General features: G+C 31.0%; 1 protein-coding gene across 1 annotated transcript; it reads left to right on the top strand.

The window, feature by feature from the left end:
- Positions 1–12,761: 12,761 nt before the first annotated feature.
- Positions 12,762–47,941, top strand: LOC143055943 (neuroglobin-like). Its single transcript, XM_076229000.1, has 3 exons — positions 12,762–13,318; positions 40,538–40,763; positions 44,624–47,941. Exons 1-3 carry the CDS (start codon positions 13,140–13,142, stop codon positions 44,771–44,773), a joined length of 555 nt encoding a protein of 184 aa, XP_076085115.1. The 5' UTR covers positions 12,762–13,139; the 3' UTR covers positions 44,774–47,941.
- Positions 47,942–56,431: the final 8,490 nt, after the last annotated feature.

Raw genomic sequence — 56,431 nt, 5'->3', positions numbered from 1 at the left:
AATATTTTCTTTGACATCTTGATGCAAATTATGTCTGCGGGAAAAAAGGGGGAGGTTTTTTTTTTAAATCGAAAAAATCGTAAATATATTCTAGTGAAGGTGAATGATCGATATATCCAGGAATACTCATTATGACATACCCCAAAAATTCGTCCCATAAAACCAGATTTTTACAATGTATTCACTACGTTCTTGTAATGTCGATACGACGTAACAAAATGTTACGTCGGATTATGACAGTTTTAAGCACGTTGTCACAACGTAATAAAATGTTACGTCCTGACAAGGTACTAAATTTACGTGAATCCGACGTAATTTTATAACGTCGTCTGTACGTCTGCATCCAACGTTGGATTTTTACGTTCCCACAACGTTGGTACGACGTAAACTCACGACATGACGTTCAGACGACCATTAACCGATGTCGGGAGTACGTCGTGTGTTTACTGGGGTAATCAAAAAGGTCCAAGATACATATGATCATGAATTGCTAGATATAATATATTTTCATGTATAAAATTTGTGTAGCAAAAGTTGACAATATATCTGAACACGTGGTAATAAACCAAAACAGCATGCTTTGTGAAAATGTACAGAATTTTGTCTCAAAACGCATTTATACACACTTTATCACTTAATCAAATGAATTTCCATTTACATGTCGAAATTTACCACATATAATTTTTAACTTAAGTTTAAGTTGTTCGTGAGTATCAATAAAACGTATAAATTAATCCGCACAATTGATCAACCAGCTTCAACGGTTTTCATCAATAAGGTTAAAGGTCAATGATCATAAAGTTTTAATATTTAGAAACAAAACCGGACAAAACTGTACACTTTCCGTAATCATGAAACAATATAGTTTGTAAAATGTTTGTAATAACCATGAACTGTAAAACTAACAAACTATCTATAAATATGAATTCACTGCATAAATTCCCTGGTTATCCAGTGACTAATTCACAAGGATACTCGGCCAACTGCTGTAGGTCGAGTAATTTGTAACAACAGCAAAGAAAAGTGCAATAAAGATATAATTTAAAAAAAAAAAAAAAAAAAAAAAAATTCAACAGTCGTGAAATCTGACTTTTCTACATTTACTAAGAAACTAACACTAATCAACGAATTATTATAAATGTTTAATCAAAATGATAATACTTGGATTTTAATTCAAATTTAAACAGAAAAATATCCTTTGGAATATCTATAGGACTACTATCTCCAATTTCAACTTTAAATGTATGTTGTGACATGTTTGTTTACTATACTAAGGTTTTAGATAAGTTTTCTCGTTTCCTTTATTTTCCGCTGCAACTTTTACAAGTTTATATTACTACCCAAGGAACTTTATAAGCACTACCCTTGGTTTAAAACTGAATAAATCTAAAACAGAAGGTATATGGTTGGGTAGACTTAAACATTGTAAAGAAAAAATTGAAAATATACACTGGAGCAAGGAACCAATTAAAAGTCTAGGTGTTTACTTTGGATTAAATAAAAGTGAATGTGACAAATTAAATATTGCAAAAACAATGAAACAGTCAAAAAAATTAATATTTGATAGGGAAAAAAGAAATTTAACAATGATAGGTCGAATAACAGTTGTTAAGTCGCTTATTTTATCTAATCTTACTTTTTTTAGCTTCGGTTGTTTCAATACCCCAAATGTACATAAAAGATTTTAAAAAACTCATATACAATTTTATATTGAATAATAAACAAGAAAAGGTAAAACGTTCAACACTTACCAAAGATTACACAAATGGAGGTCTAAAAATGACAGACATTGATTACTTTTTGAATGCATTACAAATTTCATGTGTCAATCGATTAACCGCAAAAGAATTTGCTAATTGGAAAGTCATTCCAACATATTATTTCAATAAATTTGGTAAAAACAACCTTATATTTCATATGATGCCTGACAACATAAAATCATTACCTAATTTAAGTAATATACTACCCTCATTTTACTTGAACATGTTAAAGAGCTGGTACGAAGCAAATAATACACTAACAAGTAATACACCTATCATAAATTTTAGAAATATTAGGCAGCAAATGTTGTGGGATAATAAAAACATAAAATTTAAAGGAAAATGTTTAGTTAAACGGTACTTGTCTATCCCAAATTCATATAATTATTTGGTTTTGATGTTATATTTGTTATTCTCGTGGGATTTTGTCTGATGCTTGGTCCGTTTCTGTGTGTGTTAGTTACATTGTAGTGTTGTGTCGTTGTTCTCCTCTTATATTTATGCGTTTCCCTCAGTTTTAGTTTGTTACCCCGATTTGTTTTTTGTCCATGGATTTATGAGTTTGAACAGCGGTATACTACTGTTGCCTTTATTTAGTTTACCTAAATTGGATAAAAGATGGTATTATTTTCATTAATGATATAATTGATCAAAAAGGTCACATATCACAAAAAGTTATATTGGAGAAACTAACCTCAAAAACTAATTGGATCTCCGAACTTTTAAAATTGAAAAATTGTATTCCAAAAGAATGGGTTAGTGCATTAAAATCTGACAAATCTTTGAAAACTTCTATAAAAACAAAATTAAACCTGTCCTTGACTGTTAACAAAAAATCAAAATTAATTGAAAATATGTCATCCAAAGATATATATAACCATTTAAATAACAAAAATGATGAGAGACTACTAGGATTTTCCAAATGGAAAAACATCGTCAATCTAGAATTAATCACTCCAATAAATAATGTGCTTCAATTTACTTTTACCTATTTAATAAATAACAAATATAAAATGTTAAGATGGAAATTACTCTATTACATCCTCCCATGTAAACAATTATTACTACAATGGCACATACAAGAAACAAGTATGTGTGACTTGTGTAACTTGACTGAAGATTACGAACACTTTTTTCTCAAATGTCAATTTTTTCATGAATTTTGGAAGAAAATATATGTACTTGTAAGCAAAATCAAAATTGGGTCACATATTTTTAATTTCAAAACTTTAGTACTGGGCTATAAAATACATGATCCTATGTATAATGATATAAATCTCTTCCTAACTGTCTTAATATATTCAGTTCATAAAAGTACTCATATATCAAATTATAAACAAAAAGGCATAGACGCTTATGCAGTTTTTAGAAATGAATTTTTAAACACATACGAAATTAACAAATATATTAATGTTAAAAACAGCAAATTTTAAAATGATGTAAAAAGATACATATGATCATGAATTGCTAGATATAATATATTTTCATGTATAAAATTTGTGTAGCAAAGTTGACAATATATCTGAACACGTGGTAATAAACCAAAACAGCATGCTTCGTGAAAATGTACAGAATTTTGTCTCAAAACCCATTTATACACACTTTATCACTTAATCAAATGAATTTCCATTTACATGTCGAAACTTACCACATATAATTTTTAACTTAAGTTTAAGTTGTTCGTGAGTATCAATAAAACGTATAAATTAATCCGCACAATTGATCAACCAGCTTCAACGGTTTTCATCAATAAGGTTAAAGGTCAATGATCATAAAGTTTTAATATTTAGAAACAAAACCGGACAAAACTGTACACTTTCCGTAATCATGAAACAACATAGTTTGTAAAATGTTTGTAATAACCATGAACTGTAAAACTAACAAACTATCTATAAATATGAATTCACTGCATAAATTCCCTGGTTATCCAGTGACTAATTCACAAGGATACTCGGTCAACTGCTGTAGGTCGAGTAATTTGTAACAACAGCAAAGAAAAGTGCAATAAAGATATTATTCAAAAAAAAAAAAAAAAAAAAACAGTCGTGAAATCTGACTTTTCTACATTTACTAAGAAACTAACACTAATCAACGAATTATTATAAATGTTTAATCAAAATGATAATACTTGGATAGTCAGGTACATGTATTATATGGAATTCCTCTGAAATATCAATATCAACCCCTGACAGGAGAATATCGGACTTGATTTTGTAAATAGTATCAATGTATGTTGAAACTTATTCCCATTATCACTCCGAAACAACTAGCGTAAAGCAGCATGAGGTAATATGTTATCACTACAACATTCTCAGTCGGTTTTTACAGAACTAGAATTCTGGAAACACTACTAAATAAGGTAGTACTAAACAGCATTTATTAAACTGATATTGCCCATTTTTTTTTAATGTGCTTACATTCTTCACACTTTTTGTATTTTCTTGTAATATATATGCATATATGTAGCTTTATAGCTTGCTGTTCGGTGTGAGCCAAGGCTCCGTTTTAAAGACCGTACTTTAAAATTGAGTATGGGAATGGGAAATGTGTCAAAGCGACAACAACCCGACCATAGAGCAGACAACAGCCGAAGGTCACCAATGGGTCTTCAATGTAGCGAGAAACTCCCGCACACGGAGGTTATTTAACCTATAATGGTTTACTTTTATAAAGTGTGACGTGGATGAAGAGTTGTCTCATTGGCACTCATACCACATATTTTTATATCTATATCATTCCTTCCACTGGTTTTCTTAAAAAAGACATATTTATGTATTTTCTAGGGTCCTATGTTAAACTAAGTCCCTCTCTGGTGGCCATCTTGGATGATAGAACAGCTACAAAGTAGCAACACTTTATCAGCAGCTCATAGGGAATATTCATGCAATGTTTGGTTTGCTTCCATTCAGTGGTTCTCTAGAAGATGTTCAAAATGTAAAAAAAATACCGACGGACACAAATTGATGAGAAAAGATCACTTGACCTTATAAGACAGGTGAGCAAAAATAAAGAATAGCAAAAAACGAACTCCTTTTGGAACCCCTGGTTCCAACTATTAGAATAATTATACAAGTAAATTTTTACGTAATAAAAATATCTTCAACACAATACCAAAAAAAATATAACAGCATACAATTTTTAACAGTTAAAGTTCTTTTTTCAGTTAACACGAGCACTGAAGTCGACAATTGTGTATTACTGCATGCAATGTTTGGATGGTAACTACTGTTACACAATTGTATAGATTATCCCTAATTAGGAGAATCAGAAGTAACTAGATGCTTCTAACAGCCTAAGTTAGTCGCTCTACTGATGTTTTGGTAAATATGTTAAATAAGGTCAAAATCATAATTAATAGCTATAGAATAAGATACCGTTTTAATGAGTGAGGCAAAGTTTTGATTAATTTGGCCCATTTGTTAAATTATAAGCAGGTCATCCCTTTGTATTCTTTCAATAGTCACTGAAGACCCTTTATTCAAGTTGTGACCATTTGAAATTGTTTTTTTTTACAATTTTCCCCTTAGACTTCTACATGTATCGCCTATATTTAGCCATATAAGCCATGTTGGTTGGATATATTTTAAATCAAGATACCCTATTGAAAATTGTGACTAAGATCAACTCTATTTGGACCAGTAGATTAAGTGGAGAAGATTGTTGTAAAAGATTATAAAAATTGACGAAAATGAGACTATAAAGGGCAATAACTCCTTAACTGACAATTTTGGTCATGTTGACTTATTTGTAGATCGTACTTTGCTGAATATCATTGCTGTTTACAGTTTATCTCTATCTATAATATTATTAAAGATATTAACAAAAAACTGCACAATTAACTCCGATTTACCAATTCAGAGACAGCAACGCAACAACGGGTTGTCTGGTTCGTCTAAAAATGTCAGGGCAGATATATCTAAACCTAAATAACATTTTTGCCAATTGTCAGATTTACTCTAGATGCTTTAGTTTCAGATGTAATCTTTGTAATGAAACTGTAAATCGAGCGCTTTGCATTTTCGTCAATTTTGACAAAATCTAATCTTTTTTTGCGTAAAAAAATGAAAACTACATTTGCGCCATTTTAGAGGTAACTTAAAAAAAATCATTGGTACATCGTGAATAAGATGATTGTTTGTTGGGGTCGTATATACAATAGAGCAGTGCATTGTATAGTGTTTTCATAATGGTTACGATGACTGATTTCGAAGGAAATTGTTTTATTAAGTCTCTTTTGAATAAAACTATAATATTTTCCTTTTTAACTGTATTATTGGCGCAAATTAAATGTTTTATTTTGACGCAAATGAAATAAAGTTTATGTCGCTAATGAAATATTATTTTGGATCAAATGCAATGCCAATTTGCGCAAAAGCAAATCACCGCCGTAAAACAACATTAAAGCTTGTTAGCATAATTGCACATACCTTTGCGTATGTCAATAATCTAAGGGATGTTCTTTTATTCCAATCTTGATTTTGTTCAAAATAGTTTCATATTTTTCTATGTGCAATGTTACATATTTCTAAATTAAATCAACATTTTCAATTAATTGGTTTGTAAAAAAATTGTTTTTTGTAAGAACATTGGTTCATTCCTCCTATTCACACTTTTTATAAATCTGCTAAGAAAAGTTAAAACTTCATGCTGGAATAGGAAGAAAACTTGTGCAAACAAAGGATTAAACTGTATAAACATTTTTTAATCGAGATGATGTGTAGTCCACGAACCTTTTGTTGTGTAATAGTCCTATCAGTATTTTGTTGCATAGTCTGCAAAGAGCCAGTTTTCCTAGCAAAGTAGATGGTCGATGTTCTAGGAAATTTTGTAGGCATCTATCAGTTGTTGAACTATATCTTAATCAAATGAACAAATTGCACTCGATATATATAACCTATGTTACTGCACCGACGTCTTTCATCAACGCTAAAGACGAAAAATAAAAAGCTCAGATGATGTTGACAAATGCAAGTATATGACTAGCACTAAAACATTAAGGGCAAAACAAATCCTTACCGAAGAACTTGCCAACACTTTATCAGACAAATTACATATAATACCTGAGCGCATTGTATGCAGGAAATTGACAATACGAGGAATACGAAGAATAACTTTAATAATGTCAGTTGAAGCACTTACTTCCGGGTCATTCGTCATTCGTTCCCTATGTAAAGATCGTAACCATCAACAGTTGAACTGAAGTAAAGACATAGTTTGTGTGAGGGTAATATTTATTTAGAGTAACGTTCTTAACATTAATAAGCTCGGAGAAAATACTGAGATAAAAACAAATTTTAGAACCTAAGAACTCTGTCGGCATAGCTTTTGATTTATCGGTTTGCAGTTATTTACAACTTGCAATGTAACAAACGTATTTGCAACATAAAAGTAATTGAATGTGTCATTCATACACCAGTATATGAATTTAAAGTGGTTCTGCAGAAAGAATTGTTAACCAAAATTGATGCATTGTGTACCAGTGATAGGTATGGTTAACAACAGATAATTACAGCACTTTGAAATGAAACAAAATATGCACACGAACATTTTAACAGCGATTTAGTCAGATTGCTGCAGCACATTAAAAACCTTTTTAAATGTATGATTTAAATTCGCGGAAACTGTTTGCCGATTTGGTTGAAAACAAATACAAGTTATGGACCATTAAGTCATATTGAATTTATTCTTTTATGGTTAGTTAACATTTCAAGGTATCTAGTAAAAACATAACAAATTTGCTATATTGAAAGTGATTTTCAATATTAATTTTTCATCAGCAACTCCTAGAATCAAACGTATACAAAACTAATGATTCACGAATTCATGCAACGATATAAGATAATAGAAGAAAACAACTTACAAACTATATATTGGGTTATATGACGAATGAAGTAGCAACAAACGTGTCTGAACAAATAACAAAATTTTATCTAGAAAGACTTTTTTTTCAAATTTAGCAAAGAACATTATTTATATTTCATGAAAACTAAAACAAAATTGTAGACAAATACTATTAAAATTACGTGTGATATAAGATAAACAAACGTTTTCTACATTCTACATGAATATTGAATCAATATAGAAAATGCTTAGTCAACAAGAAAGAACTATAGTCCTGTTCTGTCTTATGAACGTCATGGTAAAACAGAACTTATATAACAAACCTGTATACTGGCACCTACATGTATGTCTAATGTTGTAGCAACATTCGTTTTCGTACATTAACAAATTTGTCACTAGAAGTCGTTTTTCAAGATTGAAAAACTATATTTTTATATTTTATGAAATTAATACAATATTGAGGAAAATGTTAGGAAAATTTGAGATAATAATACTATTCAAATTACAAGGTAAAATATGAACAAATTGTTTCTACATTCTAGATGAAGTTTATTGACATAACTTCATGGATGAAACCACAATTCTACAAATTTATTAATCTCTATTGAATGTAGACTTATTTTTGGGTTGACACTCATGTTTACTCTTTACAATGAATCGGCTAGTTTTATATATTGAGTTAATGGATAATGGTAAGTGCCTAGCTGGCATTATTGTTTATCATTACTTGGATTCACAGCATTTTTAATAAAAAGAACATGTCAGGAATATTTGAGATACATTCACACTATAATTGCGTTTAGAAGATGAAAAGTATTTTATCGTACATAAAGTTTAAATGTACCAAAATCACTAAAATGTATCGAGATGGAAAAAAATATTCTTCATGGAACATTATTAAGTTCAATAAAAACCCATGATCGTAAATAAATAAAAACGATAAAATGAAATCATGACAAAACACTTCAAATTAAATTTAAAGTATGAACAACACAAGTCAGACACAGAAGGTGAACTTTAGAGCTTCGGAAGGGTAAGTATTTCGTCTCCATTAGTGACAATTGTCGTGTATTATCACGTGTATCTTTGTTGGCATCTTATAATGTTTAATGTCATACTACATATGACAAATGATTTTTTTTATAGACGTTGTTTAGGCGTTTAACAAAATCACAAACAGATAGAAGCAACAGGTAAATATCGTCAACAGGTTTATAAAGACAAAACCGGTTTATTGAGACAACAGGGCAATACCGACAACAGGAACATAGAGACAACATGTAAATAGAGACAACATGTCAATAGAGTCAACAGGTAGTAATTACTAGAAAAAAACATGTCAATATGGATAACATGTCTAAAGAGGTAGCCGCCTAAAAGAGATCAGAGATTAAAAAAGACAACAGGTCAATATAAACAATAGGTCAATCGAGAAAACATACCATTAGAGACATCACGGCAATATAGACAACAAGGCGATAGAACCAGTAAAGGCAACAGGATAATATCGACATAAAAATAGACAACAGGTCAGTCGAGACAACAGACCAATATAGACAATAGTTTAAATAGGTGAAATATTTCAAAAATGGAATACTCTGAGTGGATTATGTTCAAAAACACATTTTATGAGAAAATTGCTTTCTATTAGTACTCTACCATGAATACAAGAAGACAGAGCAAGCTGTGTTCTGGGGTGTTTTTCTCACCTTTTCTCCTTATTTCTTTGCTATAATTGAAAATTTTTCCCTAAGTAATGCTTTAATAAATAAATAGTTATAAATAAATTCGATTATTTTTGAAGCAGTGACAACAAATTATTCACTAAAAGGGAAGCTTTTTATGTCCCTCTATGGCAAGTGGCGTATATTTGATTTTTACGTAAGGACTTATTGAAACCTCCTTGTACACTTTTATATGGATAAGTTGTTCGGCTTGAACACTTCACTTCTCATTGATTTGAACATTTCTATTATATAAGAGAGAAAGCTACCTCAAAATTTGTATTCATTGGCCTAAAAAGATGAAATTTTGAGGAAATGAGAGCTAAAAAAGGACAAAACGAGACCTTATATTGAAGACAAAGAGGTCCATTAGTGGTATTTATCATCATAAAGTAATCTTTTGCACCATATTCAAATGTACGTCGGCAGATGAGAAAGACATTTGATTATCTTTTTGACACAACTATATTCTATCATGATGCGGCAGTTGATTTGGATTTTTCGACGAAATTTGTTCAAATCGCTGAAGAGGTCGACTTAAATTTTACCAGATTTTCCTTAAAATGTTTATTTGAATCTGACAAAACGTGTCAGTAACACTTACAATAAGCAGTATGTCAAAGGAAAACGATTACATTAAGATTATTCAACATAAAAAGTCTTCTATATCATCATTTATGTGTAATACCAACAAATCATAGTACGTTACATCCGGTTGCATACAAATAGGGTCGAAAAAGAAGTATTCCCTCGAGAAATGACAGTTGTAGAAAATTAGTCCTACAAATCATTGCATAAAATATATTTTGGTCATGAAAATATATTGACATCATATTTCTCAGTTTGAGGACGTATTTTACAAAAATAATCGGCATTACCATGGAAACTAACTGTGATCCTCTTCACATAAAGCCGACTTCATAGAGGAAATTCATAGGAAGAAAGCATAGAAGTTTATCAGTATCTTTCAACTTCAAATTCCGCTATAATGTTCTCTCACTAAATAATCTAAAAATTTGGAGACCAGGTGAAACACATCTATCCCATCGAACTTGAGATACATGATACAACAATTAAGTTAGCCTGATATCTTAACTTACATATACAATTTAACAATAAAGGTTGTTTGAAAACAAAACTTTAAGACATAAAGATGATTCCAGCTTTGCATTTTATGCAGCCACATTCCAACAGCGCCTGCATGCGGGGTATATATCTCCAAGTGGATACGATATTCCGTGGCTTGTATTTTCCATCAAGATTTCCTTGATAGAGGGTTGCCGCTCACAAGGAAGCTTTTCAACCAAGATTTCAACGTTATGAAGTTTAAGTTGTCCCTTCGTAAATTTTATGGTCGCTATCACGGGTTGGTTGGCCGGTATGTAATATACGTTTGACAGATGACAATGGATATGTTCCAATTGTCGTTACTACAATTCCGTCCCCTCTTTCCCCAAAATATGATCCACAGATTTTCTTTGAATCTTTAAATATTTTGTTTTGCTATGTTTTTGCGTATAAATGTTTTTCACAAGGATTTTTTTTGTGTAAAATATTTGAGTTATCATTCTTTATGCACTCATAAAATGTATAACTAATTTATATGATACTGCAGAAATGCGCAGAAAGTGCGAACATTCTACGATGTTATTTATAATTGATTGACATATTGGACTATGGGAGGAAGGATAATTACTCATATTTTTGACCCCAGTGTCTCTCATTCTTATTCTGAAAGAGAGTCATGTATTTCTTTTTCTTCCTTTGTGTTTCTTTCCTTTTTTGCTAATAAGGGATTGGGATGTTTTGGAAGTTTTGTTGAATAATTTGTATACAACGATGTGATGTATATAGTATTTAAATTAAGTGTATGCTGACTTCATAATATATTTTCTACTGCAGTTTGGTTGCTACCTCACGAAAACAGCGCCTGCGTACGGAGTATATATTTTCAAGTTGATACGATATTACGTGGCTTGTATTTTCCATCATGATTTCCTTGATAGGGAGTTGCCGCTAACAAGGAAGATTTTTAATCAAGATTTCAAAGTGATGAAGTTTAAGTTGTCTCTTCGTAAATTTTACGGTCGCTATCACGGGTTGGTTGTCCGCTTTGGCATATCCGTTTGACGGATGACAATGGATATGTTCCAATTGTCGTTACTACAATTCCGTCCCCTTTCTCCAAAAATATGATCCACAGATTTTCTTTGAATCTTTAAATGTTTTGTTTTCTTATGTATTTGCGTATATTTGTTTTTCACAAGGATCCTTTTTATAAAGGATTTGAGTTATCATTCTTTACGCACTAATAAAATGTTTAACTAATTGAGATAACATTCTATACGATGTTATTGGTAATTGATTGACTTGCCTCATCTTCCAGAAGTGACTTATTGGACTCTGGGAGGTAAATACTCATATGTTATGACCTATGGGACTTTCATTTTTACTATGAAAGAGGGTCATGTATTTCTTTTTCATCTTTTTTCTTTCCTTTATTTGCTATTCAAGGAATTTGAGATGTGTTTGAAACGTTTTTGGTATTCTGTTGTACTATTTGTATACAACGATGTGATGCATAGTTTTTAAATTAATCGTATGCCGACTTCATGATATATATTTTTACTCCGAAAGGGTAAGCAGATCCTGCTCTTCATCTGTCACTCGTCGTGCTGCTCATGCTAGGACACCATGCTTCCTCACACTATCAAATGTCCGTACAACCATACAGACCAAAATTTATTTTGAATATAAAGCTCGTCTCACAACAAACTTTTGTACTAAGCTTAAAGTTTATGTAACAACTTTATGATAACAAAATTAACAATATTATATCTATATAGACTAATAGGTCGTTAGTTTTCCCGTTTGAACGGTTTTTAGGGTCCTTTATAGCTTATTGCTCAGTAAGAGCCAAGGCTCCAAGTAGAAAACCGTATTTTGACCTATAATGGTTTTTCTATCATAAATTGTGACTATGATGGAGTGTTGTCTCATTGGCACTCATACCACATCTTCCTATTTCTATAAGTATTAAATTGATGTTCCAGTCCAACAATATCATGGTTAACTTCCTTGACCAAATTCGTTAACCGAAAACATGGCGATTACTTTTATCAAACACACGTACAGATGTACGGACGGACGCACAAACAAGAAATCACGCCTTGTCTACTGAATATACAGCAGAAGCACATGTCTCTGATAGAAAAATATACCTGCATACTTTTATATAATGTTATATTAAAATATATAAGTATTTTTCAGATACAAGTGCCTGTGACATATAACATATATATTGAATCGTCATCAAATAGTAGTAATTAAGCGGTTCTGTTTCAGATGTTTCACTCGATGAGCCCTATGATGTCTATTTGATAGTTGTATACATCCCAGAACAGATAACTAAAATTAATTTTACATTTCTTCCGTTTCCGTAACTGGTGATTTTCAAAGTATTAATAAAACTCAGTGTGACAGAATCATACATTGATTCCATATTAAATGAAATGATGGCGTAGGTGGACGGTAAACATTTTCTTCATCCAATGCGTCTGAAACAGATCTACTTCGTGACACCATGGATAATCTTGTATTGACCTATTGAGTGTGAATCAATATCTAAATTAACCTTTGCTTTAACTTGCTTACAGATCGGTATTTATGTTTGCGCATGCTCGAACAATGACGACGTCGTGAATCAAAAGTATTTGAAAAACAATACCACGTGAATTGTTTATAAAAATCATCAATAAGTAAAGATATAATAGAAATGTGAAAAAATACTTAGAAAAAGGAATCTTGTAAAATCATGGGATGTTTTGAATCTAAAGGACGTAAAATATTTGACTTTAAGAAAAAGTCTTTCAAAAATGAACAAAATGGAAATATACCACCTAGTTTAACGGAAAAAGAGAAAGTTATTTTAGTGACATCTTGGCAAAGATTAAAAACTGATGTGGAGAAAGTGGGAGTAGTTACGTTCATGAAGTAAGTTTTGTTTGTTTGTATCTTAATGTTTAGTATGAGGACTCTCATTTTTTATCATCATTATTTTTTATTATTATTATTGCTAACTATTATTAATTAAAATGATAACACTCATTTTATATTATAATATTTTTCTTATTATTATTGCTATTATTGCTATCTTTACTATTCTAAAGTATATGTGTTGATGGAATAGCCACACAAGGTTCATCTTGGTTGTTACAAGATTAAAACTACATTTAGAATATGAAATGATAAGATATTATTATTATTTTTTTTTTTTACAATTTTTATTGTTTTATGATAGTTTTATTTTTTTGAATATCCGAGTTATAAAAATCTTTGAATTGGTCATGTATATTGCTATGATAGCAGAACGTAGCTATAATAATAAAAAATTAGTCCGATGCGCTTTTCTGGATTTACTTTCATCATGGATTATTTGAAAGCTAGCCAAGGATGTTTACATGTAAGAACCAAAAAGGACGTGAACAATTCGTCTTAGGTCAACACGTGCCTGTTAGAGTTGAAATCTTTGTTTATTTATAATTTTCAAATTTATAAATGAAAGGTTTGTAATAAATCACGTCAGTACAATATTAAAGCAATGTTTTTTTACTTATATTATAAGATAAAGTTATTATTAGATTGCTACACTAAGATAAAATGGGCCTATTCAAGAGCAGGTATATGTTGACAAATATAAAATGATTTCCCTAATGAAACACAAAACAAATCTCTTTTTTTGGTTGTGTAAACTTTTGGAGTATGTTCATGAAGGGGTATATATTGACCATACTTTAATATCAGTTTTATTCACACCGAAATACTACACATTTCACATAGAAATACTTGTGATGTAATACAAAATAACTTGTTTTTGGCACATAGCATTAAAAATGAGGAAGCAATGACCCCGAAGTATGCATTATTTGTGTAATAACGTCAGTTTTATTCATTTTTTTAATAATTCAGAATAGATTTTCTAGCTATAGTTTTTTTTTGTCTAGGCATTCAAAACTATCATTTTAAAATGTTGACAACAGTCCATTTTGAATATTAGGTTGCGGCCAAAGCTGTCCCCAAGTATTAAGGTCCGAAGAGTGCAAAAAAAATCTGCGTATTTTGACAATATACAAAAATGTGCTGACTTTGAAAATCTACAATGTACTGTGACGAAGTGATATGTTCAACCTCGTTTTTAGTTAAGCGAAAACAGATGCAAAGTATGGTCATTTAAAATTTTAATGATAAAGTTGAAATGCAAGGCCACGTTGGGCATTAATGGAAACTTGTCCTTTGATACTGCTTATACAATGTATGGGAAAACAGAAATGTGTGTGGCATACCTAACCTGTTGCTTTTTAAATTTTACTCAGATAATTCACTGCACTCGTTGTACAATCATGTTGACCTTTCTATGCCAATATACAGAATAGTTATCAAAAGTACCAGGATTATAATTTAGTACGCCAGACCGCGTTTCGTCTACATAAGACTCATCAGTTACGCTCATATCAAAATAGTTATAAAGCCAAACAAGTACAAAGTTGAAGAGCATTGAGGATCCAAAATTCCAAAAAGTTGTGCCAAATACGGCTAAGGTAACCCCTGGAACAAGAAAATCCTTAGTTTTTCGAAAAATTCAAAGTATTGTAAACAGGAAATTTATAAAAATGACCACATAATTGATATTGCTGACTACTGAGCTGGTGATACCCTCGGGGACGAAACGTCCACCAGCAGTGGCATCGACCCAGTGGTGTAAATAGTTATCAGAAAATCGAGAAAGTTATGATTCCTTTCATGAAATGCACCTTTATCTTGTTTTGTTATTCAAAAAGACATTAAAACATTTTACAAATGAGTAACAAGCATCCATATGATTTTTCCTCATCAGAGACGGTTTAAAGCCTCCTAATAATTAGTCTTAAATGCATTTTATGTTAGAATCAGTAGGTGATAATTGATTACTGGTAGTAAATTGCTAACACGAGATCGCTCTTATATATTTTTTCTTCACATCAGGCTGTCTATGAGCACTTTAACAATAAATTGCATGTTGTCAATCAATCAGCAAAATGAACCCTACAAGAATATAAAATCACACTGTAGGCAACGTGTACGATATTTTTTTTTTATAAGTTTTCATTTTTAGTAAAAAAAAAAAGAAAAAAAAAGAAAAAAAGAAAACATACATTTCATGCATCCGGAACACTTTTCTGCATTTACCTTCATAAGGAACGCCTAAGGACGAATATTTGAAAGTCACGGATGTATGAGAATCGAAACATTTTTTTAAGAGCTATATCATCGAAAGGGACATAACAAGAATAGACAATTTCATTATAATTGATTGATTATTAAATTTCCCGTCCAATTTATTATTCGATGCTAACGTCATTTATTGCATTTGTTAGATAACAATAGTATTTAAAATATGATATATGTACACTTCTGTGGATGTTTTACCCAAAAAACTAAAATTATAAATCTGACATACAGAAATGGGTTTGGAAATCATGTAGTCAACGGAAAGTATTAGAAATGTTTAACTGAAAGACACAAGTGTATGATAGGCATTAAAATACGTCAAAAGTAAGATGAGGAGCTAGAACACTTGTTACCAGAAATGGTGTATCTTCTATTCGACCAGTCAAGCTTTTTCTGTATTTGTCCATTCGCCGACAAACTATACCAGCGGGTTAACACCACGAGAAGAGCATATGCCGACTAGACCTTATTCTTGTAATCACACGGTGACAATACCCAATGCTTATTGTACACAATAACCATTAAATTCAGGTTTTTTTTCATGTAAAGCTTTGATTTTAAACATATTTTATACATTGAGATATGAAAAGGATGGAGCAACAGGCACAGCCTATTAACACTCTCTCCATAATACATGAACAAGGTATATTTCAATTATAACAACTGTATTTAAAATAATGCAAAATAGTGGAACATGCATGCTACTTGTGAGCACACACGATCAAATATATTTTAACAGTGTATCTTACTAATATATTTAAATATATAGAAAATTGATCATCAGTTATTTAAAGTACATTGAAACATGCAAATATCCTTTATAAGTCATTAGAAATATATATATGGCTTGAAAGAGACACTAAGCTTGCTTAGTGGAATAAATGAATTAATGTTGGAGTGTAGAAAAAAATAAAAAAATAAAACTAAATGAAACAAAAATTCAGTAAGTTTCAAACAAAACGTTGAGTGTCTGAACAGATTTAAAAATAGCAATATTCATATCATATGAAAACAATCTGTTTCCAAAAAGCAGTAATTCAATATTTATGTCAACATTATAAACAATGGAGTAAATGGAATCAAGGAGGATCTGTCTTACATCATTATACTTAAAGCAAATAAAAAAGAAATGTAAAGCTTTCATACAATTATCTATGTTGAGTCATGAATGCACTAAAACAGTGCTATATTTATGTGATGTACTTTTAATAAAATATCTCTTAGTATTCATCCCATACATGATAATAAAATTAACGGTACCAATTTTCTTGCACCAGATGCATTTCGACAATACATGTCTCGTCTGTGATGCTCGTGGCAATACATGTCTCTTCTGTGATGCTCGTGGCCAAAATATAAGCTACAGTAAATGTTCGTTGATCGTTTTATTTATTTAACATTTGTAAAATGCTGTACACAAAACAGCAAAACACATACCGTATCAATGAGCATATTTTTTGATATAATAGTGTATCACCCCATCCGTCAATAGTAACCCCCCTCCTCGAAGAAAATAAATAAAAAAACAAATATAAAATGAGAACCACTACACGAGGTTCGATTTTTAAATAACTCGTGAACTGCTATCTGCACGAAGCCAATTATTTATCACATCTGACAATTACTTTTTTTTATTAGATCTGTTTTTTTTTGCTTGCTTGAATAGTATAAGTAATATAGATATTCTCGCTATAGTTATCAGCCAGCTGTTATGTTCACGAACAAGGACCTAATTTAATTTACCGTAAGTATACATCCCTTGTAATGAGGACCATTTAACTACCGGCTAGCAAACAGAATACCGATAGAGATTGATCAATTAGTTGACATATAACATTATTTTATGTTGGATAATTACCCGTTATCTTCTGGATTATTTCGTTTTTACTACTTTTTGATCAGATTTATCGCACAAAATGTATCTCATTATCTGCTGCCAGATTATAATTTAGTATTAAAAGGTTTAAACAAAGTCGATATTACTGACCGTTGTAAATGTTATATTAGTGAATTGTATTGTCATAATGGCGTTTTCGCGCTTGTTTAAAGTAACGAGATAAGGTGTAGTACCTTCTTAGGTTTCATATAGATACATACATAAAAAGAAGAGACTAAATGTCACAGAAATTAACTACTATAGGTTTCCATACGATCTTCAATAATGAGAAAAGCCCATACCCAATTGTAAGCAATAAAAGGGTCAACATAGTGGATTACTGATAACACATTGGGTACTCATCATAATACGAAACAGTCCAGTGGCCGAATTGTATACAGGTACACGCTTAGATTACAACAACTGTTGTTGTACATCGCTTGTGACTATTATCCTTAAAAAAAGGGGGGGGGGTCATGTTCTTTTATTCATTTCATTCAAAGTGTTCTTCATACAAGAAAAGTTGTGGATATGAATTCAGAGTTGATTGCTTAAAAACGAAAAAAGACCAAAAAAACAAACAGCAATATACAACACACAACATCGAACACTTAAGACTGAACACGAATCCTAGCAAACCAGGGTGATTTCAGGTCCTCCGTAAGGGAAAGCAGATCCTGCTTAAATTTTTGGCATCCCTGCATGATATACCAGGCTTGTTTTGGGTTACTTCTATTTCTGTGTCCGCTGATAAATTGTATTTGTAAGAATTGGTTGACAACAACACTTTAAGACAAAAGTGATAATTTCATCTTCCCGTTTGTTAATTTTTCATTTCAATGTACATGTAGCAAAATTCTAGCAGCATTAGCAAAAGGAGTATATAGAATGAAATTCAAAACAGTGTGGCTGTGGCCATTGATTGACACATTAAATTCATCCATTGACTTTGTCTGTAACGACCACTGTTCACGACGTACCTACGATAGACATTTAAACTGTGGGGTCACCAAGGTTTCTTAACGCCTTTTATTATAAAATGATTCGAAAAATTAATCAGAAATAACCTTTATGTTTTGAATTATATAATTGATATAAATCAAAACATCGTGTTATTTCTGATTAATTTTTTCGAATTACTTTATTAAGGTGTTGAGAGCCTTTGGTGACCCCATAGTTTAAGTGTCTTTAAAAAGTACACAGTGAGCAATGGTCGTTACATACAAACGTTCACCTAAATTGTCCCAGTCAATGGATGAATTTAATGTGTCAATCAATGGCCACAGCCACACTGTTTTGAATTTCATTCTATTTTTTAGTTGATACGATACACATATGAAATTGTCAACACAACTAATTGGTTTAGTTCATAAGAAATACAATTATTGTTATTATTACGACATGTGGAATTTATGGATTGGCATTTTTATGTACGATAACTAAATATGATTGCAATTATATATATACATCACCAACATGTGTGCAGTTGTGTTATAAATGATTATGTAATCCGGTTACCAGCTGTCATTGAATGCATATCTATTGTTCATAATATGCCAATGTGTTATAACAGTAAAATAGTAAAAAACTCCGTCAAAAATAGTGTATATATATATTCTTGTACAGCATTGTCGACTGCACATGCTGCCGATCGATTCTTCTAATAATAAACATATTTTCTGTTAAACATTGTTAAACGGTCACAAAGGGATTACTTTTACAAGGTGTCATGTTAGTACAATTGTTTAAAAGATCTAAACGTCCTAAAAGTTCTCTACTAAATTGTCATATCCAAAAGATGAAACAGAATGGTCTATTGAGACCTCACAAAACAAGTTAAACCCATCGTAATTTTAAGCCTGTCGTAAGTCAGGAGCCTCTTGCCTTAGTAAGTCTTGTTTGTTTTTTATTTTAGTTTTAATGTGTTTCGATGTTTGGTGTGACGTTCACTTTCATCGAACTGTTTCACATTTCATTTAAGGGGCCAGCTGAAGCACGCCTCTGGGTATGGGATTTCCCTGCTGTTTTGAAGATCAATTGGTGGCTTTATGCAATTTTCTGCTCTATGATCGGTTTGTTGACCCTTTGAAACATTACCCATTTCCATTTTCAATTTAATCAGTTATACATGACGATAAACAAATGTGCAAAGTCTTAAAGCTCTCTGTCTAACGGTCAAATAAGTTGCGTCCACAAGGTGTTACTGAGGTAGAATAGTAAACACAAATGTCTATAGTCCATAAATCACCCGGACGGATAAAACACAAATGGCTATAGTCTCTAAGACACCTGTATGGATTATTAAATAAATCTTAAAATACAATCGCTTTGTAAATTTGATGACAACTCTGTATGATAAGATCCTGACATAATTAAGTCTCTGATTGTTAACATTTGATTGCTATTTGCACGCTTCAGTGTAATTGTTTGGCTATGTTATGACTACATGTTTAGTATAATACTATACATTGATGTTACAACATTACTATGCTGTTTTGTCTTTGCTCATTGTTGAAGGCCGTACGGTGACCTATAGTTGTTAATTGCTGTGTCATTTGGTCTCTTGTGGAGAGTTGCCTCATTGGAAATCATACCACATCTTTTTTTTTATATCTGTTTTTCAATTCACAGTTGGAGCTAGAATTCCTTAAGAACGGGCCGTGTTAAACTTGCAGTGAGTGATAGATTTTATGTTCCGTGTAGAAGTCATCACTGTGACTTTGAAATGAAGAACAGCATTAAACGAGCTGTTCATTTTCTTATATTTTTTACTGTGCTACAATTGATTTTGTGTCATGGATTGATACCCTTCATCCTTTGTTTTCAACTTAAGAAGGGTTGATAAACAAATGGGCGTTATTTCTTTGTTTTTCGTGGCGCTTGCGGTGCGCTTTGCTTTTACGGCTCAGGACAATTATAATAAAAAAGATTTATAACCGTAAATACTGATTAAAGTCAACGTAGATACTTTTTTTAACCGAATAAATGCTTAAATGAATTCCCACGATGAACATCCGGTGTGAGCAGGAAATAAAATGTCGGTAGTTTAATACACTCCGACAATGTGTAATTGTAAAACTGAATTGGCATGATTGGAATAGTAATAAACCTAGACAAAACTTTTGTGGGAATTGCAACTACATGACATTTTTTTGATGAACAATAATTATATGTGAAATATGTTAAGTAGTATACGTCTGAAAAGTTTATATATGTGAAGAGATTTATATACATGTGCGAAAGTTTTGTAAGTGTGAAAAGATTTATATGTGTGAAATTTTGTATTAATATGAACAGATTTATATACATGAGTAAAACTGTTATGTGTGTTAAACGAGTTATAGTCGATGTGTTATGTTTTAATAATCTTGAAGATCGTGCGACGGTCGCTGTGACGGTCTCGAATATCGTAATCGTTTCTCGAGTTCTCAATCAAATGCGACAATAAGCTCTCTATCATATGTGATAATAAGCTCTTTTGGTATTGAAATTGATAAAAGAGGGACGAAAGATACTAAAGGGACAGTCAAATATATAGAATATATGTTTGAGTTCAAGAATATATGGTAATATATATTGAAACAGTACGTGTCGTCTTGGTATCAAACGTTGAGACCTTACACAATTACCTAAACAACGAGGACATTGGCAAATTTCTTTAAGCTAAAAACCGTGCAAGAATCAATGCTAAAGTTTTAGTGATTGCTTTATTTAGCTTTCTTAGACGACTTAATCGTTGGCCATACTAGAAAATGCTTCAATTGTCTTTCGAAATATCTATAAAGCCGATAGTACGACAATATTAATGGTGCATGCTTTTTAACCATATTAGCAAAAAGACATTCGACATTTCCAAAGTTCTGATAAGTTTTTCGTATTGTTTAGTCATTTCTATAGTCTTCTCATGTTTATCGATATTAGATCTTAAAAGGATTAAATATTCTAAAGCACAAAATATGAATATAACTCATACAATCATTTTTCCTGTATGCCAAATCATAGCTAAGTTAAGTGGATGTTATACTACAGCTAAATTGGACCTAAATTGGATATGACAATATCACCAGACAAAATGGTGTCATATGCTAAGTACTTATATCAATTACAGAAAATCTAGAATTTACATTTGAAGGACGTCTGTACTTGGTTTTTGTAATGACAAAATATAAATTATTAAGTGAGAAATTTCACTGTTTGTTCTTGAATATTTGTTCAATGTAAAAATAGTATGTATACACTTTTAAGGCATTTTTATGCCCGATTTATCGGCATTATGTTTTCTGGTCTGTGTGTCCGTTCGTCCGTTTATTCGTTCGTCCGTTCATTTGTCCGTTTGTTTGTCCGTCCGTCTGTCCCGCTTCAGGTTAAAGTTTTATGTCGAGGTAGTTTTTGATGAAGTTGAAGGCCAATCGATGTTCCCTATACTATGATTTTTCTAATTGTACTGCCAAATTAGAGTTTTATTCCAATTTCACTGTCCACTTAACATAGAAAATGATAGTGCAGATGGGGGCATCCGTGTACTATGGACACATTCTTGTTGTTTTTTTTTATTTCACGAACAAGGAGCTGTCCAAATATTGGGAGTTTTTATACCAATACTTTAAAACAGCCATCCATCCAGTTTAAAAAGAATAACCTGGGTTGTGGTTGTCTTTATTTAGAAATGAAAAGTATTGTCCTATATAAAGAACGAGATATTGAGAAAACAAAGTTGGACGAGTATGTACCTTGTATCTATGAATTTTTTAAACTAAGAATGATTTGTAATTAGTATCAAATACTATATAAATCAAATAAGGAAAACGAGACAAAGAGATTTCACCGGGGAAAATGAATAGAAAAAGCAACAAAAGTCTTAGAAAATCAGATTTTACTATAGAAAAAAATAGAAAAACGACAAAAAGACACAGATGACAGATTCCTGACTCGGGACAGGTATTTTTCTAATACCAGTTCCAAAGCACTTATTACTTTGCAAACAGAATCCTTATGGATCTTTGTCTCTAGGAGCGGTACTAACTTTTTGATAGAAAACACTCTTACAGTACCGTAGGTACACCTTCAATAACCTTCATCTGTAATGCATTGCTAAGATTAGAAATGGCATCAATTGCATATATGCAGACATGTTAGCATATTTGAAACAGTTGTATCTTGAATGAAGACAATCTAATTAACTTGTATATATCAGCTGTCTTTTCTGGCATGTTAATTTTTATATAACTTGCCGTAGAGCGAACATCAGCCATAACAATCAGAACTATATTATCGTGTCTGTCAAATGTTGTACTATCGATCTGTATTATGACAGTTAATATAACTATCTCACAGGAGAAGGGACTGATAATAATCAGATAATTAACCCAGAATAGCACTGGCTTAATTCAGCCTGAAAAAGAGGAATCCAATTACAGGCTAAACAATTTGTTTAAATCTTTAAATATTTATGAAACTGACTTTATTTATCATCAGAACCATGTTAAACTGATAGAATTAGTTATCAAAGGTACCAGGATTATAATTTAATACGCCAGACGCGCGTTTCGTCTACATGATACTCATCAGCGACGCTCAGATCAAAAATAGTTGTAAAGCCAAAAAAGTACAAAGTTGAAGAGCATTGAAATGTGTGACCGACCATGTATAATTGAAGGTATCATAGCAATTGAGAATCTAATATCGCTTAAAGTCATATGAAACCAGTGAGTGGTGAAAAATAATGTTTATCCAATTCTTGAACCAATGCATGTATATATCATAAACTTAGATCTCTGTGCACGATTTTGTCATTTTTTACGCAAATATATCGTATAATCGTCAATTGTTTTTCCTCTCTGTCTGTTATGATTTAACAAACATGGCTGCTCATTAAATGCCGTGTTTTAAAGCTGAAGTTTACCGATTGTCACCTTATAGTAAATAAATAACAAAATGCATGGGTATTGAGCACGTATTTAACATGTACAATCAGATAATTGTTTATTTTAATGACAGATCCATGCGTATTGCGATCGCCGGATTTTTACGAGAAGGGTTACGCTCAGGTCACTATGAATACGGAAAATATGTCGGCGAATTGCTTCCTGGAAGCAAGCAATTAAAAACAAATAAACTTCTTCTAAATGTGGACAAATTAAAGAATTTTCCTCAGAAAAAAGTATATGTACATAAGTTGTATCATGAAAACTATCCATTTAGTTATAAAACACATATGCATGATGTTTTTTTAATTTGAGGTTTCTTATGACTTTAATTGATAGCAAACCATGTTATCTAATTGCAGTATAATAATAAATAAGGTTTCTCTGCTTTTTTCTCTATTTCTATAGCTCCTCAGTTCTCCATTGGTCCTAATTCAGTTACGACGTCAATTTTTCTTGCTTTCCTCTGAATTTCCTATTGTGACGTCACGAAAAAAAAAGTACCCAAGGTGGTTCAGTTGAATGAGTATTTTGATAAACAACTCTTAAATTAAACTCACCACGTCCATTGATCTCATTCTTTGTAATTTGATTGATGGGCGAAAAAAAAATGATTCTTGCAAAGAATTTATTTTGTGTTTCATTCTTACGTCAATCAAGAAAATTGAACACAAAATATGGAGTAATGTTTTTGGTTGAACTTGTATCACTTCATCCATCATTTTGTGTGAAGTATTTCGAACAGCGGTATACCACTGTTGTCTTTATTTATCTTGATTTCTTTTCATCATATATATAGATATATGTGTATATTTATCTCAATACATTTGGTGAATTTTGTACATTTAATCCTAATAAATGTCAGAAACAATTACAGAAAACTAAATATTCTTTTTTTCTTCATCTTTGAACTAAGCAATTTGTGGTAAATTTATCTCAAATATTCGCGACATGTTTTTTTTGTGAAACAATTGATATGCTGTGAATCTAAGCAGCAACCCACAATAGTGCCAGCAAGACATTAAATCATTTCTTACCTCATTATATAAAACCAGTCGATTCATTGTAAAGAATAAAAATGGTATCAATCCAGAAATAAGTTTACAATCGATAAAGATTAGTACATTTGTAGAAATAAGTTTACAATCGATAAAGACTAGTATATTTGTAGAAATAAGTTTACAATCGATAAAGACTAGTACATTTGTAGAAATAAGTTTACAATCGATAAAGACCAGTACATTTGTAGAAATAAGTTTACAATCGATAAAGACTAGTACATTTGTAGAAATAAGTTTACAATCGATAAAGACTAGTACATTTGTAGAAGTAAGTTTACAATCGATAAAGATTAGTACATTTGTAGAAGTAAGTTTACAATCGATAAAGATTAGTACATTTGTAGAAATAAGTTTACAATAGATAAAGATTAGTACATTTGTAGAAATAAGTTTACAATCGATAAAGATTAGTACATTTGTAGAAGTAAGTTTACAATCGATAAAGATTAGGACATTTGTAGAAATAAGTTTACAATCGATAACGATTAGTACATTTGTAGAAGTAAGTTTACAATCGATAAAGATTAGTACATTTGTAGAAGTAAGTTTACAATCGATAAAGATTAATAAGTTTACAATCGATAAAGACTAGTACATTTGTAGAAGTAAGTTAACAATCACTAAAGATTAGTACATTTGTAGAATGTTTGTGGTTCCAATCATGAAGTTATATCAACCAGCTTTATCTAGAATGTAGAAACCATTTATTTATCTTTTATCATATAATTTGAGTAGAATAAGAAGTAAAATAACAAAAATACTGAACTCCGAGGAAAATTCAAAACGAAAAGTCTCTTATCATATGGCAAAATCAACTTTCATTTTTTCAACTTAATTACATTATTTTTTTATAAAATTTAAAACTTTGTTTTTTTATTTGGAAAAAGAATCCCCGCTTAAATACTCAGTGTTATTTTTACACTGCGGATTTACTCAAAAGACAGAACATGACTATCATAATAACTATAACTTATTAATTAAACAAGTTTTTAATATTGATATAGATGAAAGTGCTCTTTCTGATAATCTGCTTACTAAAGATTCCATATCAAACGTATCCAACTGCGGTATCCACACTCGTTGCTTCTATTTGTATGTGATTTTGTAAAATTAATATGTTTTCATGTTTTCTATATTGTATGACATTTTACATGTATCAGATGACTCAATGATACAAAAGATAGTAACACGACGGTTGTCCCTTATGAAGAAGACTTAGGACAAGAAATAATTACCTTTCCGGAGCTCTTAAGTTCACCCTCTGTTTTTGTAAAAATTGTGTTGATCCATTCAATTTTACAAGTATTTTAAGTATTTTATCATGCAATCTTTTAAATGTTTTTATTTACTAGTATTACCGGCTATGGGTTTATAAGACTTTTTGATGTTCTTAAAAGTACATTTTCTTTATCTCGATACAATTGGTAATTTTGGTCCCGGAGTTCTCGGCCTAATTTGATTCGTCCGACTCTGGTTGAAACGAATTAAAATATCGGTGATGATGCGCATGTGCGCAACCTTTCCGAATCGAAGTCAAAACTCTTTCATTTTGTTGACTATCATAAGGGAAGTGACGAAAATAGTATCTACTGAGCATTAATATTAAAAAGGTATATTATGTTTCAGAAAGAAAAGTCCTGATTCTGTATGCTTTAGAGAAAAACAAGTTTGTCAGTGAAGAAAAGTCGTTCTGAGAAAAAAAAAAACCACTTTATTTATAAACATCACCGACAATTGATACACACATGAACACTGTATTTATTTAAAAAAAAAAAAAAAAAAAAAAAACAAAAAAAAAAAACAGGTAAAAATGAAATACCCATTGACTGCCCCTTTCTTCGGCTGTATTTTGTCAAAAAACAATTATTTTGTATCAAGGTTTTGTGTTTCTATTAATTGAAAATTATGTGCAAGTTAAAAACCGGAAGTCTTGTATGACTTATAAGATTGTCTGATGACGGGAACAATATCCGGACTCCTTTATTTTCGTTTTTCTCCCAAAATAACCCAAACTGAATAGTCTTAAGAATAGATGACAAATGCGACTATGCATTGTACCTATAAAACACAGAGGCATGATGATTAATTTATTGTGGAAGGAAGAGAAGCGACACACCAAATGAAGTCTTTTCGTATAGATGTGCGTAAAAATATCCCAGAAAATTAAGTATTATATATTATCTCCCAATCGCTATTGTAGGGTTAATGTATCTCAAATATTCCCTACATTCTGTTTGTGAAACATTTCATATGTTAAATATTCCCAGTAGTACACTAATGCCAGCTAGGCACTAACTATTATTTATTAACTCAACATATAAAACCAGACGATTCAATGTAAAGAATAAAAAGGTATGAATTCAGAACTAAGTTTACAATCGCTAGAGATTAATTTTAATTCTGGTACCTTTGATAACGATTGTAGATCTTTCGTAGTTCCATTCATGACGTGTTAACTAACGTTATATAGAATGTAGAAACCATTGTTCATCTTTTATTTAGTTATTTGAACAGTATAATTCTAATTGCAAAATTTTCTGAAATGTTATACATTTTTTTTATAAATTTTGAAAAAAAGTCTTTTTAGATAAAATGTTGCTACTTCATTAGACAAATGAGCCAATATATAGTTTTGCTAGTTGTTTTCGTCTATGATCTTTTACCGCCGCATGAATAAATGTTTGCTTCTAGGAGTTGCCGATGAAAAATTAATGTTTGAAAATCACTTTGAACATTGAAAATTTGTTATGTTTTTACTAGATACCTTGAAATATTAATCATAATTAACCATAAAAGAATAAATTCAATATGACTTAATGGTCTATAACTTGTATTTGATTTCAACGAAATAAGCAAACAGTTTCCGCGAATTTAAACATCATACATTTTGAAAGCTTTTAAAAGTGCTGAAGCAATCTGACTAAATCGCTGTTAAAATGTTTGTGGGCGTATTTTGTTTCATTTCAAAGTGTTGTAATTATCTGTAGTTAACAATGTCTATCACAGGTACAAAATGCATCAATTTAAGTTAATAATTTTTTCTCCTGAACCACTTTAAATTCATATACTGGTGTATTAATGACTCAGTCAATTACTTTTCTGTTGCAAATACGTTTGTTCCCTTGCAAGTTGTAAATTAATGAAAAACCGATAAATCAAAAACTATGCCGACAGAGTTCTTAGGTTCAAACAATTGTTTTTATCTCAGTATTGTCTTCAAACTAATTACTGTTAAGAACGTGACTCCTAATAAATATCATCCTCACTCAAACTGGATTTCAAGTTTGCTTCAGTTCCACTATGGCTTATTGATGACGGTCTTCCAATGGGGAACAAATAAAGCAGTAGTAAAAGAGGATTACAAGATAATAAGGGTATAATTTAAGTGACAGATCGTATTGTTAATTTCCCGCGTACAATGTGCTCCGGTTTTGTATGTTATATGTGTGATACACAGTTGGACATTCCTTCGGTTAGAGTTTAGTTTGCCTTTTAGATGCTAGCTATAGTCATATACATGTATTTGTAAACAACATCTGATATTCTAACTTTTTTCGTCTTAAGCGTTGATGATAGACGTCGGTGCAGTGACATATATCGTGTGCAATTTATTCTTTTAATTCAGATGCAGTTCAACAAATTATACATGCTTACACAATTTCACAGAAGACCACCAAATAACTTTGCCAGGAGATCCGTTTCCAATAGACTATTTTCATATTACCGACTTTTTACTCCAGTTTATATTGTTTTTCGACAGGTTACCTACGACATCCTGTTACTCGGTGAATTACGAGCAACATTAAGAAGTAACACAAAACATTTAATCGGTACAATTCTTAGGAAAAATATACTGCTTCATATTTTTTTTACACGATCGACAAACTCATCAGAAAATAGGAAAATTTCCCATCAAATCCCACCGATTAAATGTTTGATGTTACTTCTTTAAATTGCTCTTAATTGACCGAATACCGGGATGTCGTAGGTAACCTGTCGAAAATAAATATAAACCGGAGTCAAAAGTCGGTAATATGAAAATAGTCTATTGTCAATAATGGGGACGAAGTCCCAAATTACGGTAGAAAAATCAATAAAAAAAAGCAAAAAATTCTAATTCTAATGAACTCAAAATCGTTAACTTTTTTTCCAGATCTACTTCCTTTTTCGGTCTTGTTTGTACGAGACTTTGAATAAAATGTATATTTATCAACATATCAACAAATACAGGAAGGATTTCAACACCCAATCATTTTTAATAATTGTTTGATATGAAAAAACGTTACCTGATAACAGCGTTTCTTTGTTTACATTGAAGATGACGTCATAACTTAAATAACGTCACAACTAAATCCCTAACAACAGAACCAATATCGGAAACGTTACGGTAATTCCGTTTCTTTTATCAACATGTTTGAATTAAAAAAAAAAATAATACAGACTTCGTCCCCATTCACAGGTAATGCCTGCCTCATATTAAAAACAAAAGTCTATAATAATGTGTGTTGATGCTTTTAAATAGAATTTTGATTTTAAATAATGTCTTTTATAAATGGAAGCATATGGAAACTGTAATCACTCAACTGTTTATGTAATTGTTGTTAACATTTACTAGTTTATAAATATTTTAATTTGATATGAGCGTCACTGATGAGTCTTATGTAGACGAAACGCGCGTCTTGCGTACTAAATTATAATCCTGGTACCTTTGATAGCTATTATGAACTGTTGTTTGTCACTTTGTGTTTGTCACTGTTCGACTAATTGGTTTTCTGTGTAGATAATTACTACGTTTTTTTGCAATGCTTTTTTTTCTATCTCTTTTGCCAAATTATTGTTTTTTTCTCTAAACTTTGATATCTACTTGATAAGGAGAATTAATAATTATAATGTTGTGAAATATGCATACAAAACTTACAGAACTTTAAATAGTTTGCTATTTCTTTTGTAATAGTCGAACGCTTGTCTAACTGAAATTTCATGGATAAGTTAAACAATTGGTGAACAAGAGCGACAATGGTAAGCTATAAAATTAATAAAGAGAATATGGAATGACACTCGAGAAAAAATTATAGAATTATAACACTGTCTCGTCAGTGATGATCGTGGCCAATTATTTGAAAATCTAAACGTTGAATGGCTAACAAAACCAAAATGTACTATAGTTAAGTCGAAAACCCATGCCATAGTGTGATGTTCTGATTCTGTTTAGATTACTTACAAATATCAATTAAAAGCATTTTCTGTTACAACAATGTAGTTTAATCATCTTGTAAAAAATTATGCTCAATAATTGCAACAATTCCTATTTGTAGAATTTAAACAAATGACAAATGTATTAACTGTAATTTTACTAAAGGTTCAACATATATATTTATATATATAAAGGCAACAGTAGTATACCGCTGTTAGAAACTCATTAATCGATAGAAAAAAAAACCAAATTCGGGTTACGAACTAGAACTAAGGGAAACGTATTAGATATAAGAGGAGAACAACGACACAACATTAAAATGTAAAACACAGAGAAACGAACTAAGTATTAGACAAAATCCGATGAGAATAACAAATATAACATCAAAACTAAATACATGAATTTGGGGTAGAAAAATACCGTGACACGTTATATATATCTGTTGTAAAACACAACTAACAAATTGTGTATCCTTAAACATATGTCTTAAATCTATGTTCCTCGCTGTTAATTATTCTTCAAATAAGTAGCATCTGAACTTTTTACGCTTGATGTGGCGCAATAATAATTACACATTTCGATTTATTCTCGTTATCATGTGACTGTGTTTTGATATAAATTTTATAGAATCATAATTCAATCAAAGGCTTTTTTATGACATTTCCTGATGTTATCATAAAGTACATACAACCACGTTCACAAATTTTAAGTATATATTGTGATAAATACTGAAAGATAAGAACATTAAGTAATATAAGTAAAATTAACATCGACTTATGTATGTATTGACGTTGAGATTATGAAAACCTTAAGTTGCTAGTGTAGAACGATTGATGTCACAAAAAGTCACTTGCAAGTGTGTAAGTTTTTTTTTCTCTCTCACGTATGATGTTTTATCTTATATTGAACCTTTGCTTTCCCACTGTCATTGGTACGCTTAACGTATAAACAGGTGACTAGTCGTATAGCATTTCGTGGATACACCAGAACCGGGGGAAAAGGAACGTGTTTAACGATAGTTAAATAGAACCTATTCGTCGTCATCTGTGACATAAATAAATTATTTTTGATAACTGTCCTTAAATTGCAATCAGATGATAACAATTTCACCAGTTACAGTTTAAGAAACTCTTGTTTGAGTTAGTAACTTGAAAGGCGCGAATAAACCTGGAGTTAATACATAACCTCTGGAATAGCATATCAGCAGAGATATCTAGCTAAATTTGCAGGTGCTGATTGCGATATTGCATTCCTAAATAAGTCCAGTTTTGTTTTACAGTCTGTTGTTTAGGTGTCATACCACCAATTACTCCCTCAAATTTAGAACGTATGTGAAAGTAGGCCTACTTGGACAAAAAATAGTGCATTTGATGTCATTTTTTACTTAAACTAACCAACAAATTGGCAGAAATGAAACTTTTTGGTGAACGAGAAATATATTAAGACCATTTTGAGCTAAAATTTACTTGTTTTTGAGTTTGCATTCAAAATTGAGGATTAATGCACTCCATAGTATACTAATTTAAGATTTCCAGAAAACCAGGGGTTATTTTTAGTGGTACCTCTATTCGGAACACCTTTTCTTTTTTATATGATTTTAAACACCTGTTGAAAATTGGCATGTAGAAAGCTGATACATGTACGATTCAGGATATACCTGATTTCTATGAAGTTAAACCTAAGGTAAAATATTTAGAAAGCTGTGAAAATTGTAAAATTTGGTTGAACAGATAGGGGCTTTTAATTGGTGGTATGACACCTTTAATTGTGAACTTAACGATGTTTGTATAGAAAGCATTTTTGTGGCCATTTCATTAGGAAAAAAATATTAATCAATTATCATCCTTGATAATTTTAAGTTACTGTCCTGTGATATTGTTATATCGTAACCAACACTTGCAATCTTCAATATAGGTATCAAGAAGATATAGGTATCTGTATAGTTTGATAGAAGTGATTATCATATCTACCGATCTTTACATATACAGATATTGTCTTTTGGATTACATCGATAAAGTCTAGTCCATTGGTTTATCCCGTGATATGTATTTTCATGATAAGTTCAACAGAGCAGAAACAGACAGTTGAACACACAGCTGTAACAATCGAAGAGTTAAGTTAAAATTGGGGAAACAATTAAACTGATGATGATAAATACTGCAAACCATTTCAAATCTACGCATTTTCGTCTAGTCTTATGCCAATTTCAATATCCGAATACTATTAATCTTTAACTAATCTAAAGAACTGAAATGTTGAATAATATAAAGGAAAATTAACTGATACTGACATTAAACAGATAACTGTATTTATTGTTTGCATTTCAACATCTGCCGAGAAAGAAAACATAACACAAAACATATACCGTTATTAATTATTATTGCAGCATTCATAGGTTCTCGATATACTCTCGTTATCACCTTTAGAGATTAAATTTCAATAATTTTTTCAACGTTACAAAGGAATCGTTCAGATAATTAAACACAAATGTTCGTTTAATATCGCTTAACGACAGAAATTCAAACAAATACAAATATTACCTTTTTACAAAACATGAAAAATATTCTGATGCATTCATATGTATGAAATAAAAAAAATCAAACTCGATACATAGTTTAGATATACGACAAAAATATTTGCTTTAAAGTAAATAATTGAACAAGTAATAGATGTAACACTGCGATTTTTATAACCCAAAGGATTATAAGCAACAGTTAAAGTTGTATATTTGCACAATAAAATGTAGTTTATGTTGATCCTGATCATTATTATAATGAAATGAAGTTCATTCGTATGTCAGTGATATTTGGTCAGTAAAACAGGAATAAAAGTAATATACATAATAATATTTACTGATCAGATTGATTTTCAATCGGCCATGTCAAATTAATCCCATTCAGAATCATGAATATATAAAAGATTTTACCGCAACGAAAAAAAAAACAATATTTAGAATGAATGGATCAAACACACAGATCTAGAAATGATCGAGATTTTTCGCCGATAACCCAAAATACTAAGATGCTCAGTCTTTAGTTTTCTCTGTTGTGTTTTGTGTAGTCTTATTTGTTTGTTTTTTTCTTTCTTTATAGTCATGACATTGGCAGTTTGTTTTCAATCTATGAGTTTGAATGTCCCTTTGGTATCTTTCACCACTCTTAAACGTACGGTGTTTCATCTACGTTGCTGATGTGCTTGTGATTGTTGGTAATTTTAACGCAATTGTTGATCGCCACTTTTGGCCTATTTCGTGGCGGTCAGGTTTTATTAATGGAGGAATCTGGAGTGCCCAGAGAAAACGACCAATCTTTGATAGGAAACTGGCAACTCTAGTCAATTAAGTTTGGTGATTTGCAATGAAGTTTCCTATTATGTTTTCACATTTTTGTCCCTAATTAATATATAATCCTAAATTATAATGTTTATATGGTTTTGCATTTAATTGTCCAACTTCATAAGTAGAAGACATACATATCTAGCTTCAGTTTCACATGATTGTCCAAAAAGGGGGGATGAAAGATACCAAAGGGACAGTCAAACTCATAAATCTAAAACAAACTGACAAAGCCATGGCTAAAAATGAAAAAGACAAACAAACAACAGCACACACGACACAACATAGAAAACTAAAGAATAAACAACACGAACCCCACCAAAAAACTAGGGGTGATCTCAGGTGCTCCGGAAGGGTAAGCAGATCCTGCTCCACATGCGGCACCCGTCGTGATGCTTATGTGATAACAAATCCGGTAAATAGTCTAATTCGGTATATCACATTCATGAAAGGGAAGGGGATTGTAGTTACGACGTAACGAACATATCCGATATCATTTGCGAAACGGTTATTCCATAACGGTCAACCAACTCGTGATGGCGTCCGTAAAATTTACGAAGGGATGATTTCAACTTCACCATTTGGAACTCTTGGTTCAATAGCTTCCTCTATCAATAACCCTCTATCAAGAAAATCATGATAGGAAATGCAAGCACGGGAATATCGTATCAATTGGGAGATATATACCCCGTATGCAGGTGCTGCTGGAATGTTGCTACTTAGAAATGGAAAGTTCACAATTGGAAACCTGAAATCATCTCTTTTGTTGTAAAGTTTTGTTTTCAACCGACCCTCATTGTCAATTGCTAGATGTAAGTCAAGATATGAGGCCGACTTAACTGTATCTGTAGTATCCTTTATCTCTAGCTCGATTGGATAGATGCGTTCCACATAGTCACCAAATTTTGTGAAAGAACATCATCTATATAGCGAAAAGTAGAGTTAAAGGATATTGCTAACTTCTTATCTTTCTTCTTAAGAAGTTCCTGCATGAAGTCAGCTTCATAATAATAAAGAAACAAGTTGGCAAGTAGAGGGCACAGTTTGTTCCCATTGGAATGCCGACAGTCTGTTGAAAAACACGTCCTCCGAACGTAACAATATCTAATATCCAACTAATATCTTAAACGTTCAAAACAGTTCTTATATGATTTCAAAAAGCAGCTTAACCAATTAACTTAACATCTTGTGATACCTGTACGCTATAGAGTATTTTACAAAAGCAAATTTTGTGTTTGAAATTATCTATTTATTTTATTTTGTAGTTAAACGTCACAACACTGAAAGTTTAGACTATCGCACAAAGGTGCTTGCAAATGAGAAAGATCACATTTTGTTCATTAATGTTTTCTTCTTTGGAATATCTTTTAAATAAACTCATCATAGATACCCGTACTATATTAAGTATATACGCCATACGCGTGTTTCGTCTACAAAAGACTCATCAGTGACGCTCGAATACAAAAAAGTTAAAAAGGCTAAATAAAGAACGAAGTTGAAGAGCATTTAGAACCAAAATTCTTAAAAGTTTTGCCAAATACAGCTTAGGTAATCTATGCCTGAGGTAGAAAAGCCTTAGTATTTCAAAAAATTAAAAAATTTGTAAACAGTAAATTTATAAATATAACCATATCAATGACAAGTCATGTCAGCACACAAAGTGCTGACTACTGGGCTGGTGATACCTTCGGGGAAATAAATCTCCACCAGCAGTGGCATCGACCCAGTGGTTGTTAATAAATTCATCATAGATACCAGGACTAAATTTAGTATATACGCCATACGCGCGTTTCGTCTACAAAAGACCCATCAGTGACGCTCGAATACAAAAAAGTTAAAAAGGCCAAATAAAGAACGAAGTTGAAGAGCATTTTGAACCAACATTCCTAAAAGTTTTGCCAAATATTATAAAAAGGTTTAACACACAAGAATAATCATCATTTCGTTCAAGGTAAATACTACTCCAAACCTCATATTTATAACGTTTGTCAGTCAAAACATGAGATTATCTTTTTAAAGCATCTAACATATTCATCAACCTAAGTGATCTCGATTTCGTTATCGATACCGTTAATAATGTTAATACAACATCATCTTATTCTTTTTTTTCTAATTGATAAATCATCTATAAAATCTTATATAACATGACAAATGTTTAAGATAGTGTTGAAAGATATAATGTTATAGCAACCGTAGCACCGAGACAACATCTATTCTTAACTGATGCACTTAGGGTAATAAAAACATGGTTGGTATCGCAAGTGGAAGTTTAATGAAATCAAACGATATCTGCTTTAAAACAAAGAAAATATTATTACGTCTAAGTTCATAAACATCAGAACAAAGATAAGTTTCATGTAAAAGGGTGCGTTCAAAGAATTAACTGTATTTTCATACTGAAAACACCTTTGGTTGAGTTTACAGACACATAATGACACAAGTGATTTTTTTTCAGTAGATCATACGAATTATTTCGCACGTTCGCACCAAAATGTTTGGGAAATTGCATTTTCACAATTTGATTCCATCCAAAACTCATGTTAGTGTCTTAAGGATCTCTACAAATGGTCGTCCAGTCGAATAATGTTTGAAATTTGGTTTTGTTTTGCATAGCTAACATGGCTGGTTCAAAGTTTTTTTATTTATCATCTGCAGTTTTTTTTTATCATCGATATGAAAAACGACATGTCTTGCTATTTGGAAAAACCGACAATTTGTTAGCAACTCATCTCCCACCTAAAAAAATAAAATAAAAAAGTCATTTGTAAATTTTATCGAATAATTGCCACTATAGGTAACAATTACATAAATACCTTCAAATAACGATCATTGTATTTAATTTGTTATTGCCTGTGCCTCTGTTTTCCTGATAATGATCTCAAATAGTAAACATAGTTGACTATTTAATCTATTTAAAGAACATTTAAATATTCAAATTACATTTATGTATCTTTAAACTTATATCATTATTGTTAGGGACAAATGTGAAAATTGACCAACATACAGGAAAACTTGTCAAGTATGATAGGTAAGTTTGAAAAAAAAATGATTGGTCATATACAAATGGCTTTTTATAAATATATTTTAATCCTTTTGTCAGATTGTTGTCATTTTCCCTACGGCATTGCCGTTAAGTCATGTTAGACACGTTTTCGTGTAAAACACACACTGCATGATCTGTTTTTATTGTAAACAAACAAAAGGAGTTGCAGAAATAGAAATCAAATATCCCTATTTCCCTTAACATTAATAACTTTCTATTGCAGTGTTTACACAGTTGTGTTAAAAGTACTATTTATGTGTTATCGCAAATCTTCATTTGGTTTGTTTTTGGATCCTTCTACGATTGATTAATGCATATAGAAATATAAAAACAAAGATATTTCAAATTTATAACATGACCCCAAAAAAGCGCATGTTATTCTATTGGAAAAAGTCCTCATGACACCTCCAATAATTTATCAGTTCACAATTATTCAATCTGTACGAGTTTCTGATTTAGCATTACATGTGGAGAGTTTCTAATAATTTAGTTATTTGTTTTGCCAGATAATTTGTTTTCCGTTGACCAATTTCTATGAAATATGTTTTTCTTCAAACTAGATTCGCAGAATAATCAAAACATATTTTTTTCGATCAAGATTAGACATTAAGGTTGCTATTTTCTGTACAGCTTAATTGATATCACGGATTGATTTATAAAATCTATTTATTGTTACAAAACAACAACACTGATGCAAATTGTCATATTTACTCTTAGGGCGTAATAATGTTATAGTTTATCTAGTACGGTTAACATTTTCAAACTAAGACCTAACTTACGCGTGATATATTAAATTCATGACGCCAATTACGATCATTGCTAATTGTACGCTACCAATAATGATATGCATTAAAGTCGGCTTCTTTAAAAGCAAATACATTACGTGAACATGTTGCCTGTTTGATTTAAACGATTAGAGAATAATATTAACAGATGCATGTTCTTTTCTATGAAAGGAAAAAGCTAATGTGAAATAATAGACTAGTTGACATTGCGTTGGAAAATATAACTGCAGTTTTTTTTCGATATGATAAAGCGATATTGCATACCTTCATATGAAAACGTGAACTTCTAAAAAGAAAATAAGTAAACCCCCTTCCTCGCCCGAGCAAAACAATAATCGAAAAATCGATTCAACCAAATGCCACATGCCTCTCGTTGAAAGATTTCAGGATTGTTGACAACATAAACTTTTGCATTTAATTTTTTTGAGGTAAAACATCATGCCTTTGAAAATGTTACACTCAACAATAATTACTCTATGCAATCGAAACAATACATTGGATGAGTTCATGATATCAAAGTAATTTCATTCGCAAGATAGATTTTTTCTTTGATGAACCTATTAGAAACATTTATTGCCTTAAATTAAAATTTTAAGGAATAATCAAGACGATCCTGATAAAACATATATATTTGTATTTGTTCGTTACACTTTAATTATATCACGGACTGAGTTTAGTAAATAAATGTATTCTTACAAACATCGAACAAATAACAATGATGCAAACTGTCATTTCAGATTAAGAGTGTAAAAGTACTACGGGTTATCTGTATAACTGTTAACGTATCGAATCTCTTAAACTTCAAATAATGTGAACACATTTAAGTGCAGAATACCTGTATACACAATTATTGTTGGACCGTATTGTTAATAAAGTATATATCAAAAGTGCCTATTTTAGGAAGTAAAAATGACCTGGCCATGATCATAATTTACTTTTTAAATTTTTGATTCGAGCGTCGATGATGACTCTTTTATAGATGAAAAGCACGTCTTGCATTTTTCATTCACAGTTTTAATCCTGGTGTCTGTAATAAGTTCATTCAGAATATTGAAATTCACAAAAATTTGAAGATGTTGATCATATACAGCTATCAAATGTAGAAAAAAAACCTTAACACGATTAAAGATGTGGGTGCTATAAACCAATGATTCAAAATTTCTGAAACCATTAGCCTCTCTTTTAAAAGTATACCTGCTACTTTTCAAAACTGTTACAATTAGAATAGCCAACAAACAAGTGTGGATTTTTTTCTTAATCATGTCACAACGATCAGAAATCAGAGGAAAATATTTACACAGATCATCTGGAAAATAGCTAAATATCTATGAAGGAATGATTAAGAATTATGATTCGGAAAAAACCCAGAGAAAAACAAATGTCTAATATACTCGCCTCACATAAACATCAACTTATTACGATAACCAATACTCTGTTATTATTATTTTAGTGTTAGGGAGAGCAGTTTCTGCTTCACTATTACTAATGATTTAATGTTGAAATTTTTCCAAAGATCACAACCGATGATGAGGCAGCATGAATAACAAAGAATATCGTTCTCTTGTCAATCTATTCGGTATTTTATGCGTGATTTTGTTCAAATGTGGTTCTTTATCAAATAAGACAACCCTCTAATAAGTTTGCTTCCCATATAAACACAGTTGAAAATTTAAATCTGTATCTAAAAAGTGAGTAAGAAATAACATCGATTAGGTTTGAACAAACAGTACAAAAAGACTTGTATTGTTTAAAAACAATGTTCTTACAATGTCGTAAAATCTGTAATATATGTTGATCAAGCATCACGGCCCGTCAATATATTTTCAATACAATGCTGATTAGTTATTATATTTTAATGACAGCTCTCACGTATTCACATCATATCAAAAACCTATTAGAGAAGACTTATATTATATTTCTCACTTACATGATTGTTATTCCAGCATCTTTTATTATAAATCGTGTCTTCATTGATTATGATTCAAATTGTTATTGCATTGTACGTGTTATTAATCTCGAATGGATCATATTTAGGGTAATCTTTCTTAAAGATTTCCAACGGTCAACTAATTCGTTTTGGCGTCATAAACAATTGTCGAAAAGATGGCTTCAAGTTAATTATTAGGAGAAAATCATTGTTTCATTGTTAAACTAGCTTATTTCTAAGATTTCTAAAATTTTTAGTTATATGTTTTCTACAGAAAACTGCAACTTCATTAAATTATGATAGGTTTTCATCAAAACAATTTTCGAAAAATAATTCGCACCGAAATGAACCAACGAAGTTTACGGAACCACTCAGCCCTCTCCTTTGCATGGAATATGTCGTTCTTGTAATGGTAAAATAACTGTTTGAAGAAAAAGGTATAGTGTTTTATCATGTAACATTCTGACTCGTTATAAGTTACAAGATCAGTACTTTTTTCAAAGATTTCCCCATGCCATGTTATTTTTATTATGATTGTTATTATTCATAGGATTAATAGTAATGTTTAGCTGCAATGAGTGCTTTTTTTTATTCTATTATATGCATCGAAAAGACGATCGAACTGCTCGCTGTGTATAAATGAATGCACGTACATACACTGCAGTATCAAAAGATGTTACAATATATTTCTGTGTCAGCAAAATGTCTCTCCCATCTTTCTCCAATTTTGTGAAAGTGATTATTATGTTTGCCACTTGACGGTAATCGAACATGAAACAACAAATACGGTCAATACATACATCAAGTGTATTAACAACTAATAAATATCTTCCAGAAGGATAAGCATATTGTTTTAAACAAGCAAAATGCATGAAGACAACCGATTTATTCGTTTTTATTACTCTGATAATGTCAGACTTAACAGAGATGTAACAATTAGTACTGTAACACAATATTTAAAAAAAAAGTAAATGTTCAATAAAAATGGATAAAACCATCGCAAGGTGAACATTATAGTGATCCCACATTTGAAAATCAATGTATAATCTATATCCTGCTACAACGACCTCACAAGAATTACATGTTCTCCGTTTTTTTTATTGCTTAAAAATTTGTTTGTAAAACGTTAATGTCGTGTGAGCAGCATGGTAAAAATGTGATTTACATCATTTGATTTTTTCAAAGTTTGACATTTTTGTATGTAAAAGAATACTAAATGTACACAATTGTCATGCATACATTGTACGTACTGGATAAACTCATTAAGTCATGATGTCCTCAGTTAAACCGTTGCAGAGGAGTTTCTATTTAGTAAGTTGATATAGAATAAACTATATATACTCTTGACATTCACTTTATGTGACAGACTAATTAGTTGTGTTGTTTCAAAACTCTCACTGAAATTGACATCATATGTACTGACGCAGGTGATATCTATCATATAAGGTAGCTTCCCGCCAATTAAGGGTTCACTTTTCGGAAAACAATGCCATAAATATAATAGTTTTAAGATGTGGTATAACTACCACGGATACATCTTCTCACAAGAGACTTATCTGTACGGTTGATTATTTTAATATATTAACACTGAACGGCCCTCAACTATGGACAAATCTAAGTTAATTAATTTCGAACAGCGGTATACTACTACTACTGTTGCCTTTATTTACCAAACCGTATTGTGATTTAAGACAGGAACACAATTTTGCTTTTTAGAACAAAATTAATATAGTATCATGCTAGATTTTGTATATATAAATCATTTCATAAATCATTAAAAGTTTTTTATTCTCCTTTACAGATTATTTGATAGCCACCCAGAAGTACAAGATGCATTCCTTCCATTTCAACAGCTTAGCAAAAAAGATATGGAACAAAGTGCAATATTACGATCACATGCTTTACGTGTGATGGGAACTGTTGATAAATGCATATCACGTTTAGATACACCTGATAAATTTAAAGAATTAATGACCAATCTAGGCCAAAGACACCTTAATTACAATGTAAACGAAGAATTTATAGAGGTAGGTTCATTAGTATATAATTACGGTATGTAATCTGGGAAAAAATCCCAAATTAAGTGGACAAATAAATTTAAATTCTTTTAAAACAGATACATGCCACTGCTGGTGGACTTTCGTCCCCGAAGGTATCACCAGCCCAGTAGTCAACATTTCGGTGTTGACACGAATATCAATAATGTGGTCATTTTTTTGTTAAATTTCCTGTTAACAAAACTATGAATTTTTCGAAAAACTAAGGATTTTCCTGTCCAAAAAGTAAAATCACAAAAATACTGAACTCAGAGGAAAATCAATTCGGAAAGTCCATAATCACATGGCAAAATCAAATAACAAAACGCATCAAAAACGAATGGCATAAATAACCTTAGCCCTATTTGGCACAACTTTTTGGAATTTTGGATCCTAAATGCTCTTCAACTTTGCACTTGTTGGACTTTTTAATATTTTGATATAAGCGTCACTGATGAGTTTTATGTAGACGAAACGCGCGTTTGGCGTACTAAATCATAATCCTTGTACCTTTGATAACTATATAAAAGCCTAATGGGTAATTGGAATCATTATTTTGGCAGTTGTGTAATGTAATAAGTAATGATGGCAATCATAAAACATCTGCAAAAGTTTAAACAAGCAGGGGCTTCAGAAATTAAAACCGCAATTTACACCTCACTCACTAAAATATGCATCTACTCGTCAGATGTCATACAGCGATGTATAATTGTCTTATCAATTATGATAACAGAATATAATTTAATTATAATGCCTACAAATGATAGAAAAAATACAGCGGGATTAATATTATCAGGTTAAACTATATTAAGATTTGAAGAGTCAATTTCTAAGTTAGACGGAATAACCACAAAGAAGATTCATGTCTCTGATATAAATATAGTAGCCCTATTTAATTGATATTACTAAAGATTGAGCAACATGTAATCCATAAGTAGACCGACAAAAAACTCAAAGATTCTCCGCAGTCAACAGTTTCTGTTATATTAGTAACACCCCTGGTAATCTATCTCTTTTGTGAAACTAGTAGGTTAGTATAGAGTAAATACCCTTTGACTTACCCATGAACATAGTGATGCTTAGATATAAGAAAAATATATATATTATTATTGCCAATGAGACAGCACTCTAAAATAGATCAAATGACGCTGAAATTTATAAATATTCGTTACCGCATGGCCTCCATCAATGAGCAAATCCCATACCGCATAGTCAGCTATAAAAGGACATATAATCATTTCGTATGCATTGAACTATCATTTTGCCAAATACAAACATGTAATTGTCAAACTGCCTTAGTAAACTCCATGATTTCTATACCAGTAGGATTTGTCTTTGGATGATCTTATAAGTCTATAAAATTTTCACTTCTTTTTAATTTGTTATAAGAAATCCCCCTGTTACAGTGTTTTCTAACATTGGGAATATAAGATAATAATAGATATATCTGCGACTGATATAATGTACATCTCGATTTGTCTACTTCAACAAATATTCAACCTGTTCAAACTGTATCTTTCAATTTACTTTAACTATCAATATAAGTTATATATACTAAACACCTGCTATCTAATCTAGTTTAGACCATATTATGTATACCATACAGTTTACATTATAGGAAAAATTAAAACTGCAGGTTTTGATGAAATCGTGTACTTAAATTCGACGACGCACCTGTCTTCTGTTCATTAGACGTTAATTTAAAACATATCTATGTAATGACTGATATTAATACCTTGTTGTTTTTAATCATTAAAAGAAGATATTTGGTCTACTTCAAAAAATATAGATACCAATCCTGTTATGTTAAGATATATTCCATTACATTGGAAATCAAAACAATTGTCAACAAGATTGGAAGTTTAACTCACTATTAAACCCAACGTTTAACTCGTCTTTTTCGTTTACGTCAAGTTCTTGTTCTTAGTCGGGAATATGACGAAAAGAGCATTCTATTTTTGTCACGTATTATAACCTTCTCCTTTTGCATCTATATTGGAGTTTGAAATTTATACTTTATACTTCTTTTAAGTATGATATAGACAATTATCCCCGACTTAGTATATATCTGGGATTTTGATTGGTTAACGCACGTCGTTACAAAACCAGTAGCCCCTGGGTGTTGCTAACCCATATCCCCGGAAGTTGCTAACCATTATCCCGGGGAACTTCACGCAAGTTTTCCTTAGTTCCATGATTGCTCCTTGTGAAATATTGAATTCTGTAGATTATCCATGATGTTTGTAATAAATATTTAATTCATTAACGATTTTGTCCTATTATGTCGATCATTTACACTCATTTCATTAAATGCATCACTTGACTGTCACATTTCCAACGAATGGGACTACTGACCTAGCTATGCAAATGACCCACGTTGACGTCACACCATCCATGACGTAACTCTCACAACATTGAGCGCCAAATTTGACTCAGTCCAGCTTCTCTGTCTCCGTATAAAAAAAACTTATCTTATTTTTGACTACCTGTAGGGTTCTACCATAAAATTTAAAGGACCCTACACCCCATAAAAAATTTGTAAAATTTCCAAATTTCAATAAATCTTTTTTAGATAATGAAAAAAAAAAACGTTGTTTTCACGTTACACTTCTTACACCCGAATTTTCATAAAACTCGCCCAATTAAGACCGGGGATAAATTCGTTATCTAAGTTCATATCCGTAGATATGGGTATTTTAACACCATACAGTACCCTGTACACTCTTCGGCTACGCCTCATGGTGTACTGGGGTACTTCAGGGTGTTAAAATACCCATATCTACGGATATGAAGGTAGATAACTTATACTACCGTAAATAATATCGCAATACATTATTCTTAAATAAAAATAAAAAAACGAAGACAACTACTCATTAGAATGTCTTTTCCGCTTTCCAAAATATTTTTGAGTGAACCATCGTGGGTTTATGAGTTCAAACCCCTTGATATGATCAACTGCAACAAGATAAGTATAAACTGTGCGTTCAAATCTTTATCATGAAATGCGTTCATTCGTATTGAAAGTATAAGGTTCACCTTTGAGGGCGGCAACCAAAATGTCTATCGCTCATTTACACAGATATGTTATTGTTAATATAAATTAAACGATTTCAATAATTTAGGAGGGCGTCTTTTAACATTTTTAACATATGCGAAGAAAAGCATGATGAATGCAAAATAGCCAATTACATTTCATGACTTATCCTTTATTCATTTTGCGACAGAAAAAAAGATCCAAAAATAAACATGGTCATGGTACTACAAAATATTGTGTATTATAAACGTTTCGATCAAAATCAAGAAGATGCAAAAACCATATTTGCTTACACAGCAGTCTAAAGAAATGGCATTCATCACAATACCACTGATTTCATAGGGATAAGGTTTTATTGTCGTGTTTCTAAATATCAAATCTTGCATTCTTTTTGAATTTGAAGTAGTTTGTAAATATGATATACAATTTGGAACACTCAAACCAGAATTTCGTTTTTTTGTGATAAAATAACAAGATAAAGATCAGAAAACGGTCTCAGTAGTAACATAAAAATTACAAAAATAACAAACTCCAAGGGAAATTTAGAACGGAAAGTCTTAATGTAGAAAATGGGGGATTAAAACTGGTTTTATAGCTAGTTAAACCTAACATGTTTGACAGTTGATTTCCATATGGTGAATCAATTAGGAGAAAAGCTTAACCCACATTTAATCGGCTTTGTAATTGTGAGTTTGTTCTCATAGTAGTAATAGCAACAAGTTACAGTTAAATATGTTGGTTGATATATACATACACGGGTAAGTTATTGCAAGCTATATGTTAAAGTATCGTTGAATTTCTTTTTTCTTTATTCTAGATGGTAGGCCAACAGTTTTTATATGCTATACAGCCACACTTAGAGGATATATGGTCAGAGGAGGTACAAGTTGCCTGGTCACAGCTTTTCAAGTATATGACATATTACATGAGACAGGGCCTCCATGGTTCAACGACAATTCAGTATTAAGAACGCATTACTTTAAAATGTGTTATTGATAAATATGCAGCAATGATAATTCCAGTGTATGAGGATTACTATGAGTATGAACAATACATAGATTAAAGCAAAATGGACTGCTACAATATACATTGTACCCATGCTTGTTTTGAAATGTAATATTTACTATTTCAAAATGGGGTTTTCTGAATCAAAATGTAGTTGCCGTTATATTGTTTCATGACAAAAAACATATATATATATATATATATATCAGTGATATTAAAGGGTTATCAGGGATGGTGGCATGTTCTAGTAAATGCATTTGATCAATTGTACAATTCACCCAAATTCAAATGGTGTAGAACCAAGCAAGCCAACTTTGAGACTGAGCAACACGAACATCTAAATGATACATCATTACATTTTCATGACGATATCAGTTTACACATTTCTTGTATATTATGAAAATATATGTTTCATGCCATTGAAATAAAATCATTTCACTATCATAAATCAACGAAAGCGCAAGTGTCCTTATTTGATAAACATCAAGTGAAACAAAATATATGCACTGTATTATAAGAGATTTGTCCAAACCTAATTGATAAGTGTTGTTTTTGTGAAAAATTATAAAACTGAACGGATTTTTGTTATGATTTTTCATGTTTATTTCTTCAATTTCAATCGCGTCAATTACAGCTGAAATAAACTTTATAAATCTTAGGTGGTATTTCAAAACAATCAAATTAGAAAATAATGATCAATGTAATGATAAGATGATAAAGAATAAGAAGTAGATGAAAAAAAAAATAATAATGTTTAATCATGAGCCCTAAATTCTTCGGCATTGGGCTTAAATACGAGTATTCATTCGATGGAATTGTTTAAATGGTGATTTTTGTATTATCATCCTTACGAATAGAAACCAATTTTAGTCGTCTCAATAACAATTTTTCAAAAACGTCGTTTTACACATTATTGATTAATTTGGGAATTTTGTTTTTAAACCATTTAGTTGTATTCATGTATTACCTTTTCTCTGGTTATTTGTGTTATAGATACGGTCAGTCTTTCATTTGATCAATACTGATACCCCTCAGTGTTTTCTAAGACAAGAAAAAGCTTAAAATATGCATTTATCTGACTTATATACCGTCAAAAAAATTTTTTTTTTAATAAGATTTGCAAAATTTAGTAACCTATTTTACCGACCATACTATAGTGGGATATTCCTTTCTAATGCGATCAGATTCAAATACACCCTATGGCTCATTTAGAATGTGAAATAAAACTCACTTATTGATCTAGATATATACCTTCTAAAGTTTAAAAATATTACTGCAACTGCATGAAGAAACATACAAACGAATTGTTACCATCCTATAACAGTGTTTGAAAAATTCAAGACACGTTGTAATTAAATTATTGTGCCAACTTAGTTTTTGAAAAGAAGGGGGGCATGTTTTTTTTTTATTTGCAATGACATTTCTATCGCGGCAAAGTTGTTATTTTTTCAACAATGTTATAATTAATTGAATCGAATTAAATATTCAGAAAGATTGTCTTTCGAATAGCAATACATTCTTTTAACATATAATTAGGATATAATTATATATCCTCCCCACCCGACCCTATATTGAGTTACGTGAATGTTATTCAATAGAATATAAAAATATCTTATTAGTTGATCATTTGATAGAGTAAAAGGTGTACATAAATTTAAAAAAGTTAAGAACTGACACGAAGACGAATATAAATACATGTAGGTCGCAGTATTCAGTGTGTATCGTTCTGAACATGCATGACATATTTGCCACTGGAAGCTAAGCACACATCCAACAATCAATCTGTTCAGTGTGACTCATATGTTAAATCTGGCTTTTTTTTTTTTTTTATAAAAGTCTACATTAACATTCATCTGACATATATGATAATGTTTCTGTATTGTAGCGATAAATTAACAAAACTTCACGTTATATTTGTTTCTAAGATTAAAATGCGGGCAATAACGATTTCTTTTACACCTATCATCGATTGAACTTTTAAAGATCAATTTCCAAATCGGCAACAAAAAACTATCGGACGGACATAATTTTGAAGTAAATTAAAGATTGCATTTTTATCAAGGCAAATAATGACCCCACACAGGTCATTATTTTATGCCTTGGGACATATTTCATAAACATAGTATCGGTTGATTCTGAGAAAGAATGAGCTATTGTTCTGAAAGAAAATAACTTCATATATGTATATAGTTTAAGATAACCATTATTTAAGCAGTTTAATTAGTACGACGATCAACACTAGTGTGTTTTTATAAATAACACGACAGAACAATTTCAATATTGTATTTTGAGAATGATGTATGGTGATCAAGTAATACTATATTTAAACATGTTTGTATGTTACTCATAAAGAGGTGACAAATAATTTTGATAAGCTTTAAATATGAATAATGTGTAATCAATGTGTGTTTTTTTTTTTAGAATTTTAGTAATGTGTTAATTACACAATGACAGAAAATCATTTATATATACATTCATGACATTATCAAACAATCAAACAACTGACATTGTTCTGCCATTTTAGTTGACTTCAACAACCAGAAGGTCAAGTACTGCGATATACACAAAAATAATTTTGAAAACAATCATTTTATACAACGTTACATAATTTAAGAAATAAAATAATGTTATGCGCATTTTCTTTCTGGAAAAACGACGAAAACTATATAAATAATTGCCCATGTGACATAATTGTTGAATGAAATATTTGAAATCAAGATATGATCGGATTATTTGTATTTTATAGTAAGGTCTTTCTTTACAAACTGATCTAAAAATGTAAAACGGAAAAATCGACATTCTTTTATAACGGACACTGAAAACACACTTGTTAGAATATAACCATCACCCAACACTTTTTAAAATATGTAACGTTTTAAGACAATTTGCTATTCGTAAAACATTGCTACAAAAGTTAGATTTTTCAGCATGTTCAGAGCGACACGGATGTTTGTTAACGTAGAGTTGTCAGAAAACTCTATTTTGAAATTGCAACATTTCTGTTCATTCAATATACTATATGTATATAGTTCATCATTTGACTCATTTTTATGAACCGACATACGAATTTGTATTTCATGTTATTATTTATTGTACGATAAATATTTGTAATAAAATAAATATTTTTTTTTACCATGCATTTATTATATGTGACAAAAGATCGGTATTTATAGGCATAAGTGGTATTGAAAATAGTAAAAATAAATTGAATTAGGACGAAAAGAAAAATGAAAAGACATTACGAGTAAAACAAAATGACAAAAAAATTCACACGATACTTAACTGGAAAATTAAGTCAAATACCCTGAATACACGACAAAAAAAGAAGAAAAAAACAAGCACGACTGTGACCTTAGGTTTATCTTACGGTTAAGGAGTTCCTACTAAACACATGAGACCCGTCGGATACTTATGTAAACTCTTATTCTAGTTGTTAGTGTGTAATATCATAAAATATGACAAGAGGATGGGATTGTGATTCACAGCTTGCAAAACAAATCCGAAAATTTAGTTCGAATCATGCAGAAGAAACCATCTTCAATGATTTGAGCATCCACTGAAACGTACTAGGATTAGCAATCATATATAAACAAATTAATCAAGAAGTTTCCAATTAAGACTCAGGAACTTGTGAAAATATTTATAAGTATATTGAAAATAATCATTACACCTACTTATACTTATAACTCATGTTTTATACTGATCGAAATGTATTGAATATTTCAAATTGAAACTACGATTTAGCATTTGTCCACATGTAATCAAATTTAACGTGTATATACATGCTCGTTATTCCTCTGATAACTCAAACAATCTTTCAGTAACACCATTAGCAAACAAACAAATATATTTCCAAAGCACAGAAGATCACCTCCTAGATAGTTTTTTTTGTCTGTATTGTTTTTTATTTGTCATTTTGGTTTTTTTTAAAGCTGACTATGCGGTATGTGCTTTGCTCATTGTTGAAGGCCGTATAAGCCTATAGTTGTTCATTTCTAAGTGTCAATTGGTTTTTTAAGGAGATTTGTCTCATTGGCAATCATAACAAACAAATTTCTTTTTTATATTGTCGTTTAAGAATTGAAAAAAACCAACACAACACCATTCACAACGATTTTAATGACCGGAATATGAGTAAGCACCTGCCTGTCCTTCCTCTGTGATAAATATTATTTTGTCCAAGCAGATCAGCCAGAACATTTACCACTCAAAACGAAAAGAAAATTGATCATCAATGTAGATATACGTACTTTTTTCAGGGAAGGGATACAATATAGTTTGTAAAAATAAAAAAATAAAAAAAAAAAAAAAAAAAAATAAGCACAATCGAGTTAAATAAATTAAATCTCTTTAATTGAGTTGATGAATCTTGATTGCCAATGTATTTGTAAAATGTGGAAGACGTCAATTGCTACAAACAAACGGCATTGATATGAGAGCCAACTGTTCTGATAAGGCACATTTTAAATAAGAGATTCTTTGGAAGAATGACAAAAGCTAGCATTATCCTTTAACTTTACGTTCTTTGAATAACAATGATATATTGTCACTTGTTGACTTTACTAAACGGATTTATCCTTGTGACTTGGTGACTAGAAATGAAAGAAACACACACTCAGTTTAATATGCCTCATATCTTGGCTAACATATAGAAAATTTACAATGCAGGTCGGTTGAGAAAAAAACGTGACGACAAAGAGATGATAACCGCTCCTCTCCTGTTGATTTTCTTTTATTTCTGTTTAGCAACATTCTAGCAGTACCTGTATATGGAGATAAAATATCTCCAAGTTAATACGATATTCATGACGTTCGCTTTTCTTTCCTTATTTTCGTCATATAGAGTTTATTCTGACGAGGATTTTTTCAAGCAAGAATTTAAAGTATTGAAGATAACGATAGTCAATTCAACAATTTGAAAGGCGCTATCTAGAGAAGATTTACCATTTTAAAAATATTTTAACACGAAGGTCGCCAATGTGAAGCAGACTCTTCTGACACTTTTGGAGCACATGTGATTACCCTTGCATTTTGTTAGGTTAGTTTGTCTCAGTCGTGAGTTTTCTATGTTACGTTTTGTATACTTTAGTCCTAGGTCCTTCATATAAAAGCCTTAGAAATTTGATAATGAGGTTAGTTTTTTTGTTTGTTTTTAGCATGGCCTGCCACTTTGCTATGGACTATGATAATTCATTTGATAAATCTCGCCATTCTGTTGTTCTCCTATAGATTCTTATGAGGCACAATTTATCTTAAATCTCACTTTTATTTTCATATTCAAACTTGATAATATCACTTTATTTATGTATACAATGAGTTAATTTAGGAAACACAAGGGTTTTGTACTACCTAAAATTATCACATTGTCATAGTGTTAATTTTTTTATTTCGCTGTAAACAATATATACATGTATATATATATGTATGGGCGTTGTCAGTCAAAGCTGGAATGAAATGATAATAATTGTCTCACTCATGGTCACGTTTATCATGTTAGCATTTATCAGTTAGTTTAAAACATAGAATTAAGTGTATCTTCTGGTATGGTAAAATTGACAAAAACTTTTATATCCTCAGTGTTCAAAGGCAAGTGTTAAGCCACTTCTAGATATATTTTAGATTAAAAGGAACAGAAATAAAACCAATGTTTAATCTGTCAAACTAATGATAAATATATATGAAAAAAATACAAATATTTACATTTATATTTGTATTATTCATCTAATAGATTTCTACACTCACAACCTGTCAGCCTATCTTTCGTCTGTAAGTGTCACTAACACGATCTCATCCGTACCTATTTACTACCAGAATTAAATTTTAAAAGTTGGATTTCAATTAGCAAATCATCTGTATAGGAAATCAAACATAAAAAATACACGTTAACTCAAACCAAACTAAAACAAAACAGAACGTGCCAATGTGATATGAGAACAAAACTATGTCTAAACATGAACCCTGTTTTGTACAAGGTCTACACAATCAGCTGTATGTTGTATGTGTTGGCTCATAAGGTAATAATCAACTTTAGGATCACGTCACCACCATATATACTCAGACTCAGTATTGTAACTTATAACCAAACTGGATGATTTTTTTACTCTTACCAGCTGAGAAGCAGTGAATTTCATTTTGGACAATGGCGCTATTTCGTTTTGCGTTGGGTGAGGTAGTAGTACACAGTTAGAAAGAAAAATTAAAAGTGACTCTTATTTTCCTTACCTAACCCATAAAACTTCTTTTTTGTGTCATGTATGTGTATATGTATGGGAACGGAATTCATCATTGATTTGAATGACAACAGTTTAGTTGTGCAATACAATATCTTGAGGCATAGCCATGGCACAAATTTGCATTTATTTGATATAAAATATTACAAGAAGAGGATAAGATTCTAATCTGAAGCTGAATTTTGTTCTAATGAAAATGTTGGAAAACATTCCAATGATTTCTAATAATATGACCGGAATGAATGTGAAAATACGGACAAAAAGAAAACAACTGGAGAAAACACGCATAAAACAATGTTGAACTTCATAGAAATCATTTGTGAAAGCGAAATCATTGTTTAGGTATCTCGAAATAATCCCCAAAAACTTATTTTTGAAAAATACAGCAGGGGAAAATACGATACCACAATGTGTGTCGTGTGCTACGCGCTCATGAGTGTTATCCATATAAGCAGAATTGTATTAACGGACATTTGAAAATGATGAAAATAACAAAAGCATAGTTGAATTTACCTAAGCAGTAATGTTCAAACTCTGACATTTGAAATCAAATTAAAATGATCTGTAAGTACCTAAACACGTGAAAATCTATATTACCACACGGGACATATAAAGTCCAAATTCATCTGGAGGGAGTTGTAACCAATGGAGTCTAATGATTTCTTTTTCAAAATTTATCAACGGAAAATGTCAGAAAAGTTAGTTATATAACGTTTATCATATTAGTACTGAAGCAATCACTAGTAAGCTGATTACATTTCCAAGAACAAAAAGTTCACGAGCAGTAATTGGATATTAAATCTTATAATTTCCTCATTATCGCTTTTCCGAATTTACCTGAATCAAGAACGCCTTAATCCAAAATTATTTACAAAAAAAAAAGAAAACAACACGTAAAGAGTTTTACGCACAAAAACGATCACACGATAGCAAAATCTTGTCAAGGCCATTTTGGTCCTTTAGAAACTAACTATCAATCATTTATCACATTTAATTGATAACATTTAAATGTATGTATGCATATCCCTTGCATTACTTATATATGCATTTGTGTAAAGATAAAAAAAAAATCAGCATCATGCTAGATTCATGAGATGAAGAGACCATAAATTTCATCTAAAAAAATTTTGATCTATGACCAATTGATTGTTGGTTTTTAACCTCAATTAGCATGTTTACCACTAGGGGTTGACATAATCACTCGGTGTACGGCCCTCTTACAAACATAACTATCACCGTTTAATAGCCTCAACAACGAGACATCTGTAGAAATAAAAAAAAATCTTTTCAGATATTCACAGTTTACAATCTTCAATATGTTAACAAGATTATGTTCCTTAAACGCAATTAAATTATGGGATAACAATTATTTTGTTTGATTTTCGCAACACGCTGTGTCGTTAGCCTTGAAGATAACCCTATATCAGCGTCAACCCAGTAATTGATACACGGAAATCAATGTTGATGTTATCATTCATTCTAAATTTAAACAGTTCATTTGAACAATAGAGTATTGTGAAATAAGAAGTTTAGTTGTTATATAAGTATGATCCATGAAAAAAAACCCACAGATATTGGAGAATATCTGGTCATGACGGTACCGATTTGTCCCGATTGAACAATGTTTATTTCTTTTCTGTGTGCAAAGATCTTAATTTAAGAAAATTATGCTTAATTATAACAAGGATTTTAGCTAGCCATCAAGGCTAGTTTCATCCACAATTTCTGAAGAAGGCCATACATGTACCAAGTCAGGAATATGACAGTTGTTCTTCATTCCTTTTATTTTGTCTTTTTATACAGGACCTTTCGATTAGAATTTTCATTGGGGTGCAGTATTTCTTTTAATTTTACGTTCAACATTATAACCCATCGTTTTTTATATCAGTCTTTCATCTTACATCTTAGAAAATCTTACAACGTTCAATGATTTATAAATAATTAAGTTTAACTTTATGACTTACTCCTTCATTATTTGGTAAAGATTAAAACATTCTACTGTGCAATTTCACTTTCAGTAAATTAAAGCGACATGAGCAAAACATATTTTGTGTATACTTACAAAATAATAATAAGAATAAAACCCGTTTAGTGAAAAAAATCAAAACCACTGATGACATTTTCTGTAAATTGACGTTTGATACGAAACCTATTACTCATTATTTTGATTGAAAACGTAAACGTAACCAATAAGACATAAGTAATGCCATTGTGTTCTTAAAAGAGGGACGAAAGATACCAAAGGGACAGTCAAACTCATAAATCCAAAACAAACTGACAACGCCATGGCTAAAAATGAAAAAGACAAACAAACAACAGCACACACGACACAACATAGAAAATTAAAGAATAAACAACACGAACCCCATAAATAAGGAATAACTGTAATATTTTTTCTGTCTATGAAGAAATAACATAAAAAATTTGGTGCACACTGAATAACGCGCGTAGCAAACCATGAAAAAACGTTGATGACGTCACGGTCACATGACTAAATTATGTCTATGGGCTTATAACAAAATAACGTCAGCCAATCAGAAGACGCGTTACATCCAAAATTAAATTATTTGATTTGGGACTTACCGTTTTGAATTTTCTTCTGAGTTCAGTATTTTTGTTATTTTACTTTTTGTCAGTTCATTTTCGTTATAAGAGTCTGAGTGTCCCTCTCGTAACTGTTGCCACTTTTTCAGGAAAGGGTATTACCAAACAAGGTAATGTCAATCCAGTACTTGTCCACATTACTATTATAAAGAGGGCTGGTATGAGAAATGGTGTTTGGTCTTAATAATTAGATATTGATACAACCCCTGTGATTAAAGCACTAAATTATCATCTTACTTTTTTGAACAATATAATATGTGTTGCTATGTAGACATACAAAAGTATATAATAAAGTGATCATATAATCGAATAAAGTAAGAGATTTTAGAACGTCTGTTTAGACTCAGTTCACGCTATCGGTGTAATAGTTTTCAAAGGTTTGATTTTTTGCATTCATGATAAAGGTTAATCAAGAAAAGATGTCTTGTTTCTGACTTTTATCTTTACTTTGCCGAACTCGTTTAATACAAATTTTTAGCACCTCACGGAAATAATAATCTGTATCTATAGAACATATATTTAGACGACCAATTAACAATTTATAATGTCTTGACGGGCGTAAGAATGCCCTGCTGTTACATTAATATAAACCGAGATGTTTATATTAGATTTATTTAAAATAAAGGTTCAATAATATTTCAAATGACATTTCTTTATACCAATATCAATTTACAGAATAAAATTGAGAATAGAAATAAGGAATGTCTAAAAGAAACAACAACCCGACCAAAGAGCAGAAAACAGCTGAAGGTCACCAATGGAACTTCAATTCAGCGAGAAAATGCCCGGAGGCGTGCTTCAGATTACCCGTAAGGATAAATGTGAACATGAATTTGACAATTAGTGCCACTTTAAACAAACATGATAACGAAATTATATCTCCTTTAAATCGATGTTGCAAGTATTATACAGTTTTTTTTGTAATCTAAATTTAACACAGCGTGAAAAGCCTGATGTTGAGTTATGTTTTATTTTCTATGTCTAATCAGGTATTGTTTAGTTAGTCTACAATTAAGTTGTTATCAATTTGAATCAATATGGCTACTCAATCTAGATATGAAACATAAGCAAAAGAAATAAGTTTGTTTGATTTATATCTCAGATCCAATTACTGGGCATTTGAATACACTATGTTCATAATACTCATTAAATCAAAAACTTCATTGTGAGAAATTGAACCGGATGCAAATTATTATACATACTCATTAACGGATTAGCATCGCTGATAAAACTATTGTTTTTATGACAACGTCCTCTGGTGCACATAACAATTAGATTTCGTAGCTAAGATAAGTTCAATTGATGCTCTTGCTACTGCCTAATTCATCACTCTTTAAAAACACCAAATTCTGTTTTTTTTTTCGTGTCAGACTTGTATTTCAATAGGTTTATCTAAAGGAGGGCAAATATGGAAAAATAAGATATAAAAAGATAAAGAATACATCAATATAAACTAAATAAAAACAATACAATTTACTACTAGTTTTATCAACTGATTTTATTTTCGTTCATATTATCAACTTGCTCTTGTCTCACAGGTTTACATTAGAAAAAAAAATGGTCTATCATTTTTCAAATAATTTTCATTTTATTCAAATTATGAACTTAATGTCATGTACATATAATAAATAATGCATCTGTTAAATGAATTTTCATCATTTGTTGTGTTTTATGTATTTGTTATGGAGGTTATCTTAAGCCGGGTTGATTCTCTATGTTAGCAACTCCAGAGGGAATTACTTTTTTTCAAATAATTTTCATTTTATTCAAATTATGAACTTTATTTCATATACATATAATAAATAATGCATCTGTTAAATCAAATTTCATCATTTGTTGTGTTTTATGTATTTGTTATGGAGGTTATCTTAAGCCGGGTTGATTCTCTATGTTAGCAACTCCAGAGGGAATTACTTTTTATCAAAGGTACCAGGATTATAATTTAGTACGCCAGACGTGCGTTTCGTCTACATAAGACTCATCAGTGACTCTCATTTCAAAATATTTAAAAAGCCAAACAATTACAAAGTTGAAAAGCATTGAGGATCCAAATTTTCCAAAATTTTTGCCAAATACCTTGTAGGTAATCTATGTCTGGGATAAGAAAATCCTTAGTTTTTCGAAAAATTCAAAGTTTTGTTAACAGAAAATTTATAAAAATGACCGCATTATTGGTATTCATGTTAACACCGAAGTGTTGACTACTGGGCTGTTGATACCCTCGGGTACGAAACGTCCACCAGCAGTGGCATTGACCCAGTGGTGTAAATAGTTATCAAAGGTACAAGGATTATAATTTAGTACGCCAGACGCGCGTTTTGTCTACATAAGACTCATCAGCGACGTTCATTTCAAAATATTTAACAAGCCAAACACTTACAAAGTTGAAGAGCATTGAGGATTCAAAATTCCAAAAAATTGTGCCAAATTCGGCTAAGGTAATCTATGTCTGTGATAAGAAAATCCTTAGTTTTTCGAAAAATTCAAAGTTTTGTAAACAGAAAAAATGACCACAGACACTAATTACGCACGAAAACGTAAAAATGTTGTATGACCAAAAAAAAAAAAAAAAAAATTACAAATTCATCTGAAGTCAACTTTGTCTGAGGGAGATACAACCTGAGTTTCTAATATTAAAATATATGAATGGAAAAATTGAGTTAAGTTTGTTATCAATAATATTTTAGGACCTAAGCGGGTCTTTTAAGATTTCTGTGGTGTTATGTCTCTCTAGTTTTCAGGTACTTCTTATTCTTTGCTTTAACTATTTAGCTTTTCTGGTAAAA

This window comes from Mytilus galloprovincialis, chromosome 13, assembly GCF_965363235.1.
Source record: "Mytilus galloprovincialis chromosome 13, xbMytGall1.hap1.1, whole genome shotgun sequence".
NCBI classification, from domain to species: domain Eukaryota; kingdom Metazoa; phylum Mollusca; class Bivalvia; order Mytilida; family Mytilidae; genus Mytilus; species Mytilus galloprovincialis.
Note: the sequence above shows the minus strand (reverse complement) of the source record. Positions and strands in the feature narration are given on the sequence as shown.

Coding starts and splice junctions, on each gene's coding strand:
- LOC143055943 (XM_076229000.1), top strand. CDS start 13,140: ATGGGATGTTTTGAATCTAAAGGACGTAAAATATTTGACTTTAAGAAA. Junction 13,319..40,537: donor GGAGTAGTTACGTTCATGAA/GTAAGTTTTGTT, acceptor TCTCCTTTACAG/ATTATTTGATAGCCACCCAG. Junction 40,764..44,623: donor TAAACGAAGAATTTATAGAG/GTAGGTTCATTA, acceptor TCTTTATTCTAG/ATGGTAGGCCAACAGTTTTT.